The sequence below is a fragment of the Benincasa hispida genome, chromosome 6 (assembly GCF_027475165.1).
Source record: "Benincasa hispida cultivar pf3 chromosome 6, pf3_genome.v1.1, whole genome shotgun sequence".
In the NCBI taxonomy this organism is placed as follows: Eukaryota; Viridiplantae; Streptophyta; class Magnoliopsida; order Cucurbitales; family Cucurbitaceae; genus Benincasa; species Benincasa hispida.
Window position 1 is genome coordinate 47,635,825 of NC_143483.1, and position 72,089 is coordinate 47,707,913.

Below are 72,089 nucleotides of genomic sequence, written 5' to 3' on the forward strand. Positions count from 1 at the left end.
AAAAAGATCTAGATGACAAGGGGACTATTTTAAGTCACATGGCTTAACTTAGATGTTAGATTTCAAATCAACTTAAGATTACTAAAATCTGATTAATAAAAGACCACTATAATGATTAAAATATTTGTTTCATTATTCGAATAATAGGAAAGATTAAACTATTTACTGAATTTTGAATAGAATTTCTATTTACTTCCATAAATGATAAAAGTTATAAGTGAGTCGTGAGATTTTCAAGTTTAATAAGATAGATTGAATTTAGATTAACAAATGATATATATAAAAATAAAAAGTCACACCCACATAAGAGACTACGACTCTATTTGATATTACTTTGACTTTTAAAATAATTATTGACATGACAACTGTGTTTTTAGAAAAATCAATCGTAAAAATAAGCAAAATAATGTTTGATAACTTTCAGCTTAAACTTGTTTGGTGAAACATACAAAAACATATTAATTTAGATATAATAACTGAAATAGACTTATAATCGAAAATTTAAAGTTTTTTATAGTTTGAAATTTTAAATAATTATTTAATATGATAAATTTTGTTTGTTATATATTAATTTTTAAATATTAAAGAAAATAGCTTTATTTTTTTAATATATATATATATATATATATATATATATATATATATATATTATATATATTTAAAATGATGCATTTAACTCATGAAAAATAGAAAATAAATTTGATTAGGTAAAAATAGATAAATATATAAAATAAAATTTCCTTTTAAAATATAAAATTGAAAACTAAATATTAATAAATAAAAAACTACTTAATTTTAGGAGAATCTAAAAACCGATAGAACATTGTTTTTAAAGTAAACATCGAATTAATGTGTTTTTAAAAGTGATTTAATAGATTTAATTTAAATCTATTTTACCAAACTCAAAAAAGAAAAGTTCAAATGGTTTTTTGACACGGCCAAGGTAATAATGCTAAACATCCTATGACATTATTGGTTGAATTTAAGGTTGGTGGCTCAAACGATAATTCTTTTTTTGTATACTCTCATTTTATACGGTTAGTTTATTTTTTCAAAACGTGTCAAAATGATCATTATATTACGTAGTATTACAATTAGCTAATCATGGGTTAAACTATGCTTTTACTGTGATATTTGAGAATTTTTAATTTGGTCCTCATAATCTAAACAACTTAAAAAAAAATTTAGCACAAACAACTTAAATATAGCCAATTATATCATCTATGTTGGTAAGTGTAAAAACTAGACTATGTTTTACATGCCATGATAATTAATAGGTTGAAATAGTGATTTAAGGGTGTATTTGGTATGTGATAAAAATAGAGAGTTGAGTTGAGTTGAGTTGGTAATTATTATCTGGAGAGTTAAATTATCTGTGTTTGTTTGTAGAGTTGAGTTGAGTTGGTAATTATTATCTGTGTTTGTTGTATAGAGTTTAGTTGAGTTAAGTTGGAGGATTTGATGCAATTTTTTTGTGAATAAGATTAGTTCTATTTTTTTTTCTGTTTGTTTTTTATTTCATTCTTTTATTTTTTAGTTTTATGCTTTGCTATTGTTGATTAATTTTCAAATATACATGTATTTTCTCAAATCATTTATGACATAAACTGGACAATCTCAATTTTTTTGTCCTCAATTTATAGAACATAATAGATTATTTTTCATATATTCTTTTCAAAAACTGTAATAATTCTAATTCTCTTCAATCGGTAAAACATACCAACAAAATATATTTCATATTGCTGCTCAATTAATTGGTATATTGTATATTGAATGTTTGTATATATATTGAATGTAATTATCTCAATTACTAATTGATATATTGTATGTATATATATTGAATCTTGCTAACTTAACTTTATTATTTCACATATCATACAGTTTATTTTTATACAATATTGATAGTATATTTGGAATTGAAATTGTACATAGGATAATTACCTTTCATTTGATTATGATGGTGAGAATGTGATGTATTACAGTAACATTTTTCATAAGATCACAAAAATAATATGAACCGACCGAACATGTGGCCGTTTCCAAAAAAAAAGTCACAAAATATATGTTCTTTTCGATACTTATAATATTAATTATATTTACAAACACAAAAATTACATGTCATGACGTATGCAAAAATTATCATTCTTTTCGACATGACAGTTAATTGTCCATTTGCTGTTATCCAAAAGAACTATAAACAAAATATAGGAGTGTGATCAGTCTACATGGTTCTTCCTAGTAGACGGAGGCAGTACCTCTTCCATGTGTGTTATGGTTCTGCAAAGAAGCAATCTGTCTTCTGAATGTCTGTGACAACGAGGTCAATAAGGGTGTCCTGATCATCTTCATCTAGGCCATCAATGTTGTATATGGAATTTACTACTTCCTTCCGGCGCCCGAACTCCAGCTCATACTTCTCATTTTGCCACGATGCAAGTCTACTCATGTGTGTGCTCTGCATTTCAACAGTCGATCTCATGTCGGTCATTTTGGCTTGGAATGATGGCCTCTTCCTCTTACTGCCTCGAGATGACTCGACAGGTACACTCGCTCTACCTGTATATTGCTCTGCTGGCTTTTCATCTATTTCATCTTGATTTAATGGTGATTCTGTCTGGCGAACCTCAGGGGTGTGATAGTCCTGTGATCCAAGTCGAATCTCATCTTCAGACTCTCTGAATGCATTCGTCGTATCACGTATGGGTCCTCACTTGATTGCCATACTGCTCTGTCTTTCCCAAATACGATGGAGAGGTCATCGTAATGTGGGAATGGCTTGTTCCACATCCCCTTCGCATTGGGATGACTCTGCATTGATACACATACACATTATTAATATTTATATTATAACACGTACCCATACATTTTTTTTCTAGAATCTTACCCGAACCCAAAGAACGAAAATCTCCCTATCGAACTGGACACATTTGAACTCCTCGTTCCAGCCGAACCCCGACTGACTTAACATCTCTGATATTGCGTTGTATTGTTTCTTCAGACTCCTCACCTTGCACTCAATGGTGTACTGATTCAATGCGCACCTGGGCACTTTCTCATGCAGAATTCGCTCCAAATGTTGTAGGTATCCTGGTCAAAACGTCCCATTGTCGGACCTCCAACCGGTCTCCACTAAATACAATAAAGCTTCCACCAACTTAGCGTCCTCCACCTTCGACCATACGTGTTTAGACCTCTTACCATTACCTGCCATTATGTTGCATGCATACATTTGTTGAATGAAGAGATGCTATAAATTAACCACATGCACAAACAAAGGATAAACTGCTGAAATTATATGTTCTAATTTAACTTGTTCACACAAAGTCTTGGCACAAAACATTTTCACGACATACTTGGAATGTTCCATAATTAAATTTTATTCAGTAGTAAAAGAAAAGTAAGCAATGAACATTGAATAATCAGGCTCTTTGCCATTGAGTAAACATTTCGACCGCTAAGTCATCCCTAAACTTGGTCCATTCCTTCGATGATTCAACAAATTCAATATGATCCCCATCAAGACCAACTGATGCAGAATTCTCCTCATCGGGCATATCAAATATTGCATCGATTCCCATCTCCCTTATGATCAAGTTGTGAATAAGGCAACATGCAGATATTGTTCGACATTGGACTTGTATTGGGTAGAATGATTTTCCCCTAAGAATAGCCCACCGCCCCTTTAGCAACCCAAACGCTCGCTCGATAACGTTCCTTGCTGAAGAATGTTTCATGTTTGAAAAATTCTCTTGCAGTTGTCGGTGCGTTTTCTGCTCCACACCAATCGGATAGATGGTATCGTTCCCCTCTGTACGACACCAAGAATCCTTCAGCGTTGAGATATCCAGCATCACATAGATAATAGTATCTTGTACACGTTTTGAAATGTCATGCACATGTGTTGTGGCATGTACGCATGTTTAAATAATGTATACGGTTATTATAATACCTTTTGGAACCCTCAATTTGTACGGTCGCGAAACCGCAACCCTAAGAACCCTTGAATCGGCTGCAGACCCTTCCCATCCTGGCAAAACAAAGATGAACTCCCCATTTTGATCACACTCCGCAAGAACGTTTGTGGCAATCTCTCCCTTTCTCGTCCCATATCGAGGTCGATTGACGACACTAACATTCACTTTAATGTATGTGCCGTCTAGCATACCTAGACAATTCTGTTTCTCTTAAGTGATCAGAATGAATTAAAAAATATATATATCGTTGCATGCATATTTATGACGTATTCATATAAAAAACTGAGTACTTTTTGTACCTGAAACCACTTCCATCTTCCATTGGTGCATGTATTTGTGATCGGTTCTGGTTTTTTTAACAAAACAGTGTGAAGTTGTAAGACTGCCATAAGAACTATGTTGAAATATCTCGAAAAGTTTATGCGTACCACTCGATTCTTGACATAGTGTGCAAGAATGTGTAGGAATATCACAACCATCTCTTCGACGTCCATACATCTTGTTGATTCCAAACAACCAGTCGACCATAGCATATTACATAGAAATGTAAAGGTACGTCTATCCATTCGGGTGCTTTCACGACATGCCAAGTCACTCTCGTAAATTAGGCAAAAGAAGGTCAACTACCTAATGCAGTGCCTAGCATATGTCAGTTGTCTTTCTATCCTTCGGTAATTGTTCAATAATGTGGTTAGTGTTATGAACAACTATATTTGAGAGTGCTAAATAATTCTCATGATCGAAAAGAGGTATTCAACAATATCCATCTTTATAGAGAAAGGGATACACAAGTTGTTCCTAAAAGGGTAAGGTATTTGGCGGATTATGTTACATGATTAAGAAAGAATAGTAAACAATGTCAAGCGTCGGTATTGGGCATATTGGGTTATAGTTTAGATTTATGGTGTTATTTTTCCCAATGTACCTATAATAATCTAAAAATGCATGTTTTCAAGGGCTTAGTGGGTTTTTTTCCTAAGGATAGGGTTGAAGGTATTTTAGTTAAGTCTTTTTAAGGGCCTAGTGGGTTCTTTTTTTCTCTCTCTCTTTCTTACTCTTCTTATTTTTTTCCCTAGATTGGTTTATGAACAATTTGTATCAGCTTCTAAAACTTGTCATACTCTTAGTTCCTAGGACAACAAATTTTCACCGAAAGATGTGTTAAAACGATGTATATAGAAAAAAATATGCATTTTTCCATACTTTCAAAACTTGGTGAACCGATTGTATGAATATTGGTGTGCAATATTATTTTTAATTCTTATGTCACCGATTAGAAACTATAGTTTTCAAAAATTAAACATTGGTTATAATATTAATACCATATTTTCATTACAATTACATAATTTTAAAAAAAAAAAAAATCAATTTTGATTGTGAAACGATAGTAAGACATACTAAAAATTAATCCTGAAATTAGATTGATAATAACACACCAAAATGTATAGAATATGTTCTTATTGAAGCTGGAAAAAAAAATTTAATTTTGAATGTTAATTTGAATGTCATTAATTAAAGAGTGAAATTAATTTGAATGTTAGTTGAAAGTAAGTAGCAGCCACGTTTGTAGTAAAGTCAAGTAAACACAAATAGTAAAATCAAGTAAATAGAAATAACATATTTTCATAAAAAAAAAAAACAATGAGGATCTCGCTCACGAGGATCTTCATGAGTGAGATCTATTTCCTTCTAGAGCTAGATCCTCATCACAAAATTAGCGAGATTCAGCCACATTTCTAGCGAGATTTCCTTCTAGAGCGAGATCCTCATCACAAAATTAGCGAGATTCAACCCACATTTCTAGCGAGATTTCCTTCTAGTGCGAGATACTCATCACAAAATTAACAAGATTTACTTCTAGAACGAGATCCTCATCACAAAATTAGCGAGATTTATTTCTAGAGCGAGATCCTCATCACAAAATTAGCGAGATTTCACTTGTCGAGGGTTGAAGTTTCGACTTATGTATATTGAAACTTCAACCTTCGACAACCCTTTATATATATTGTTTCCAAGTTTTTCTTTGTTTGTCGAGTTATGTATGTTGAAACTTCAACCTTCGACAACCCTAATATACATATTGTGTCCAAGTTTTTCTTTGTTTGTCGATTTCTCAACGTTTGATCTCTACATTAATCGAATCCTCATCCCTCGACTTCTAGCAAAACAACAATATTTCTCTAATATAAAAGGTATAATATTTCTCTAATATAATAAGTTTTGAAAATAACCATATTAATATAAAATGTCCTAGTTTTAAGAGGATAAAAAAGGAGAGTTTTAAGTGGGTAAAAAGTAATAAATATCCACCCAATCCAATAACTCATATCCATTTATCAAATACCTCCTAAATGAAAAAAATGGCCAACTAGACTTTGCTGATGTTCATATACTTTTTATTATGAATCTATATTATCAGAATCAATAGTTTATTTATTTTTATTATTAATCTATTTTCGCTGAGTGATTCTTGCTATATGTAATCTCTGATATCATGCTGCACTATGAATTTTATTGTATTGTGATTGTAGTTTTAATTTCAAAATATGGTCACCATTTTGATCCGTAAATTAAACCTTATCCATGATGCTCTATAGTAAGAAAGTGGAGCAATAGCCTGTAAACTTAATCGATAAATAAGTAATAATATTGGAAGATCGAGTACATAGTAAAAAAACACTTAGAGTCAATATCAACATAATTCGAGTCAATATAAGCATAATTTAATAGATATAGTAATTGTACTATCGAAGTTAGAAGTTCGATTCTCCTATTTCACACTTTAATTATAATACATTTGTAAAAAAAACACTAAAAAAAGGGATTTAAATCCTATTTTGATTATCCAACTCTAAACTTTATTTTCTTTTGGTCCCTAAACTTTTAAAATCGTCCGTTTTAGTCCTTGGATTTTTAAAAAGTGTTTATTTTGATCACTACGGTAAAGATTAGGTTAACAATTTAAAGATGAAATTTGTTTAAGGATGAAATTGAATCTAGCATGAGTGATGAAGGTGAAGTAAAATGTCAACAATTAAAGTGCCAAAATAGTGAATGACCAAAATCTTGAATGCAAGATGACTTTGGAGATCTCTTATAGAAAATTGCTTTACCACCTAACTCAAAATTAAAACTTTAGATTTTTAGTATGACTAACTTATTTGATGTCTAGTCATCAAAAAATATAAATCATCTCACTATTATGTTTAAAGGTTAATAGAAACAAAGAAATTGTTTATATACCTAATTTTTAAAGAATATAGAGGTGGTGGTGAACTAGGCTATCAAGAATTTGGAAGCCCTTGCGTTGATTATGAGCCTGTCAGATTTTTTGATTCAAGTTGGTGATTGTTCTTCTCAACCTATGATCGTTAATTGTTTGGTGGAGGAGATTGTCTCCTTTTCCGACTCCGGGTGTGTCTTTCAACTTTGGTTAGCTTCATTACCATACTTGATTTCTTTAAAAAAAACCTAAATTTTTAAAATAAAAACAAAAAATTAAACAGTTATTCAAGTAGGACCAGATTGGTAATTTTCTTGAAGATTTCTATCTTTTTCTAAAAAGAAAAAAAACTGAAGATTTCTATAGGTTTTGAGAACAGAAGAACTACAACAGAACGAGAGAGTAAAATGGGAAAGTTGGAAGAGAAGAAAACAAATTCAAAATCATTTTGACTGTAGAGCTGTTCCTGTTTCCTCCAAAGTCTCAACCAATCCATCATCCATTCATCAATCCATCCACCAAATTGCCAACCAGAGACTGCCCATTTCGCTCACAGCAAAGCAAAAGCCCGACCAACAGCTCAATCCCAATCCCAAACCCAAACCCACCAACTCCAGCCTCTCGAATCGCCCCCACACGCTCTGTCTTCCAACTTTCAGCCACCCCATTTCTCCTCCAGCACTTGCTTCCTCATTTAACAACAACCCACTTCACCGCCGGCAATGTCTCTCCGACCCACCACCCGAACCGATGTCCGCAAGAAGTCTTACAAGACCGGCGTCGATGCCGATGAGGCTAGGAGGAGAAGAGAGGATAATCTGGTCGAGATCAGGAAGAACAAGCGTGAGGATAACCTGCTTAAGAAGAGGAGGGAAGGACTTCTCTTGCATTCCCAGCAATTGCTTGATGCTGCTCAGAATGCTGCCGCCGCCGAGAAGCGCGTATGGGTTTTACTTGGTTCTTTTGTTTGGTGATTTCGATTGATTGGACTTGTTTTCGTCATTTTTTTTCATGTGGGGTTCTTTGATTTGCTTTATTCCTATTTGGGTTTCTGCGGAAATGGAGGATTTTTCTAGCAATTTGGATTCTGATTCGTAGGTTTTACCAAATCTGATTCTGGGTTTTGCTGACTAACTTCGTTGACCAATAGTTTTGAACCAGGGGGAAGTATTACTGGAAGTGATTTCCATGTTTAATTTTCAAAGAGAGCAATTTCTGTTTTATTTCCACGAGTCACTGTAGAATTGGGTTTCTATTATTTTGCACATTTGTGCCACTCTTTGGAAGAGAAGAGATACCCGAAACAAGGAAGAGGTAGAAAACCCAGAATGGGAACTTCCTTTTTTGAATCCTGCTGCATGTTCTCTCTCACTTTGCTCTAAATAATTTCGGCAGTATGTTTGAGTGTTGTATTGGTATACGTGTATTTGGATCTTGCCTGGTTTTGGATGTAATCTATTGGAAATTTGATTGTTATTCCATGATATGGAATCGTGTGTTGTGTATGCTTGCTAATCCAATAAAAGTTTCAGCTGTCCAGACAATGAAGATGAGCATAATTCTTTTGATCTGATTTATGTTTGATTGGTTACTTTGTTATTTCTTTGCAATTTCAGTTGGAGAGTATTCCTGTATTGGTACAAGGGGTGTGGTCTGCTGATACAGCAGGACAGCTTGAAGCTACTACTCAATTTAGAAAGCTATTATCTATTGGTAAGGGTGCTGTTGAAATAACTGAAAAATTTCCGTTCTGTTCTACATTCATTGTGGTTCAGTCTTGATTTGAACTCATGTGCAGAGCGTAGCCCTCCAATTGATGAAGTAATCAAAGCTGGTGTAGTTCCCAAGTTTGTGGAGTTTCTTGGAAGGCATGATCTACCCCAGTTGCAAGTTGGATTCCTTGAAACATTTTGTTCTCTTTTTTTTTTGTACCGTTTGGTTTTAATTGAATGGTTTGAAGACACCAATATGACTGATGATTTCAATGGATGCAGTTTGAAGCTGCATGGGCCTTGACCAATATTGCATCTGGAACATCAGAGCATACACGAGTTGTCATTGACCATGGTGCTGTCCCTATTTTTGTACAGCTTTTGAGCTCAGGCAGTGATGATGTCAGGGAGCAGGTTGACACAGATTCTTTCTTTTCAATCTTCTTTTTATTGATGGCAGTAACTTTTCATTAGGCATTGAGAACTGATAGTGTTTACACTAAAGGACGGCAAAGCTTTTCTGACTGATGGAGGTTATACATAAGCACGTAGTTCAGTTGGTGAAAACCTGTGAAGGGTAATAACTACGAAATAAGCTTGGTGGGAATGCGAATGTTCCATTTCTAGGCCAAAAGAATGAATGTAAATAATCTGTTTCTTTTTTTTTTTTTTTTTCTCGGTGACAGCCAATGATTTCACTATAATTGTGTTTTTCCGGTAGAATAGTCGTACTCATTTCCAGATTATGATATGCAAGGGTTTGCTCTAACATGTTTACTGAGGAGGGGCAGATCCATTTGAATTTGATTCCTATTACAATTGTTGCTCCAAGCCTCCAAGAAAGCCTAAAAAATCAACGTGAAGGACATGGTGATTCAGGTCTTCCTCTTGTTTTTAAGACATGCACCATTTTTGGGACAAACTCGTAGGTAGGAATTCTATCAGTAGTATTCAGTTTTTTCAAGCATTAGTGTCCACAAAAAGACACTTAACCTTGAGAAATTTTCTCCCCTATGCGCACTGTAGAAAGAGTGGGTACAAGGTGCAAGGTGATAAATATATATTTAATTCACAAGAGAAAATGATACTTGTTATCCACTGGGGCAATTTCCAGATTCTTTTATCATCCCTTGAAGAAGGATAGAAGGCATTAATATTTTCCGTAGCATTTAGTAAAACAAGGATCTCATTTATCTTTTGGTCAAATTCCAGCTCATGCTTATTAGTTCATTGCCCTCGCTATAGTTGAACATGCTCTTCTATTACTAGCAATGGCATGCGGATCAGGGAAGGAGCCAGAAACAAAGCTATTTTCCACCCAACAATCTCTGCACAGTCTAATCTTCTTCCCATTTTAGCCTTGGAGACTATAAAATGACTTCAGAAGATGCTGATTTTTTGTTATGAAATGCCCGAGGCATATAGTACTGGTCTTCATATCAGGAGAATACCAGCCTGATGGAGAGATCTGTATTTGCAATTTTTTAGTGATACCATGACCAGAGGGTGTGTCTTGTTCGTTTGGGTATCTCCATAGCCACTTCGAAGAGAGAGTTTGATTGTGATAAATTAAGTTACCAATTATCATTACCCAACTGCACCAATCATCAATAGGGAGCTTTACTGTATTTCAACTGACAAGGTGGTACCTTTAGCATTAGAATCATCATATCATACTGTAAAAAGTCTTTGAAGAGCTTCTTCCAAGGAAATAGGGATTTTGAAGACGGAAATATAATAAGTTGGAATACTGGAAATTACATGCTGAATTATGTGAATGTAAGGCCCCTAGTTAGGATAATATTGGGATTATTAGTATTAGTATTAATAAGGGCTTAATAGTAAATAGCTAGTAAATATGTAAGGGCTTTTAGTATAAACAGAGGGAGTGGGAGGGGAGAAGCGAGGAAACATTTTGTGGAATTTCCTAATTTGGAAATTTGGGAGAATCTAGCCCTCTCGAAAGGCTAGTGGTTATCTTCTTACTTTTCAATGATATTATAGCATATTCCAATATATTTCTATATTTGATTGTTCTTGAGTTTATTCCGTGTTCTTGAGTATTTTCTTGTTAAGAGGTACTCTAACCGTGAATTTACTCCTTTTTATAAAATTTTCAAAAAAAAAAAAAAAAACTCCCCCCTCTTAGTCTATTGTTTTTCCATTTGCTAAGTTTGTTCTTAGTCTTGCTTTCCCATTGGACTCCAAAACGCTTCAACAGTACATTTAGTGATGTAATAGGATAGGGATATTTTGGTAAAATCAAGTTAATCTTGGTTAATCCTTGATTAATTACATTTTAATTACCAATTTAGTTTTAATCTCTTTTAGTTATCCTTTTGGGACTCTACTAATTCTCTATAAATAGAAAAAGTCTTCTTGTATTAGGACACATTGGAGATTTCTCTCCTTTTAGCATTTAGGCTATATCAATTTAGTATCAGAGTTTCCAATCTGGGCCAAGCTGACTGTCGCTGGTGGAAGTCCGAGAAACTCTTGGCGATGCCGATCGCAAGAGGGAGCTTCGTGAGTTGTGCTCTTTACCAAACACACCTAACTAGGGGAACCTTTTAAATTCAAGAAAATTGAAAAGAATCTTGAAGAATCATCCAAGAATGGAATTTTATAGAAGATCTAGTGCATTTTGGGACAAAAATTACTATTTGTGCTATGAAGAACGACCAAGAAGGTTCAAAACATGTTAGAGAAAATTTAAGAATCAGTCCTACAACAATTTTGATGAAGAAACTTGTTCAAGAACACTCATTTTGCACATCAATCTCGAAGTATTGGAGGAAATGAATAAGGAAGCTAAGAAAATCCAACGGTTGTTGGGAGAGATGACTCAAAACGTGGAGCAACTTTCTGAACATTTGCTTCTTAAAAAAGAATTAATGCAAGAAAATAAAAAATCCATCCAATGGGATTGTGAAATCGGGCAAAAAACGAATGGAAAAAAAATCTACTGCAAAGATGATGACCAACCACACAAAAAGAAAATTGAAGAAATTGTTGACAGCAAGGTTAAAAAAATCAATGAGATTAACTCTGAGATTGCACAACATGAATCGGACGAGGAGGAACAATTGATTAATGCAAATGATGGTGGGACGTTGAAAGCAAAGACACGACAGAAGCATAAGAAAACAATACCCATGGGCGTCCTACTTCGAAAAGGTTCAATATCCTAATTGCAGTCAACCACAAAACAACGTGGAAGATGATATGTTCGAAATTGAAAAAAATTGGGTTTCTGAGTGGAATAGACGCCAACATACAAGAGGTTGAATTAAAAGTTGACGAAGGCAACTCATGTGAGGAAGAAGATGAAATTGACCTATTCATTGCACGACATAATTCAAATGATTTGACCCATTACCCAATTGACTTGACCTGCATTTGTTGCCAAAACATACCAAAAAAATAACATAAAGAATTTGCATCTTTCATTTTCTGCCCACGCCTAAAGATGACCAATTTTCAAATTTTCGATAAGGGTTTCACATTGTCAAAGGATTTATTTTCACCAATTGAGGATCATATAGCCAGAAGATTATTGTTTGAGATCTTAAAAAGGATATATAGGGAAAAGATAAATATACCATCTATTAATTGGATTGTTGGAGATCTTACAAAGGATATACACAGGGAAAAGATAAATATACCATCTATTAATTGGATTTGCAGGGAAAAGATAAATATTTCACCGATTAATTGGGCTCAAGAAATTTGGATGTTATTGATATTGGTTGTTCAAAGGTGTTTCCTTTTGAGTGGCTTACTTTTTTATTTTTACTTTCATTTCCGTTTTAAAACTTGAGGACGAGTTTCTTTAGGAGGGATAGAATACGATGTAATAGGATAGAGATATTTTGGTAAAATCAAGTTAATCTTGGTTAAACCTTGATTAATTACATTTTAATTATCAATTTAGTTTTAATCTCTTTTAGTTATCCTTTTGGGACTCTTGTAATGCTCTATAAATAGAGCGAGCCTCCTTGAATTAGGACACATTCTCATTAATAAAAAAACTCTTAATTTGGTTCTTGGAGATTTCTCTCCTTTTAGCATTTAGGCTACATCATTTAGATAAAGCATTAGCCTATTAGTTTTAGTGCTCTGAAAGGTATTGCCTTTGCCTCAACCTCACTACAGCTACAATTAAGCCCATTACTGATGATATAGTGAGATTCCCCTTCATTTCTAAAGTTATTTCAAAGAGGGCATGTATATTCATTAGATTTTTGAGTTTTTCTTTGCCATAGCCTGTAGTTTCTGAAAATGTGAGTGTTGTCAGTGAACTTGAGTGGGTTATGTGAAAGCCATTGTTACCAGTAGAGGAGAACCTTTGACCAAGGTCATTTTTGAAGCTTCAAATTTCCAATAAAAACCATCTTATTGATTTAAATTCTAATGTTTGTGTTGATTTTTATGATATAATAATATGAATGGAAGAATTACTGGAATAGCTATGATTGTGCTTCGTTTATCCTCAAAATATTGATTTCCATCCTTTCGGGAGCAGCGGATATACTCAGCCATAAACCTTTCATAAAGTTATTTCTGTCCAATTATGCTATGCCTTGAACTTGTTTCAAATTTCTATTAAACATTCTGCGTTACTGTAATGATGGCATGTTTGCCTTGATGGCACATTTTTTCACTTGTTATTGTTATTGTCTTTTTCTGGACTACACTACTATTGCTTGATTTGTTTTAATAATATCGTTTCCTTTTTCTTGCTCAGGCTGTGTGGGCCTTAGGTAATGTTGCTGGTGACTCTCCAAGTTGTAGAGATCTTGTTCTTAGCCACGGTGCCCTAGTGCCGTTACTTGGCCAACTAAATGAGCACTCAAAATTATCCATGTTGAGGAATGCAACATGGACTTTATCTAATTTCTGTCGTGGGAAGCCTCCAACTCCATTTGATCAGGTTTATATTTTGGTTGACCTTGTGGATTCAAGATCCAACTTTGAGTTTCTTCTAACATTACTTCTATTATTGTGGATGTTGTGTTGATTAACTTGCACTTACTCAGGTGAAACCTGCTTTACCAGTTCTAAGGCAACTGATTCACTTGAATGATGAAGAAGTTCTAACAGATGCCTGCTGGGCTCTCTCCTACCTTTCAGATGGCCCAAATGAAAAAATTCAGGCTGTAATAGAAGCAGGAGTTTGCCCAAGACTTGTGGAGCTTCTGCTGTAAGCTCCTATATCTTAAAGGATCTCAATTAAGCACACCTTAATCTTTGCATTTTTTTGATAACTGAGGTGTCAGCCTCTCCTTACCTGTTTATGGCGTACCTCAACAATCCTGAGGATGTTATGCTCACAATATATCGTAAAAGCACGGACTGCTAGCACATCTCAATGCCTTTTCTTATAATGATTACACATAATTTTTTCCCTTTCTTTCTTTCTTTTCTTTTCTTTTTTGTTTTTCCTTTTCCCCCTCCCCCCTTTTTTTCCTTTTTTTTCCCCATTTGTTACTAACCAGGATTTGTTTCTGTTAGACACCAATCACCATCAGTTCTGGTGCCAGCTCTTCGAACAGTCGGAAACATTGTTACTGGTGATGATGCTCAGACGCAGGTACCTGTTTATTTTTTTCTATTCGATGGTCTTTCCATTAGTTTAATTTCTCGATGTATTGATTTTACTAGAAAAAGACAGAAAAGTGGTGTTTGCCTCTTTTTTTTTGGGATTAATTTTGTTCTGTGAATCTGCTTTTTCTCTTCATCTTCTCTTTACTTCCCTTGTCAATTTCAATGATTTTTCTGTATGCTTCTTTTAACCTCCCTCCTTTTCCAGTTTGTGATTGACAACCAAGTTCTACCTAATCTCTATCAACTTCTCACTCAAAATCACAAGAAAAGCATCAAGAAAGAAGCTTGTTGGACAATCTCAAATATCACGGCTGGAAATAGAGCTCAGATACAGGTAGCAAATTGCCTTTTGTTATAGATTCTGCTTTTTGAAAGAAAGTGGGCCGAGTTCAGATAAAAAGGCAAGAAGGGCTTGTTAGTTTGCATTTTAAATTCTTCTGCAACCTTCGAAATTGACGGTTATTATCTGTTCTGTAACTTGGAAAAAATGTCAAGGAAACGTGGTTCTCCCCTTGTTTCTGGATACACCTATTATAAAAGTTTGAGGTGTCTGTTCAACATGATTATAACGTTGAATTGGTATGTACAGGCAGTTATTGAGGCAAATATTATCCTTCCTCTTGTTCATCTCCTCCAACATGCAGAATTTGACATCAAGAAGGAGGCCGGGTGGGCTATTTCCAATGCTACCTCAGGAGGATCTCATCAGCAAATTCAGTAAGAAATAGTTTACTAGTTCTTGGCGCTTTATGATTTGCAGTCCTATATAAACTATATGTGCCTTCTCTGAAAAACATAGCTTCCATTTAGAAAATTGAAAGAATACAATCAAACTTAAAAGAACAAGACCCCATCCAAAAAAAAAAAAAAAAACTAAACTATAACACTCAAAGAAATAATTGGCCTAAAGCATTAGTAACTTCTCTTAAAAGTTGAAGCTCAAATCTCCACAATTTGTTTACTTATAAAAAAATCTCCAATAGATAAGATATTGTTTAAATCACTTTTGTTAGGGTTCAAAATCACTAGAAAACATGTCCTTAATCGATTCGATTTTACACTTTTAGGCATGATTTTTTTATACCATCCAAATTGATTTTGAAGGATTAAAAATATATTTTAGAATGATTTTGGACACGATAAATATTTAAATCAATCATGTCCTAAGAGATAAATGATGATTATATAACTTCTTACCGCAAGGAAGGTGTTAAATCTTGCAAAAATCCAGATCTTTAAGTCGAATACTTTTGAAGTTCTTTCATTCATTTCAAGTCAAATGCTCAACAAAACGTCAAGAAATTCTACATACTGCCACAAAGTTCCTTGTACCAAGATAGTGGACGAAGCAAGATCTTCTTCATCATCTGGTGATAACCTTTTTTATAAGCCAAACATGCCTAACATCTCAAAAGAAAAATCATCAGAAATCAAATACGTAATGGAAAGTCCTCATAAGGTATGGTCCATACCCTCAAACGCATTTCCCTAGAGCGTGCAACAGCAGTGTATAATCTCTTGTCGTGGGGATTCTTTTTGTTCAGTTGCCTCCTTCCTCGCTGGAGAGAGCATTTTGTTCGGTCTGGTTCTACCCACCTTGGGTTGTATTGAGGGTATAGTGTTAGTTGTCGGTCCTAACTTTGTTGTTTTTACTAAGAGTGTTCCAATATAGCCCGGATTCCGCTGAATATAGTCAACAGTGTCAATCATTCCATATAAGAAGTGCCAAGGAAAAATTTTGATTTTCTTGTAAGTTGAAAGTCTAACCTTCCACGGAAAGGAGAATAAAGTGTTCGTGGAATGAGGACTAAATATGCCTGTTACTAATGTTAAATTGTTGATGAGCGCACCATATATTGTATCTTCTTTGGATCAAAAAATCATTTGAACCACCAGACTGACTAAATTTTATTTCTGGCTTGGTTTCTTTTAAATATTTAGAAAGATCGATTGAATTTCAGTTGCTCCTGGCCTAGTATGTTGTTAGGTTTCGCATTTCACAAATAACATCCTAGGCTTATCAGATTGCATGACATTGGTCATCGACTCATTATTTTAGCTATGTTTTTGCTGGAAAAAACTGTGGATTTAGCATAATCATTTATTTGATTCAGATTTCTGGTGACTCAAGGCTGCATCAAACCGCTCTGTGACCTTTTAACCTGTCCGGATCCGAGGATCGTGACAGTGTGCCTAGAGGGGCTTGATAACATACTCAAGGTTGGGGAGGCTGACAAGGACATGGGAATGAATGGAGGAATCAACATCTATGCACAAGCCATTGATGAGTGTGAAGGACTTGATAAGATCGAAAACTTGCAGAGTCACGACAACAATGAAATCTACGAGAAGGCGGTGAAGATGTTGGAGAGATACTGGGCAGAAGAAGATGAGGAGCAGGAGCAGAACCTACAGCAGAATGGAGATGTGAACCAACATGGCTTTGCATTTGGTGCAAACCAGCCAAATGTTCCTCCTGGTGGGTTCAAGTTTGGGTGAAAATGGGTAGCTTGTGAAACTGTTATATCAAAAGATTTGTAGGTCCCTTTGGTCTTGTTTCATTCTTGATTGGTTGATGTAGTGAAGGGTTCAACTTTTATGCCGTTTAGCTTGTTTGGTTCACAAGGGGTCAGGGTTTTTTATCTGGTCCATGATTGTTACTTCTATGGAGTTTTGCCCTTATTTTTTTTGGTCAGCCAAGCCTTATCTATGTCAAGCCTTTTTCCTTTCTTTTTAGTACTATATATATATTGCTTTTTTCAGAATCCAAAACTTAACTTTGTATTTACACAAAACATATATACATATTGGTCTTTTCTGCCTGTGGTTTCTACTTTATGCCAAATCAATATCCTACATTGGCTATAAAACAACACTACATATGTTCCTAGCTTCACTCATACCTGAGAAAATTAACAGTGATTTTGTTATTTTTGAAGAGATATTATAATGATTTGGGCGATTGTTCTCATGGTCAGAGAAAGTAGGTCAAGAACATTTATGGTCCCTTTGCCCAAAAAAGAGGAAAAAAAAATCATTTACGATCGGTAGACTTTCATAAAGCAATAATTTAGTACTGTCAAATGTGTAATAATTTAGTTCCAATACTTTGAAATTTGTAAGACTTAACTTTTATACTTTATAGAAAAAATTGTTTTCGATCAACTAATTAATCTACATAAATTTTACTAAATCTTAATAATATTATTCACAATAAGGACTAAAACGTTATAAATTGCAAAGTACATGGATCAAATTGATACTTATTCAAGTTTAAAAATTTAAATTATTAAAATTTTGAAAACATATGAACTAAATCGTTACCAACTCAAGTTTAGGGACTAAGTGTTTTTTAGCCAAGAATATACTGATAATTTCATTTATAAGGTCGAAGATTCAATTCTCTACCTATCCGATTATGTTATTATTTCATTTTTTTTGGGTATATATATAAAACTACATAAACATGTTTTTAGTGGAACTTTTTCCATCTCTAAAATTTAAAACAAACGAGAAAAAGAAGATGAGTTGTTGCACTAATTTGATTTATTTATTATTATTATTTACAATTGGTGAGAGTAGGCGTGTGCAGAGGTGGATCGGAATCAGTTTTCCAATCAAATTGTCATCGAACCAACTATGGTCGATTTAGTAAATGTTCAAACCGATCTCGATCGTTAAAAGTGGAAATCGGCTATCAGTTGATCGGTCGGTTTTATTCTTTGAAATTTTTTTTAAAAAAATTTTGGTTTGAATTTTTCCCAAACCAACATGGATCAAGTCCCTCCTCTTCTCCAACTGACTGCCTTCGGTTTGATTGATTTTGGTCAATCGACTCGATTTGTCGGTCTATCATCTCACCAGGTGGATGTAGGGGCATGCTTGGATTGACCTCTCTACAAAAAAATATTTGCTGACTAATAAATTGATTGTCAAATGTGCAATTAGAAGACTATAAAAAAATTATCTGTATTATATTAAAAGAGGCAACAAGGAGAGAATTTTTCTCTTCCCTTTTTACCCTTGAGAATTTCTATTTTGCCCTCACAATCCTTCATAATGTTTGTAATATATAGTTTTTGTTTTGCTTTCACCACATTTAATTGTACATATCTTCTAGAAGAAAGATATCACACCTTTTTGACTCGATACATCACTTCACATAATAACTAAAATTCATATAGACACATCCTTTCACGTTATAACTACAAAGTTTTTAGTCACATTCCTTTATATCATAACTATAAATTTTATATTCATTCCTTCACGTTGTAACTACAAATGTTTTAGAGTTTAAATTAAATATAAACCTTTTATGTTTTTCTTTCGCCCTACGTCTATTTTCAAAATGTCCCATGATCAAAAGAATTTTAAAATGATAGTATTGAAGTTTTTATTCTCTCTCTCTTTTTTTTAAAGGTATTATAATTAAAGTGTGGGGTGGAGGAATCGAACCTCTGACCTCAAGGTTGATAGTACAAGCACTTGAATTACGCTTATGTTGGCAAAGTTTTCATTCTCCATTTCAAGATAGTTGCATTCGTCCTCTGTATCTTCCTTTTGTTGGTTCTTTCTTTCGTAGATTTATGTTGCCATTGCCACCCTAAGCTCTTATTGGATAGTGAAGCCTCTAAGGAATTCCTTAGTACTCTTTCATTCCTAATGGAAACCAAGTGAGTCTCGCCCTCTTTAATTTTTTTTTTTTTTTTTTTTTCTTTTTAAAGAAAGAGAACATATAATGTTAAGTAAAAAAAGATTGAAAAGATGGAGAGATTTGAAGCAAAAGTTTCAATATATTATTCCACTAAAATTGAATACAGCTGGTATAATGAGGCATACATACAAAGATCTATACAAAAAAGGAAAATACACATGTCAACACGAGACTGAATAATGATCAACAACCAAACAAGATAAATCAAATACTACATAATTAACCACTAAATAGAGTAAAAAACAACTTTAATTCTATCGTTTAACATTAAGTTTGGATTTATAAGATATGCAGAGTGGGGGATTAAAAGAAATTTCTGCAGTTCTTTTTATTTATTTATTTTAATATACTAATATAAAAGGGGTTATGAGAGAGGAGAAACTTTATCATCCTATTTTTGTCATTCATCTTTAAATAAATATCTAATATATCATCAATTTTAATTATTTGTACATTTTCTTTTCATTTTTATGGGTTTTTTTTTTTCAAAAAAAAAAAAAGTCTTCTCTAAAGAAGAAAATATTATAAAAGGGACATCATTTCATTGGGTAGCAAAGAGAGGAGAGGGAAAAAAAACCACGTACAATCACACCGTGTATAATTAAAAACAACTGTATGTGATCCTTTTTGTTTTTCAAAATAATAAGTACCTTTTCGTTTTATTATTTTTTTAGGTTTTTTGTTTGTTTGTTTCTTTCCTTGTTTTTTATTTCAATTTTACACCTTTTTGGTTAACATAGTAAATTGTTGTATTTTTTTCCTCAAGATTAGGGTTTAATTCTGAACTTATGTGCACTTTTTTTTTTTTTAAATTAATTTTATTAAAATATATAATTTTTTCCGTCTCTAGAAATCACTCTATTTCGAGAAGTGCGCTAAATAATTATCGGTGACATAATAACATCAAATAATAAGTCATCTTATTTTGTCTATTTTTCTTATTAATTTTATTTTACAAATTTCATTTTAATTATATCTAAAGATGTCTAATTTCTCCACGGGGACGGGCCCCGTCCTAGGGCGGGGATTCCCCGATTAGGCAAGGAATGGGGGGAAAAAAATTTCTGTGAATTAAACGGGGACCAGGATGGAGAATGCATTCCCTGTCCCCACCCCCGCCCCATTCCCCGTCCCCGCCCCGATTAACTTCTACATATTTATTTAGTATAGTTATTTAATATTATATTATTATTATTATTATATAAATATTACATTTAAATTTCAAATTTGATTATTTATTGGTAAAGATAATGAATATGTTTAAACAGAATAATTAAATTTAGATTATATATGTGAATAATTTGATTTATATCTATTTCTTTCTATTAAAAAAATTAATTAGTTTTTTTGGCCAAAAATTGAGTAATTTTATCTTTAAATTCAAATTGTCATGTAAAAATTAACCATAATAAATAATTTAGTGATAAAGTTAATTATTTAATTACAATTTACTTATATTAGTGATTTAAATTAATTAGATTTTTACACAAAAAAAAAACTAATGGAAAAAATTACTTGCGGAGAACCCAATCCTCACGAATTCTCCGCGGGGAATCCCCACCCCGATCCCCAATGAAATGGGGAGCAAGGATGGGGATGGGGAATGACATCCCCGACCCTGCTCCGCCCCGTGGACATCTCTAATTATATTACATGTATTTTAATTTTATTCATATCACATCTACTTTGTACTTTTTTTTTTCTTTTTCTCTACTTTTATTCATCTCAGATATTTAAAATTTAAACTCAATTACAAGTATGTTCATTCAAAAATTTTATTTTTGCATTAGAAATTATGTCTCAAAATTTTCTATCACAATTTTGTTATTTATATTTTAATTTAAATGGAGAAGAAACAAATATATTTAACTTCACAATTTCAATCTTTATTTTAAAAAGTAGAATCATTATCCAATCAGGTTATATAAATTAGATTATCTTGGTTGTTTTCACATTTTAGTTTTATTGAACCAATGATTTAAAATTCTTTCATTTCTAAGTTAATAGATTCTTGAAAAAAACCATAATTACATGGTATAATTTTTAATAAATATATTGTACAATAAACAATAAACATAAAATTTTACATTTACAATAAATATGTATTTTTAGGTGCTTTCTTTTTTACTTTAGTTGATGACAATTATATACTAATTGAACTTAAAAGAAAAATAAACTCTCAATCCAAATTTAAATTTTATCATACATATTACAAATATGTTATGTCATGAACATTATAAACATTTTAAGCTACTTGTGTCGCACGTGTCTATAACTAGTATCGATTAGTTGAAGGATTATATGAACCTTCTGGCCTCTTTGTCTTTCCCTTACGGATAGAAAATACTCTAATTCTGTCTTTCTTTTTTGGAGGGCTCGTGAGATTTTGAATCCTCGTGATCTTTGCATTTTCACGTCCATTGCTTTTGTTCTTTGGCATAAACACAACATGCTGATTTTTGATAGTCACATCTCTCCTCAGTTTGATACGATATGATGGGATGTTTCGTTGGTTAAAGATTTTAATTGACATCTTGGTCAAGGTACCATACAGGTGGCTCAGGTTCCTTTGGTTAGGTGTAGAGGACTCCCATTGGTTAGCCCCTTTGCTTAATTATTTCATGATGAATTCCGATGCATTCTGGCTTGATAGGGACGTGGGTATTGGCACCATTGTTCATGATAAGAATGTTGATGTTCAATGGTATTTCTAAAACTCTTGAAACTAGCATCTCCTCTCTTTGGGTGGAGATTAAATCCAAAATCCTTTGGTAACTCATGGTGGGAAATGCTAGACATGCGAATGAGGTTCAGACTTTCGTTGATGCTATTCATGATATTCATATGAGTGAGTCTATTCTTGGTTTTCTTTGGGCAAGCCGTTGATACAACTCTGTTGCTCATCATTTAGCTTTCCACGCTCGCAAATTTAGACTTTCTACTTAGTGGCTTGAAGACCACCATCTGTGGGCGGATTCTGTTATTCGTCCCGATTTTCTTTTTTTTTTATGTCTTTGTGTTTGTCTGTTTACTAAAAAAATAATAAAAAAAAATTGAAGGATTATATGATGAAATGATTTAATGTAAATTAGAACATTTAGTGACATACAAATGTTGAAGTAATAAAAAAATTACTAGACACAATTAAATGTTTAAAGACAAATTAAAATCTTTTAAAATAGGTTGTATTACCAAAAAAAAAAGGTTGTCGAACTTCTCTTTTTGTTACAATATTGCCATTGATACTTCAAAAACATTTCAAAACTATCATTAAATTACAAATTCATTTCAACATGGAATGAAAATCAAGAATAAAAAAGAGTATGATAATGATTTGAAACGATTTGACAATATTTGAATCTCAATTGATGTTTTAAGTCAACATTATATCAATTCAATTCTTAACTTTTATCGGACATTCAAATTGACTTTTTAAAACTATATAACATCAAGCGTCAACTCACAATCATGCAATTCTTGGTTTCTGCTTTTTAATTAACATTTTTAGTAGAGAAAGTTGAATCATAGACCTTGTAGTCGCAATCAGATTCATTAAGACATTATAACTCAAAACTGTATCATCTACCCATTTTTTAAAAACTAAGGGGTGTTTGGCATGTAGAGTTGAGTTGGTAATTATTGTAGGAGGAGAATAATTTGAAGAGTTGATGCAAATAACGAGGTATGTGAGTTAACGCGAATAACAAGATGAAAAAATGTGAGTTAACACAAATAACGAGATAATAAATCGGTGAACCAAATAATAAGTGAGTTTTTTTAACCCACCCAACCCAATCCAACTTGGGGCCAAACACCTTCCTTTGGTAACAAAAAAACAAAAAAAGAAAAACAAAAAAACCTAAAGGAGTAATTTAATCCTTTATAAGAGACTTTCATTACGGGTTGGCTGGCCGGAGCCGCGACTTGTGCTCTGAGGAAACGCTTACTCAAAACGCGCTGTGTTCTTGGTGTTTGTGTTGTAAGCGAACAATTGTTGAAGTGGTTCTGACCTAGAAATTAGCTCCCAAGGATCAATAACTCAAAAGGATAGCTTCAATCTTCATTTTTCAAATTGCAGGTAGCAGAAAGATACAATCTTGTTCATAATCTGGAGCTAAGTTGTTAGAATAAGACACCCAACAATGCAGACTCTAGTTCAGAAACTACTGCCCAGAACAACGTTCAAGCAAGTGCGTTTTTGTGAATCTTTTTTTTTACCCCATTTGCAATAAGTTATCTATTGTTGTTTTGTAATAATCTGGTTTGTTATGTTGCTTGTTTTCAAAATCATTCACTTTTTTCTTGAGTTGAAGTGCTTGTGATTCTTGAAGTTGTCTTCTTCTTTCCAGCAATGAGCTTCTTTCCAATATGATCGTAAAAGTTCTTTCATGTTGGTTGGTTGGAATTGAAATCTTTAGTTGCAAAGATTTAGGCTGAACTCTCTCCCCGATCAAAAATTGTGGAATTTGGAGAGTTTCAATGATTATTCATGTGGGTCTTTTCAAGAACCTGTCAAGAACATCTCAACAGCTTCTTCCAGGCTCAACAATCAGTTGTTCAAGTGGAAGCAAAGCTTCAAAGAGGATCAAATTCTTCCTTCTGTTGGACTTTAACTTTCTTAGGATTTAATACTTTGCACCTTTCTCCCACCTGCTGCATATTTTGAAGTAATGCTCTGGAGTATTAGTGGGATCTCTTCTTTTGTTGATCCAAGGTTTATAACTAGTTCATGTTGTTTGATAGCTTCAATACGATTGTAAGCTGCCCTCTTTTTCAGATTAGTAGAGACTAGAGGCTCCATTCAAATCCCTTTCTGGTTAGAATCTTAGAGACAAGCCTGAAATTGTTGTTTGATGTGGTCAAGGCTTTTCTTTGGGAGATTTGGTGGAATGAAGTCTTAGAATTTTGAAAGATAAGTTAAAAGAAAATGGCGGCCAATTGATTTATTTAATCTAAATTAGTTTAATGATTCTAGTGAATTGGAATCCTTTTCCCGATCTCCTACCTTGGTTCCTGGGAAATCTCCTCCCTTTATTATATTATTATTATTATTTATTTTGTATGTATTGTATTTCTCCAGCTTTTGTAATGAAAATTCCTTCCCATTTGAACACAATCCCTTTTCAAGTCGTGAAAGACAAGCACTTATAGTTTACTTCAGATCTTGTTGACATTGTTGTATTCCGGTTGTAGGTTGTTGCTTTCCGGGCATATTGTACTGATAAGATACTTGACATTGGACAGCCTACTGCTTCTTCTCATCCAGAGGTCTGATTCGACCTGAAGTACTGAGGCGATGCACTAGGCGTTCCTCTATTCTGGTTTTGTTTAATACTTAAATGGTATTACTTGCTAAAGTTCTTGAAATATATTCATTTACCTGCTGAACCTTGTAGTTGATGAAAGAAGGGGAAATTACCCCTGGAATAACTGCTGAGGAATACATTACAAGAAGAAAAAGGTTGCTAGAGCTTCTACCAGAGAATGGTTTGGCCATTATTGCAGCTGCCCCTGTGAAAATGATGACCGATGAGGTGCCTTATGCATTTCGACAAGATTCTGATTACTCATATGTCACTGGATGCCTACAACCCGGTGGTTTGGCAGTTCTGAGTCATGACTTTGGATTGTGCATGTTCATGCCTGAAACAAAGCCTTATGTATGTCTAGTCTTTTTCATTTTATAAAATTTACTCTTTGCCCTAACAATGGAGGTTCTTAGGTTTAATCATATTTTATCAGGATGTTCTTTGGAAAGGGAAAACTGCAGGAGTTGATGCAGCATTAGAATTTTTCAAGGCCGACGAAGCATATCCAATGAGAAAGTTGCATGAGGTGAGCTGATTTCTTGGAAATATGATGGAGCCAATACAGATATCTGTTTGTTGTGTCACGGGTTACTAGCATCATTCATGAATTTACTTTTAAGATTCTGTCGAACCAAATGAAGAATTTTCACTGTTCATGAAGTTCTCTGTACCAGTGTTTTGCTTTTCACCCTCTGTATTTGACCACAGATCCTTCCAGATATTATTAGGAGGTCCTCCAAGTTGTTTCATAATTTGAATACTGCCAGTCCGGCTTATGTGGGTTTAGAGGCCTTTCAAAAAGCGGCAGTGAATGACCGTGTGAAAGATATTTCACTTTTTACTCATGAATTGCGGTTAATAAAATCAACAGCAGAGATAAAGTTAATGAGGGAATCCGCTTCAATTGCTAGCCAGGTACCTCCAAACTTTTTGTTAATTAATCCTGCTGGCTTCATGTTCATGTCATGAATGTATTCTCCTTTTGAACTCAGTTATTTGTTAAGAAATAATGAAACAGGTGGGAGTAATTTTAGCCTAGCCTCTTCAAGGTTGGAAGGCTGTTACTCAATAGTTTTATTGGGAGATGGGTCTTCTCATCCCTCTGCACTAAGCTTGTCCTTTTTTCTCTTATACAATTCTTGTCTTTTATATATAAAAAAGGATATTGTAGGATCATGGTTATAGAAGCATATCATGGGGTTCTAGTCTCATCTTTATGTTAATTTAGAACCTTCTTTTATACAAGAATTTAGAACCTTCTCTCCCCTCCCCCCTTCTACTTTTTGTGCTCTCCATAAAGATATTTTGGCTGCTAATTACTCCAAAAAAAGACTATTTATTCTGCAACAAACTGCTCATACCTTGCATTGCAAAAGTCATGAATATTTAAAAGTACTTAAAAGTCATTGCAAAAGTCGTGAAACCATCAATAAAATACTTAAAAGTCATGAATATTTTTGGAATCGGGATAGCCATTCTGCCCTTTTTATCGAGATAAACAAGATGCATTTGTTAGATATTTAAGCACCTTGGAGAACCACACCTCAAAAGCTAGCTATTGGGGTGGGAGAGCCAAACTACTCAAGTACCACATTGGTCATCCCATTCTAACCAATGTGGGACAAAGGCATCCCATACTACCTTGGTTCCTAACGATACCCCATCCTCAGAAAGCTGACGTCTTGGCGACTACTTTGACGGTACTTCACTCAGCCACACCCGGTTAGAACCCTCCGCCGGCTCTACTCCGGAACGTCAACAACCGACTTGATACTGTTGTTAGGTACTTAAGCGCACCTTGGAGAACCACACCCAAAAAGCTAGCTATTAGGGTGGGAGAGCCAAGCCACTTATGTACCACATTGATCAATCCCATTCTAACTAATGTGGGATAAAGGCATCCCATACTACCTTGGTTCCTAACAATACCCCATACTCAGAAAGCCGACGTCTTGGCGGCTATTTCGATGGTACTTCACTCATCTACACCTGGTCAGAACCCTCCGCCGGTTCCTCTCCGGAACGTCAACAGCTGACTCGATACCATTGTTAGGTACTTAAGCACCTTGGAGGACCACACCCCAAAAGCTAGCTATTTGGGTCGGAGAGTTAAGCCACTTAAGTACCACATTGGTCATCCCATTCTAACCAATGTGGGACAAAGACATCCCATACTACCTTGGTTCCTAATAGTATTCTATCACAACTTGTTCTTGGCAAGAAGAAAAAACACAACACGAAGGAAACTTTGAGCTCATATTGGTCCTGGGTTTGAGAACAAAAATTGAATTCTTTGAAGCCTAATTTACCATTGTTCCTCGGTAGCTCAGTGATAGAGCGTACTCCTTACAAGAGAGTAAGGTGTGTTATCGACGTACTCCTTACAAGAGAATAAGGTGTGTTATCGACTTATAGGCTGATATATTTATTTTACAACTTAGCAAGAGCACAATGGTAAGAATGGAGAATTCTTTATTTCAGAATAAACCTATATCGACTTCATCTTAAATCTCCTCTTTTGTACTATGTACTTTAGTCTTCAGTCAGTTAGTCTGAGGAAAAGTGCCTTTTTCCCAGACTCCAAAGTGTTATATATATATATCTATATATATATGAAACGTTAATCTTTGACTAAGTTATTGAAAAAAAGAAAACTCCTTCAAATTTAGGGAGGATCAATCAAATATCATGATAATGCAATATTTTTTCTTCAAAGCATATCTATTTCTGCACCATGTTGTCAGTTTTTTCTAAGTTTACTTTTGCAAAAGTGATGCTTCCTGTGTTTTTTTTTGGTTGGGTTTAGGCTCTTTTGCAGACAATGATGCATTCAAAGGCATATCCTCACGAGAGTATGTTATCAGCAAAGGTAGAATATGAGTGCAGAATGAGAGGTGCTCAAAGGATGGCGTAAGTGTTCTTTGTATTTGGATTTAAAGAAGTACCCCTATCTAGATGTTTTCATTTTATTCTTAATTGTATGCTGAATCGTGCAAATTATGAACAGGGTTTAGTTTTAATAAGACTTTAAACTATGCAAGATTTTACAACGGATTCTCAATTTACCTTCTCTGTAACAGATATAATCCTGTGGTGGGTGGTGGGTGTAATGGCAGTGTTATACATTATTCTCGAAATGATCAGAGAGTAAGTGAATTTATCCATTGGTGCTTAGGCTTCACTATTATGAAAGATTAAAAGAATATGACCATTCATAGGTGGTATGTACATAATAAATGATTACAGGTTAAAGATGGGGATCTTGTTCTTATGGATATTGGATGTGAATTGCATGGTTATGCTAGTGATCTTACTCGTACATGGCCCCCTTGTGGAAAGTTTTCTGCTGCTCAGGTATTTTACCTTTATCTCGAAATCTTATTTACTCATTTCAAACAATTTTGAGGATTTCAGCCTACTTGTTTCATCGAGTTCTAATGTCAATCTTTTCCATGCTTGTCTTTGTGAACACGAAAATCTTTTGTTTGGATTGGCTGTCATTGTCACTACTCTTTAAGGAATGATCATGTGACCTCAGTTCTTTTGAATATCTGATCTTGTTGTTTTCTGGATTATATCTTACCCTCTTTATTGGGTGCTTTTTTTGTGCCTCAACTTGCTTAGTTGAATGTATTTCAGGAAGAGCTTTATGAGCTTATACTGCTAACAAACAAGGAATGTATAAAGCTTTGCAAACCTGGCGCTAGTATACAGGACATTCACGATTACTCGGTAAGTCTTGTGTATTTATTCATTCAAATGATATATGGATCGTAGCAACAAATCTGGTGCAGAAAGACCTCGTGAGGAAGTTAAAATAGTTTCTCTATGGTTTAGTCTTTCTAAAGGTTTCTTTGCACTATATTTGATTTCTTCCATTTTGGCCAGTTCCTCACTTGGTTAAGCATCTCACTTTTTCGTATATTAACAATGCCACACGATCACTGAAAAATATCATGACCCTTCTCATATTCTACACGTTTGCAGACGAAAATGCTCCGAGAAGGCTTCAAAGAGCTTGGAATTTTGAAAAATTTGAAAAGTGATCTCTACCACCATCTAAATCCAACTTCTATAGGTTCTCTTTTACCTCCTGAAAAAATTAGTCCCTTTTCTTTTTAATTGAAAGAAGCATGGTACATTTTTTTTGATGTTGTGTTACCTTTTTTTCTCTTCACTGACATGATATCCATTCCAAATTGGTTACCTTATTAACTGTTTTTTTCCCTTTTCGGATTCCTTTGCTTAGGTCATTATCTTGGAATGGATGTCCATGATTGCACTAGGGTTGGTTATGGTCGAACGTTGAAGCCAGGTGTTGTAAGTTTTGTTCCTATTCATTTATTTGGATACCAACCCTTCTTTCCCCATTTTCCTGTCCCTCTACGTGTGTGCTCATCCCACTTAGAGATGTTTTTATTGAAAAATCCTTTAAATCAACCAATTTGTTTGGATATTTTAGTTTTAGCAGTCTTGTTTTTATTTTGGAATTCAATTTCTAAAAGCTTCTTTGTTGTTTGCAGATGATAACGATTGAACCGGGAGTTTACATCCCATCTGTTTTTGAAGTTTCAGAAAGGTAAACACAAAAAATAAAATCATTCAAGCTAAAAGCTTATCAAGTAACAAAAAATTCGCCAGTCCTTCAACATAGTTTATTGTTGTCTCCAGTGGATTCGAGTTGCCGCAATTAGATTTAGAAAAGTAAATTTAATCACTAAGTTCTGTCTTGGTAGTGGTTGCAACTTATCCTTGTATTAACATTAGGATTCTGTTTTCAATTTTATAACTCCATTTTCTCATTAGTGAATGAACTCTGCAGGTTTGCTGGTATTGGAATAAGGATCGAGGATGAAGTCCTTATAACCGAGTCAGGTCATGAGGTACGTAGTTCAAGTCCAAGTTTTTTATGGATGGTTCTGAAAGGTTTTATTTATTTATTCTGGAATGTGGATGGTTCTGGTCTGATAGTTGATTAAAGAAAAACATTGGAAAGTTTACCGTCGTGTACTCCAAGGCTAAAACTTCTATCAGTTGTTCACCAACCGGCTGTTGGCTTGAATGCCAAATATATTGTATGTTCTAATGATGGCAGAGACCAAAAATGGCCTCTCGACATTCGATAAATCTGTAACCTGTAGACCAAAAAAGTGAATACTTATGTTGCATCATATGCTATAGAACTGGTGTCCCTGGGTTGTGAAGGAGTCTTCTATCTTCATTATGCATTAGTGTGTAACTTGGATTTTGGATTACTCGTTCGATGTTCAGTTATATCTTACAAGTTACAATGTCTGGATCTGATAATTAATTTGTTCAATTACACTTTCTTGCATCAGGTCCTCACAGGTTCAATCCCAAAAGAAATTAATCAGATAGAGTCATTGCTGAACAACTTCTGCTTTGGATCTACAATGCATGGCTCACATTTTATGAAAGCCTCAATCTGTTGATCAAATGTGGGGACTCTTAGGTGTATGAAATATCTGAGAATGAAGACCAAAAAAGAGGCTAGGGAGCAGCAACTGGTTAGTGTTTATTCAATTCTTGAGTGTTCTGGGTGTTTAAACATAGTGGAATGGAGGACAATGATGTGATATCCGAAGTAATACTTGAGTCAGGATCAAATGGGACGATAGCTTGGTGTTTCTGATGAGCAAATGTGGTGTGCAAGAGGACGATGGTGAGACAATGAGGGTATGCATCTTCTGTCACTTTTTGGGAACACGCTCACTGCTATTGAATAAATGTCTTGGCTCGAGTATCGACGTTGTGATGCAACGATTGTTATGAGTTGAACTGGTGAAGGATTTCAGCTAACGACATCAAAATTGAGTGTATCATCTGTATTTTCTGTCACAAAACTTATTTTGGGTTCTCTTAGTATTAGTTGTGGAGTCCTTGTCCATGGGCAACTCATAGTATCGCATCGAAACGTTCAAGTAAATAAGTTCGCTTGGTAAAGTGGCTGAAGAGGGCACTGCCATCATCCTCGTGAGCCTGCTATTTGCACATCACTCTCATCTTGCTGTCATTTCGTTTTCACCTTGGTATATGCATCCGACTCAATTCAAGTATTGCTTGGAATCCCTTCGACTCGTCTCCCATGAGTACTATATTTTCAATCACTACCATAACTAGCCTATTTTTTTGTACCATCTATATACTTCAATTCCATTCATGGTCATGGACAGGTAGGTAGTAGGAGGTAGCAGTTGGTTGGTTTTTAGGTATATTCATTTCATTGAATTTTCCTCAGATCCAATGGTCTCAATTTAATTCTTTGTAAGAAATAAGCAGTCAAATTTTGAAATAATGGCCATACTAATATAGCTTCTTGCTATTGCTGCATCCATTTATTGTATTTGGTTATGACTTCAAGACCATGTTCTTAATTTGTTATCCAAAGCATGGCCACTCTGTTACCATATTCATTCAAATGTTTATTTTAGATTTTCTCTGATCTTATGATTTGCAGATCGCTTTAAAAAATATTATCTTTTTATTAGTGAAACAATCAATTTAGACCATAAAGCTCCAGTCTCATTAAATAAGACATTAAATAGGACTCTAAATTTAAATAAGTGTGACAATCTTTATTCTTGCATCGGTTTAGATTTGTTCACCAATTTCAACAGAAAATAGAGTAAAAAATCTCCATAAATGCATTGTTCTTTTTATAGAATAAAGTTGGATAATTGTTTTAAATGACAAACCGTAGGAAACATTTATAAATATAGTAAAATATTATTATCTATAATTGAAAATATTTATAAATATAACAAAATGTCACTGTTTATCACTATATAATCAGTATCACAATGTCTAAATTGACTCATTTTTTTGTATTTGAAAAAGTTCAATAAAGTTTTGCAGAAAAAGTCAGGTCCCTTGCACAAATTAATCATTGAATAAGAATAATTTTGCTTAGATTTATAAATTTAAAAAAAAAAAAACGCAAATTACCTCTTACATCATTTGCTCTAAAATTCTAATGAGTTTATATCATACATGTGTTTTTTAATTCATTAAATGCATAAGAGAAATTTTTTAAAATGATATTTGGGATGAGAATGGTAAAATTTTATTAAGTTAAAGTCCCATTAACTATGAAATGTAATGGAAAATTTAGAGTTAAAATTGATATCTTTTTTAAGCTAATAAAAATATGATGTGACATCATTTATTTATATGCCTTTTTTCTTAATTAGACTGATTGTGAGATATAATAACATTTAACTAATTCCCCCTTTTTCTTTTCACATCATTGGCAATATGAATGAGGCAGCTAGTTGGTGGATATTATTAGACTAACAATGAGTGAAAAGAAAAATATCTAAATTAGGACGAATTTCTTTCACATTTTGTAGGCGAATAAAGCATATTTATTTTCAATAAGAATATTTTAATTTGTAATAGCCATTTTTTTTCAAAAGCAAGAACTAAATTACACGTTTTGAAAGTACAAGGATAGACCGAATGTGGGTTTGACTATATGATATTCATTAACTTAAAAATTAAGTTCATTTTGATTGAGTTAAATTTCCACTATGTATGTAAACAACCAAAACTTGTTTTTGCCATCTTCAAAATAAAAAATATGTCTTTAACATTTAAAAAAACAATTTAATGTTTGGATTAATACTTTTAAATATGATTTTCATATCATCCAAATCTTTGAATAGTAGAAAAGGATATATATATATATATATATATATATATATATATATATATATATATATATATATATATATATATTCCAAAGTGATTTTAACTATTACAGACTTCAAAACATACCATCTACATATATTTTCCATCTCCTTTCTATAAGTATACATGACAGCAACATTTTGACAAAAGCCTCAAAACAACTTACCCAATGTAATTTATCGGCCTCACCTTTCACATTAAACCTTATGCTTGTATACATTAAAGTTTCCACCATACAACCACTTATTATGGTTGGGAATCCAAATGGCTTTGGATTAAACACCTATATAAACTCCAACATCCCCATTTTTCTTTCTCAACCAAACAAGTGAGAATCAAACAAGGAAAGAAGCTATAAATTCATAAAGGATGTCTCTAATCACAGAAGAGATCAAAGCCAAAGCTGATGAGCTTTACTATGGAGATGAGATGTGCCGAATCAAATCAAGGGAGCTGCTCAAAGAAATGGATCTTCCAAATGGGCTTTTGCCAATGAAAGACATGGAGGAATGTGGGATGGTGAAAGAGACAGGGTTTGTTTGGCTGAAGCAGAAAAAGAGCTACACTCATAAGTTTGAAGATATTGATAGGTTGGTTACTTATGGCACAGAAGTTACAGCCTATGTGGAGAAAAACAAGGTTAAGAAGCTTACTGGAGTCAAAGCCAAGGAGCTCTTGCTGTGGCTCCCACTCTGTGATATCTATGTTAATGAACCACCGAACGGAAAAATCACATTCAAGTCTACGACTGGGCTGTCAAGAACTTTCCCTGTGTCAGCTTTTCAGGTTGAAGAAAAAGTCAAGGATGAGGAAGAGAAGGACAACAAAGAGAAGGAAGTAGTGAAAGCAGCAGCTGCAGCTATAGAGGTGAAGGAGGTCTGATTTTAGTTCTTTGAAGCTTCAAGGGACTCTCTCTTCCTCCTTACTACTGGTTTGTTGTTGGCTCAATATGTTCGCTATATGTTTTTTATGTTGAAAGTTTATTTTATTGAATAAACATTGGTATGAAGTTTACGTATTGTAATCGTGTAAAACAAGGGGGGGGGGGTTGGGTTGTGTGTGGTGTTTAATGAATGGGAATGTATTACTGTCAAATAATTTACATATAAGATGTTCAAGGAGAGCCCACAGATCAATATTCAGGATCTCTCAGTTCTAAAAAAAATCTATTGCCAATCAACTATAATAAATTGGCTGACAGAATTAGCATAGTGTGCAGTATGCTTGCAAAACAAACAGGCTTTCTGCTATCCTTTAGAACTATGAACTAACTTTTTAATTTAATTGCTCTAACCTATTGACTTATAGCTGTACAGTAAAGTATAAAGGCATCCTCATTCTTGAAAGAATGGAGTTACCTTAAACAAGGATCTGTGACCGAGCAGCACCACGGGAGCACTTCTTCCTGCCTGACTTGCTAAGTGCACAAACGCATATCTCAAGTAGCTCGTAATCCTCTTCCCAGAACAAAGACAATGCAAGCTCTGGATTTTCAACCAGCATTTTTGATGTTAGGAACCCAGCAATTGTCCATGTTTGATAGAGCCGGGATTGCTTTCCAATGAATTTCCCTGTTCGAGTGTCGTAATATTCAGGCCAGCGATCGGCTGAAATCCTCTTCTCAGCCACAGCAACTGCTTTCTTGGCCATTTCAAGTTTGCCCATCTTGATGCATGCCAATGTGAACTGCAATATATTTGAATTAAAATGGGTATAAATGAACCTATTGGTCCTGTTCCCACTAGCGAACTACAAGACAATTACTTAATTCGATAAATAACAGTGGAGCCACAGTGAAATGTCTATTCACTAAACGTAATGAAATGAAGGACCAATCTCAATGCTATAATCAGTTTTATGTTACCTGCCAAAGAAGTGTCGGCCAGGATCCGCCATTATGATATGACCATGGACTGAAAAAGGCCAACAAGATAAATGGATATGAGCATCAACCAACCACAAAACGAACTTTCTATTGGAATAAAGTAGATCTTAGATACTCTATGGAGAATGATAATGCAAGGCAAAGAAGTAGCACAGAACACATATTACAAATTATGCATAAAACTCACGTATTTTTGGGGTCGCTGCCAGTAATTATGCGCCATTCCTCATACTCCAAAGCAGGGTAACATATTTTAAGAGGCATATGACCCACAAGATCACTCCATTTAGCTTCAATCAGATTTAGAATAGCTTCATTTTGCTTTGGTGTACCCAAAGATGAAACAATCGCCCAAAGGTTTCCAAGTGTAAAAAATCTAAAATCCATATGAGCTGGTTGGAGATTGCCTATCAAATAACCTCCTTCCTCTGGTACCCAGTCCATTAGCCACTGAGGAATTTGGTCGGGATAGATGTTGAATTTGTTTGTAGCATCCATGGAATATTCTTCTGTCTTATAGCGATAGATCTCGTTGATCTTCTTCATATCAACCCAATAATATTCTCTGATATGGAATGATAATGCACTGAGTCGGTTGTTAATGGCCCTCACCAAGTTCTTGGACCCATCATTCACAGTGAGAATTTCACGGGAGCACCTTAAAGCTGAATAAAATAAGGCCTGCATAATCAAACTTGTTACGATGGATGCACATGACAACCTTAACTGAGAAGGAAAAACATTCACAAATGGTTAATATGAAATTGTAGGATAGGATAAAAGAAGGGTTGCATCTGATGGATGGGATGCTATAAAGCATGCAATGTAATGCAACAGAAGAAGCAGCATCAACAGCTGAAGGTGAATCCAGGATTAAATTCTTTTAGGTGATAAACTTAACTGCAGAGTGCAATTTGTTTAAGTTACATTCAAACTCACTTGGATCTCAAGGGGATGGCCATGAATGCCCATTCGACGATCAATCATGCAGGAACCATCGGTAACCAACAGCGAAGGAAACATATCAAACCCATCTGTTAGACAAAGGTTAAGTATCATTTTCAACCCTGTTTGGACGTCCACCCTTTCTTGTAGAGCATAGTCCCCGGTAATTTTTCCATACGCCCTTAAAAGAATGATCCACCACAATCCTATCAAAGAAAAGGAGAGAAAAAAGAAATTAATATCAAATGTTTCGATACAGGGTAGTCTTCTGAAAAGGAGAAATATTTGGTTTCATGAATCAGAAAAATAGTTAACCTAATAGAGACTTGGATCAAATAGGTTATACCTCGAAACATTTTCAGGAGTTACAAACTTAAAATGAATTGAAGGGTAACCATCTATGACTCCTGATGACAAACAGAAAAGAACAAAGTAATCGTGGTAACCTGAATCTACTGGTGCGACACGACCTATAGCTGATTCACCAAAGTCTGGATCTAAAACTTCCTCAAAATTATTGCCATCAAGGGGAACAGTTCTGACTTTGAAGCTTGCTGGCATCAAGCCCTGTCCTGGGCTATAACAATCAACTGTTTTCTCCCAGCTCTGGAAAAATAAATGTCTTCTCTGAGTTTCATGTCATAAATTGTAGAAATATATCGAAATCTTTTGACTCAGTCTAATTTCACAAACATAACTTGTTACAGAACAGTTACACTTCGTGCCAAGTGAACAATCATAAGGAATAAACAAAAGATCGTCAATTAACAAGCAAATCTTCTCAAGCTAAAATTAGATACTCGAGCCAGAACAATCCCTCTGCAATAGAAATGATCTCTCACATGCAACTCGCATCCTAAAATTTAAAATTTAAGTTGTATCCTTTGTGATGGGACTAGATACACATTGAATAATTCATCTATGCAGCCGCCAGAGCACTTTGCTAAAACCATGAATAATTGTAACTATTATTTTAGTTGAAAGGTTAAATGGTCAATGAAATCCCATATCATATATACACACATAGAGCGAGTGAGATTGAATAACCTATTCAAAATGATAAAAATTTAACATATTCACGTAAGAACTAGCAGTTGTAGGGTATGCATGAGAAAGTTCCCAAAACATTAAGATAAATAAGTAAAAGAGATAAATAACACATAAAGAACAAGGAAAGGGGTACCTGTAACTGTAAGGTATGAAGGAGAAAGTTCCTCACAATCTCCCCTTCACCGTTCAGCAGGAATGCAAGGGCAGAAGGAACGAAATCTCGAATGAAGACCTGATCATAATTCAACGGTTGCTTATCAGCCGGGTCATTTGCAGCCATAGTCCCAACCGGACTTCCACAATATGTCACAACAGCCTCACGTAACAATCTCCAGGCCTCTTTCTCAATATCAGACTCCTCTCTCTTTGAACTAATAACCTTAGCTTTATTCAAATCCTCTAAGTTTTCCTCATTTACATGTTCACTACCAACTTCTATTCTAGAATCTTCTTCTCCTACAATATTCTCATCCTTGTCAATCTTTTCAACAACCAAAGGCTTCGCATTCAAACCACCTTGAACATATATCCTTTCAAAGTTATTGTCATTCACACGGGTTTCAATCGATGTCGAAAGATCACGAACTTTTGATGCAATTCTAGCAATTATAGACACATCCCTTTTGGTTTTAGGAAAAATACTATAACTACAAGACCTTGTTATTACCCTAGATTGGCCATAACTCAATCTAGCCACAGAAAAATTCTGGGTCCCTTCCAAAAACCGTTGAGACCCCGAGAAATGAAAAGGGTGAGAAGTATACTGGCTATTAGAATGAAACTTGAAGCTAAAGTTCAAACAAGAATTGTGGGGCAAAGTATAAGGGGATTTTACACGCGAGAACCCAAAGAACCCTGAATTCCTACAACTAATTAGAAGTCTAGAAGAAGCCTTCATCGTCGAATTATCAAGCAGAGCAATCATGTTCAAAACAATGAATCAGAACAATAACAAACCAGAGAAATCAAATCAGTGGAAAGTGGATAAGATTCAAGAATTTTACGCATCAGTCGGGCTTATCTTCGATTTCTGCGGCGAATTACAGAATAAATTTCAAGGGAAACTTGAGATTGATTGATTGAAGAAGAATGGTATCTGAAATTCAAGAAGCAAATGAATGGTCTAGGGAAAAGGTAAATGGGGCGCCATTTTATAGATGCAATTAACGAGAAAAAATAGGTAAAGTTGTCTAAATCCGTGGATTAAGTGGTGGGTTTTTTTCTCAAATTAGCAAAGTTTTATTTTTTATTTTAAGATCTTTAACAAATCTATGAGCCTTTGTTTTCGGGCAAGAATTCATTTTAAGGGAATTGTTAGATTCGTCTTGAGTGGAAATGAATGAACTCAAAAGTTTTTGCCTTCAGATTTTTTTTCCTTTCCTTACCTCTTATTCAGGGCAATATTTACCAAAATTTTTACACTTATATTTAACTCATCAATTTTTAACTTTTAATATATTTTAGAGTTCAAAATGTGTTTAAAGTTGAATTAAAATATTATTTATGAATATAGAAGTATCTAATTTTAGTTAAAAAAAATATTTCAATCTAACTACAAAATCGAGTTCGAGTTCTTAAAAAAACATTATCAAACTTAATAAGTCTAACTCACTGAAAACATTCAATATCATTAGAAGAATTGTGACTTGTAAAAATTCTTTTACAACTATAAGGATAATGTTCACAAGAAAAAAGAGTTAAATTACACGTTTTTAACTTTTAGCATATATTATTTCTAATATACATTTGAACATTAAAAAGTATCTCATAAACAAATCATTTATTATATTAAAAATTGAAAGTTTAAAAACTAATAAAAATTCAAATTTAGAGATACTTTGAAACTTTTTATAACTTTAATCACCAATAAAAAGTCAAGTTTGTTAGTAATTTTAAAATTGTCCAATAAAAAGTTACTATATATAGCTTGTACTTAATAAGTTATCATTGTAATTATTTAAAAGTTCTTTAATTGAGTTAAACGAGAGCATGTAAAGATAAAGATTTAAATTTTTGATCTTATAGTCATCGCGTATAATGTCTTAATTAATTGAATTTGAACATTGATGTTTATTAAAAAAAAACCATTCTAAAATTAGTTAAATATAATATACTAAATGGATAAAAAAACAGACTCCCTCCTAAAATTCGAGATAAAATTTTATCGAAGAACACAAACAATGAATAATTATGATAAGTGAAGCAGTTAATTTCACGGTAAAAAATAAGGTCTTTATTTTTTCCCCCTATTTTTTAAAAAAGAAATAAAGTACAAACAGAACAAATGAATTAGGTAATAGAATTACATAATGAAATAATAACAAAATAAACCATTACGGGTAGAATTTTTATTATTTAGTTAACTCGAGATAATGTGGTTGATTAAGGGAATATAAATGTTAAATTTGTTTCATAACATGTTAAACAACATCATTATTATTATTTCTGAGATAGAAAAGTCAACCATCTATTAGTAGGGAAAGTCAACAACATTAAATTTGTTTCATAGAACATTGTTAACTAGTTTTCTAGGTATGTATTTAGATAAGATAGATTTTTCATATTACGATCGATTGATTATGTTTATTGAGAAGTAAATGTGGCCTTATTTCCAATCAATTTGACGTTTTAAAGTTATTTTTGAAATTTTAGCTAAGTTAAATAAAAAAATAGATATAGTTTAAAAAATAATTATAAAAATTTAATTAAAATTTCAATACCATTTTTAATTTAAATGATTTATTATTAATTTTTTGATAATAGAAATTTATTTAATAAGCCACCGGGGCTAACATGAAAGTATGTCCTTTAGGACCTCATTTACAATCCACTTAGGGAAGTTATATGAGCAATGAAAATTAAGGCCATTTTTATAAGCAAATTTGGGTAAACTATCAGCAAAACTATTTCCTTCCCGATGGCAAAAAGAAAAGGAGGTTGATTCAAAACTCTCAGCCAAATTTCTTATGTCATCCACCTAGCAATCAGCAGCTCTTCTACAAAAAAATTTCCTCTCAAATTGAATTTAATGCATTTATGCAATCTGATTCCACGATGAATTGTAAATTGAATACAACAAATCGTGAATCATTCTATTTGAGAGTAAACTTAGAAAATTTATACTCCACTTTAATTGTAAATCATTCTCTTTGCTTTACATTTTTTTCATTGCAGGCTTTCCTTCTTCTTTTCCTTTCAGCAAGATTCAAAATAAATTGTCAACCTCTGCCGTCATGATGAATTGCCAAAAATGTCGTATGATTCTCGTATCTCCATCTTCGACTTGATCAATGTCTCATGGTGGTTGGGTCGTTGGTTGCTGTTTTCCCGCTGGAGAGAATGGTTGAGAGATGGAGTGAGAGAAGGGACAGAACAAATGGTGAGGAATCGAGCACCTTTTTTTCCCTTTTTTCGTTGCCACCGCCGTCACCAACGTGCTCGCCGTCGTTTGTCGAGAAAGGTAACGGCGCTCGTCCCTCTCCGGCATCGAGACTGAACGAGGGGTGGCTGCAAACAGAAAAGAAAGAGAGAAAATGGCGGGGCCGCGACAGCATTAGGTTTAGCCCCTCCCCCGTTAATGTTCTTTTATTATTTTATTATTTATTTTATTTATCATTTTTTTGGTTTTATCCTTTTTTTTTTTTATTTGGCTTTAAAACATGATCAGATTTTTTTTTCAAACTTTGTAATTTTGTTTTTTGTTTTCTTTTTTTAAACTTGCCTCCCTCCCTCCCTTCTTTTTTTTTTTGTCTCGTTATTGTATTAACTTTTTTAAAAAACTTTTATTAAGCCTCCCTTTTTATATTTTTTTTCATCTATTTTTTCAGCCATGTTTTTTTAATCGAATCACTGTTTTACTTTCTTCCCTTGGGTATTTTTACAACATTTTAAAATTTTTTTAATACTAATTTTGGTTTTTTTCCATACTTTTCTTTATTAATAATTTTCTTCGCAACAACTTTTTTTTGCAAAATAATTAGGTTTTCCATACTTTCTATTATTATCTTTTATTAACTTGCTCAAGCTCGGGCTAGTTTGGTAGCTTTTATCCCAAATAACTTTTCCTCCTACGAAGCTCTCCTTATTTTATCTTTTTTTTTTTTTTTTTTTTTTTTTTTTTTGTTGTAGAAATGCCTTACCAGATCAGATCGTCTTGGCCTTTGAGCTGACCGGATCAAATTGTCTTCGCCTTAGAGCTGACCGGATCAGATCATCTTGGCCTTAGAGCTGGCCGGATCGGATCGTCTTGGCCTTAGAGCTGATCGGACGGATCGTCTTGGCCTTAGAGCTGATCTGATCGGATCGTTTTGGCCTTAGAGCTGACCGGATCGGATCATCTTAGCCTTAGAGCTGACCAGATCAGATCATCTTTGCCTTAGAGCTAACCAGATCGGATCGTTTTTGCCTTAGAGACGACCGGGCCGGATCATCTTAGCCTTAGAGTGAACCGGATCATTTTGGCCTTAGAGAGGACCGGATCGTCTTGGCCCTAGAGAGGACCCGGACCAGATCGTCTTGCCCTTAGAGAGGACTCGATCCGGATCATAATCTTGTATTAGTTTCTGATCATCTTGGCCTTAGAGATGTCTGGATCATCTGTGCGCTTGTGTCGTCTAAGGATGGTTACATTAGAAGGCTCCTTTAGTATTCTCCATCCATTCGAGCTCAGAAAATGTCCAAGCCCTATGAAGTTCACCATCCTTCACCTCCTGCTTCTTTTAGATTATGCAATTGAAACTTATTTCTCTTTGATGACACTTTTTTTTTTGTAGAGCAATGGTTTACTTCATAGAACACATTTCGTCTGGGAAGAAACATCTTGTAATTCTTGCATATAGGAATCAATCTGTAACAAATGGCCTTAGCTTTCTTGTGGAGGAGCCATTGGCTGGTCCATTTACAAATGTATGGCCTGATTTGGACAACAATATGACTACACTCGAATTATCAATAGAGATGCCTTTAACTTAGGGAGAAAAAGTGTGGATATTTGCAATCTTCTATTTATAACAAAGACCCTACTCCTGATCAGGTGTTAACTTTTAGGCGTCACATGATCGATGGTGAGACTCGTTAGAATGCCACCATAAAAAGTCCATGGAGAATTTACCTTCATCGATTGCTGTTGGGAATGGCTAGAGTTCATAGTTGGTCGAAAAGAATGCTCTCTTCATGCCATCTATTTATTTGGTGCAGTGACAAAGTTTTTGTATATGTATGACCAAAATATTGATGTGGTTCGAGCCTTTTGCGAAGCTTGGTGTCTTTCAACTAATACTCTTCACACTATGAATGGTGAACTATCAATTTTACTATGGGACCTGTGGTCATCTGGTAGCCTCTCGATTTGAGGGGCTTCTATAAGGAGGTCATTCCCTGCCTTAGAAAGCTGATCAGCTTATGGGACAAGAAGAGATATCTTTCGAAGACTTATGAACATATTTTTCGGGCGTACTAAATAATTTGCTTGCAGAAAAAGGATTGTGCGTCATCCTCGAAGAATGATTCCCTAGTGACCATTAGTTCTTGGATTTCATTTTGGTTCCTAGGGGCTCAAAAATATGATAAACCTACTATACGAAAGCAAAAGAAAGCCTCTCGCTCCCGATCTACTCAAAACCCAGATGGTGCAAGCATCAAGCCTCAAGACTAGTCTAGTAGAGAAAATATATTATTCAAAGAGCTTAGGATAAAAGATGATTTGAAGGACAAAATGTACTTGACTGCATTTTTATCCTGTTAGCTATGTCTTTTTGTATTTCTGTAAAAAGGGGCTTACCTTTGTCCTGTGGTCTTTAAGACTGCTAGTTTGATGGCTGACTAGAAGACGTTTAGCATTGCCATTCTAGTTCTAGCCAATATTTATCATGATCTAAGGCCAATAATTGAATCTTCAAATCTGATTGGACGCATGGATTTCTATTTTCCCATGCATTATGTCCATGGGTGGTTGGCCCACTATTTTAATACCCATTACCCCTTCTAGTGGATATTCGAGGTATGAACCAATTTTTTTGGTAAAGGTGGTTCAATTTATTTTGGAGGATATGAAGCACGATAATTGATCCATAAATATGCAAACATTCAGTGGCATGTGAATTCTTAGAATTGGAATAGGCATAGGCGTCTGATTGATAATAGAGATTTATCATTTCAACAATCTTGCCAACTTTCTAGTATGTGATCAAGCTATGTATTGTCTTGGTGTGGGAATATTTTGATTATAGAATCATACAACCCTTATCGATTTGGCTGGTAGTTCAGATTTTATCAAGACATTCCTAATGATATAGGGGGAATTTCGCCTGCTGTAGCTCTCTACAACGTGACATACCACTTTAAAGTCTGCAATAAACGTAGATCATTGTCTCAAGTGTTCTTACCGGCCTGCATATTGGAGCCATGCAACCACGTTAACCACGATACATGAATTGATGGTTGACAAAACATGGGAGTTATTTTGAGGATAACATACATCACTTAATAAGTAGCATTAATTTTTCTCCCCTGCAACCCAAGTTACATAAGAATAAATGGAGTAACCAAGAGGGTAAGCAAATTCGTTTTCTTGAAGAAGCAGCTCTCATTCTTCAAAAATATGTTTCTGGTCATGAAGAAAAGAGTCATAGTAGTAACGATGGTAATCATTGGAAAAGACCCTCAAAGAAGACGAAGATGCCCAATGATGATTTTTTTGAAGGAGTTCCAAGTGCTTCGGTAATTCCCAGTGGTATAATAATATTGGTATGTACATCTTCACTTTATGTTCTCTTCGTTTTCCTCTTTAGCAAATAATTTATTCATTTTTCTTTTTTCTTTGTAGTCACCCTTGAGCAATCATTTTCAAGAACTTGCGGAGTACTGTAGCGAAGAATCTTTAACGGGAGGTTATTCTTTTGATTCATTTATCGAGAAGGTCGTTACTTATAAATTGCCATCGGTTAAAACAACTAGACAACCCTTACGATCCTTTAACATTTCTGAAGAAATTCGATGTGACAAAATGAAAGTAGGCATCGTGAGCATTGAAGCTTTAGACCATTCATTTGAAGAGGTTGGCTGCTCTAAAGTACCTTAAATAGAGAAGAACGGGCTTTCCCCTCCTGGTCCTCTTAAGATTTCTGAGCCAATATGATGTGCTGATGATGAACCAATTACTGGGCAACCTTAGCCTTCTCTGTATTTTGGTGAGGCAGTGGTTTCAAACTTCTATCAGAAGGCAACCTTATCTATGTGGGAGGATATTCAAGATAAGATTTTGTGCGCTCCTTTCGAGTATATACCAGGCCTTAAATGAGAAATAGCAACGATATTTTCCGACATTTCCAAGATTCATGAGAACAACTTGGCTTCTCTTTAAGAACTTGTGAATAGTTATCTTAAGAAGGTAGATGATTTCAACACAGTACAATCTTCATACACCACACAACTGCTTTCAGGTAACAAGGACCATCGATAGGGTGAGAAGGCTGTTGGAGTTGATGCCCTAAATCTCGTAAGATCCTATGGTTTGTAATTGTATTGTACAAATATTTTATTTATTTAATAAAATTTGAGATGTTTTATTTGACATTAGTAGCATTAAACCCACAAACCAATAAATTAACATCTAAGGTTATCTTCTGTAGCTTAAACATGAATGTAGAGACATACAGATGAATCATGTATAAGTGATAACCTAAATGGTTTAAGTAGATGGACAAGGTTGGATACTTTATCCTTGTGATACTACGAATACGACCCACTTTTTAGATGTTACAATTATTGTAAAGTGCTACAAGTGATTTGATTCTGATAATTCATGTAGAGACATCTGAGCGGGGTATTCTATATAAAGGAGTTTGTATAAGACCGAACCACGAAATGACTAGTCTTATTATATAACGCCATTTGTAATTGAGACTTACATTTCACTAGGATGACCATAGGTGATATAACTTGAATCCTGAATGAGTTGTAAACTCCTGCCTATGAGGGCGGTCTTTTGATTTGTATGGGTGAGATTGGCCAGATCGCCGACTTAATAGGCCTACCATTTTGGGGATTCGTTTGATTGGGGAACTGTCAACACAACTACACAAGGCAGAATTCACTCATTCTCCAGCGTCGGGGTAAGTAGATAAATTGCTCACTTAAGGGCTGATTCTGTGGCTTGAACAATGTGGTGCCACACTCTCTTCTTGTCCGAGAGGGGTTTGGTCATAGTTGGACTATGATTTATTGTTTATTAGAGGGATCGGTGATAATTAAGGAGTTAGATGTAACTAAAGGGGAAAAATGGTAATTTTGGCCCAGCTGTACTTACGAGCAATTTGTGAAAGGTCATCATACTGTTGACTGATTATATCCAATGGACACAGAAATATATCTATAGTGTGAAGAGTGCAGCTGTCGGTTTTTCAGTGAAGTGTCTGATAGTTAATGGATGTTGGATAATATAATTAAATGAGTTTAATTACTTATTCAAGTACCATTAGAGCTTCAAGTTACAGGTCCATGAGGTCCCTTCTGTAGCTTAACACAGATTAAATGAGAATCAATTTTGGATTAATTTGAATTGATCAAATTAATTAAGGGAGTTAATTATATGTGAAATAATTTAATTTAATTTAATTATATATGATATAATTGCTATAATATATTTGATACATTATAATATAAATTTTATTTGAGAGTAAATAAATATTTGAATATGATTCAGATATTAATTATATGAATTAGATTCATATTGTTGAATTTAATATAAATGAGATTTATATTAAATACTATTAATGAGAGAATTAAAACTATAGGTTATATTGTATGTGATGCAATATTAAACTATAGGTTGTGTTTACTGACATATAACCTATAGTTATATATATTAAGGTAGTGATTTTATATATATATAAAGTAGTTTTACTTAAATTAAAGTTAATTTATTTTATTTTTTTAATTTTAATTTGAATTAATGGGAGGAAATAACTTTATCTCCCCTATTTTCTCTCAACTCACTCCCTGAGTGGTGGGTGTGGTTGAGGATTATTCTCTTCTTCTCAATATTTAGAGGAGGAAAACCACTCTTTGCAATTTTTTTTTCCAGAAAAGATCTCACCCTCTCCTTCCCTTAAACGAAATTTCCCTTTCTTCCAAAAATACCAAGAGCTTACAACTCCTTGGATTCTCATCCTAGAGAATACAAAGGAAGCCTTCGTGGTGGTGGCCAATTAGGATTTTGAGTTCTTTGCAATTTTGGAGGAGGAATTATATGTGAAGATTAGATCTTCAAAGGTGAGTTCCTCTTTATTTCTCTATTCTTTTTTTTCCATATTAGCATGCTATAAAATTTAAATTAAATGCATAATGTTTCTGTTTTGTTATTGTAAATTTCATGTTCTGTAAAATTGAGATTCAGGTCCAATCTCTGCTTCCGCTTTGAACCTTAATCGGTTCCTTTAATTGGTATCAGAGCGGGGTTTTTGGTCCAAAATTTTCCAATTTTTCATAATATATATATATATATATTACAGTTTCTTGGTGGAATTTTATCATTTTGTACGTTTACAAATGTATGGATTGATTATTTACATTATTGGATAACATTGGGATTGGATCTCGTCTTTATAGCCTCTATTTTCTTTAATTAATTAATTTATTTTTTACAAATTTGATTTATAAGGGCCCGTGTTTTGGGCATAATTTTTGTTATAGAGTCTTTATTTGGTTTGTATTGTGTCATTCGTGGCTGTTCCGATCGAATTCTAGAGAAGACGAAGCCAAAATTGGAGGAGTTTTAAAGAAGATCGCAACTATACAGTGTATTCTGTACTGTATCTAGCATTGCAATGCTGCGATTAGGCAAACAAACGTTCTATCTGTATAGAAGTCATAGCATTGCAACACTGCAAGACGAAAAGAACAATCCGGTTTGTACCTGATTCAGTTTGTGGCTCGGCTGGTTCGTGTTCGGTTTGGTTGTTTTGGGCGATTTGTGGCCAGTTCGGGCGCTAGGCAGTTCGGTTCGCTTGTTTTAAACTGGTTGATCAATATTTTTGTAATAGATAGTTTTTTATTAATTAAATTAATATAAATGTTATATTAATTTAATTAATTGTTTAGAAGTCCAACGATCCAGTAATTGTTTTTAAATTATGCATTTGATGCATGATTTATTTTAATATTATATATACCATAATGTATGTCATATAGTGAAAATACCACCATAGGTTATGCATAATTCATGCATCATTATTTATATTATAAATGCTATAATGTATATAGTTGCATGATTTTATTTTTATAGCATGCTCATGCATCATATAATATAAGTGTTATAGTATATGTTTGCATGCATTAATAACATAGCCATGCATTATTTATATTATAATTGTTGTAATATATAGTTTTATGTATGTATGGATGGATGTTATTAATTATTTCATTACCTTATTATATAAGTATTATATATGGTTAGTAATGAAATGGAATTACATGAAACATGACACTACCTTAGGTAGTTTATAATTGTTATAATTTACTAAGTACGTCAATGAATGCAATTATATGATTTTAATTTATTTTATAAATTAGAATTGCATGCAAACCTTAGGTTAAAATAATTTTTCAAAATAGTTTTAAAATATGATTCACATAAACCTAAGATTACTTTTCTAATAAGATTAGAAATTAAGTTTAATCTTTTAATCAATTTAATAGGATTAAATTGATTCTTAATTAAAAGATTAAATTTGTAACAAATGTATCTATTAGGACCTTTTGTCTAAGGTTAGTTATGTCTAGGCTAGGGTATTTAAGTTGAAGAAAATGTAACCCCCTTACTTGGGAACTTACTTGGAAAGGTGAATTAGATACATTTATTACAAGCATGTAATGGTTGATTGAAATTTATTAAAGTGTTTAATAAAAATTAATCAAAGTTGTTTAACCATCTAAAGTAAGTGTTACTTTTGGGCAAATTAAACAAAACACTTAGTAAAAAATTAGTAGCCGGATTTTTCTAAGTTAAATAACCCTAGGTTTAAAACTCAGTGGGAGGTAAATGGGATATATGATACTTCATTTTACCTTTTCACGTTTCTCCCTAAAAGTTCACATCGTGAGATTTATATTGGGCCTTGAGACACCTTTGCTTGTGTCCCCTTACGGATGGTGTTTGTATAGGTCAATATCAAGGTGAATGGAGAGAGTGTTTATGATAAGTGGAAGCGGGATGTGTGACATGATTTCTCTAATTAGTTTGTAGTAAAGTTTCATGCTTGGCCTCGAGACACCTTTGCTTATGTCCCCCTACCGATGACATTTGCATGATTCTTTATCTCAAACTCCAGAAATGGATAAGATTACTTTAGTTTTTGTCTCAATCGGTTTTTTTCGACAATTGGCTCATTGGGGTGGAACGGGTTACAGTTAAAAGAAAATTTTAAGCGAGTTTAACAATTTTCGGACCGAACAATGGTGACTGATAGTTACAGTAACAAGGAGTTGTTCTATCTATTGGTTGAGATAGTCTCATCTTAGTGAAGGGGCACCTGATCACTCTACAGTGGCTTTTGTCCTGTCTCACTAAAACATCATTGCGAAATAGATGTCACTTAGGGTGCATTAGATTAACTAAATTTGATTGGTTTTTGCAAATGGGTTAATACATAGATTACTAATATAAATAAATTGTATGGTTTCAACAAACTAAAATTATGACTTCCGTGACACTTAACTTACTTGCTGCCGACAAATTTACTGGTGAAAATTATACAACGTGGAGAAACACAATCAACATAATACCGATCATTGATGACCAATGTTTTGTCCTTATGGAGGATTATCCTCCTATCCTGCTCAAAATGTCACTTGAAATGTTTAAGAAGCATACGAGCACTGGATAAGGGAAAATGAAAAGACCCGAGCGTATATCTTAGCTAGTCTTTCTGAAGTCCTAAATAAGAAGCATGAACCCATGATCACTACCGTGAGATCATGGAGTCCCTGCAAGGGATATTCGGATAATCATCCACACAACTAAGGCATGACGCTCTAAAACACATCTTCATATGCAAGAAGGGGCATCTATTAGAGAGCACGTTCTCAAAATGATGGTCCACTTCAACATGGCAGAGATGAATAGGTCTATCATTAATGAAGCTAGTCAGGTTAGCTTTGTTTTGGAATCTTTACTTGAAAGTTTCCTACAGTTTCGTAGCAATGCTGTTATGAACATGATTGATTACAACTTGACCACCTTACTCAATGAACTTTAGACTTTTCAGTCCTTGACGAAATGCAAGGAACAAAAGGGAGAGACAAATGTTTCTTCTATTAGGGTTTGTGCCCTAAAGTCTCGTGTCTTGTAGTTTGTAAAAAAATTTGTACAGACACTTGTGATGTATAATATATATGATATTTACTTTCTACAAACTAATAAACTTAATATCCCTGGTTGTCTTTATGTAACTTAAGCATGTATGTAGTGACATACAAGTGGATTATATCTTAAGTGAAAACCAAAATAGTCTGTAGTATATGAATATAGGAGGGAAACCTTATCCTGGTAACACTACGAATGCGACCCGCTTTGTGAAATTGTTACAAATATTGTGACTTGTCACAGATGGTTTGATCCTGATCATTTATGTAGTGGACATGCGAGTGGGGGCATCATGTACAAAGTGTTTGTATAAGACCTGACCTTGAAGTGTTAATGTCTTGTCATATAACTCCAGTCATGACTAAGACTTCATTTCACTAGGATGACTATAAGTAACATGACCTCAATCCTGAGTGAGTTGGGAACTCCTGCCATTGAGGGCGGTCCTTTGATTTGCACGGGTGCGAGTGGCCAGAGTGCCAACTCAAACCTACCATTTTGGGGATTCGTCTAATTTGGGAGCTGGGAACTCAACTTCACAAGATGGAGTTCACTCCTTCCCTAAAGTAGGGGTAAGTAGATAGATTGCTCTTTTAAGGACTGATCCCGGGGCTTGAATGATATGGCACCACACACCTTCTCATGGAACGAGAGGTGTTCACACATAGTAGAACTATGTTGTATTGTTAATTAGAGGGATCAATGGTACTTAAGAAGGAAGATGTAATTATAGGAGCAAAATGGTAAATTGGGCTGCTGTAATTACGCGCGTTTGTGAAGGGTCATTGTACTGATGATTGGTTATATCCAATGGACATAGAAATATATCTATGACAAGAAGAGTTCAACTATCAGTCTTTAGTGGAATGCCTGACAGTTAACGGATGGTGGATATCATGACTAAAGAGTTTAGTCAGCTATTCACGTACCGTTGGAGCTTCGAGCCAAAGGTCCATAAGGTCTCCTTGGTAGCTTGGATACAAGTGAGAGTCAGTTTTTGGGTTAGTTTGAAATGTTCAAATTGACAAGAGGGAGTTCGATTATATATGATATAATTGAACGAGTTAATTAAATATGATATAATTAACTTTATTTATGAGATACATTAATTTGGAGGAAATTGGATATAAATATGATTTATATCTAGTAGAGAAAAATATTATAATTAATATATGATATTAATTGATATGTTATGAATATGATGAGATCATATTCATTGGACGGTTATAAATGAAATGGGGCGGTGTCTCTTCTATTCTAATAACGGATGAGTGTATTGAAAGATCACTTTGAGATGCATAAATAGTTGACGGTGTGTTAAGCATGAGAGGCATAAACATTGTGTTAAATAGAATGTCATCACTTAGAAAATTAGTGCCTATACGATAGTACTTGCATGACCGCATACATGTACGATATTGCTAAGCGATCACTTACCAATTACACCTTCGCGCGCTATTAACTAAATGATCATTTACCTTTTCCTAAGCGATCATTTAGCTCTCGATATTTACTACGATCGTTTAGTTTTTCCTACACTATCGTTTAGACGATTGCTCACCCTTTTCCTACACAATCGTTTAGACGATCGCATACTCTTTTCTACACGATCGTTTAGACGATCGCTTACTTTTTCCTACATGATTATATACTTCACCTAAACGATCAAGCATCTTGTCTATGCGATAGACGACCTCATCTCCCACTTGCTTGATTGTTGTGTACGATATTTCTTCCTCCTTCCCTCTACTAAATCCGAATAAAGGCTACACTTTGGATTCTCACTCCAAGAATACTGAGGGATCTGAGTGGTGGTGTCATATCCGTTTCCTTCTGTTTGAGTGGTGATTGTTTGAGGTAGACGGTTGAGTTTTAGGCTTGCTGTGAAGAAAAAATCTTCATATGGTATGATCTCTTAATCTCTTTAGCATTGTGCCCAACACCCCTTTAGAGCTACTCGAGAGAGAGTCTAAAGAAAGAACCTAATGACTCGAGAGAGCTAGGTTAGAATCTAGACTCGAGAGAGCAAGATTAGATTGGCATAAGTAAGAGATAGGGACTTAGAGATAAGCTCTATTTGTCAACCTGCATCGCATGCATCCTAGAGATGGGAATGATATTATGTGATCGCCTTATTTGTATGTGTGTCATTTTGTCATCGCATAAATAAGAATAGAGGCTTATGTGTAAGTCCTATAGATTTATCGCATATATTGCATGCGTTTTAGCATTAGAAGCCATAGCATTTGCACCAAGTGGTGGTTTACTATTGTATGTGTGTTGCACGATCGCATGGCTTGCATTGACTAAGACTGCCTTTGCGGTCACTCTTAAGGGTTGCAATGAAACATCTTCGCATTTTATCTATTTTCCCATTCATCTGTTCCATGTCAAGTGTTGTTGTATCTCTACCTCTCATGCATATTCTCATTGCGTTGCTGTTAGTTAGGAGTAGGAGTAGTGTTAATATAGAAACCCCTCCATCATTCTTTTATTTAAACCGCTGCATGCACATTATCGCATTCATTTTGCTACAAGTCTCTGAGTTCGACCTCGGATGAATTGAGAAACTTGTGTTCGTGTTATACTTGGCGTGAGCGCAAGAAAACTTGTGACAGGATGCATGGTCATCGCATACTTTCGTTAACGCATTATCATTCCAATGTATGACCATCGATGCATGACTATCAATGCATATTTTAAGAACATGCATCGCCTATTGCGTCCAATGGATTTTAGTTGTTGAATAATTTGACTTCTAATTTCCTGTCATTAAGTTTTTGGCGCCGTTGCCGGGGACTTTGGCAAAATAGTGTGGTAACGATTATTTTTCTGATTTCTTTACAGACTCTCAATCTCTACGAATTACGACCCAAAGATTGAGAGGAAATTCAGAATAAGATTAAGAGACCGCCAACAACAATAGTTAGATAAAAAAGATATGGCAGAGCAGCCTGGAAACGGAGCACCAAACGAAAACAACATCATGGCGAACCCAATCCTTCTGGCTAACGATCACAATAGACCCATTAGGGACTATGCATCACCAAACCTCTATGATTTCTCTCCAGGAATCATGAGGCCTGCCCTCGATGGAAGCAGATTCAAAATGAAACCGATGATGCTATAGATGATCCAGCCTGCAAGACAATTCGGAGGTCGGCGTGGCGAGGACCCGCATGCCCACCTCCGAAGCTTTATTGAAATACGCAATACTTTTGTGTTCTCGAACATCTCTGTTGAAGAAGTTCGACTAACTTTGTTCCCATTTTCTCTTTGTAATCAGGCAAAGAAATGGGCGTATTCTCTCGAGCCGGGAGAGATCACTTCATGGGAACAGGTCGTAGAGAAATTTATGAAGAAATATTTTCCGCCTACTGAGAACGCTAGACGAAGGAAACTCATAAGAGGTTGATCTAGGACTGTCCACACAATGGTTTGCCAGACTGTTTTCAGATGAAAATCTTTTATCATGATTTGAATCCCGCTTCGCAGATCGCTGCCAATGCGGCAGCCGCTAGTGATCTGCTTGATAAAATGTATGACGAGGCTAAGAATATCTTGGATCGCATCTTTAAGAACCATGAAGATTGGAGAGAGAGTGATTAGAGACTGAGAATCAAGGATAATGCGCAAGTAATGGTGCTATTACTTTACTACAGAATTAGATGACCGCAATGATGAACTTAATTCAGGGAATTGTGATCAGTAGCCCAACACCGCAAAATGGGCAAATCAACGCAATTTGTCAAAACACCACAAGGTGTGCGACTTGTGGTGATGGGAATGCAATGGAAGAATGCCCATAGAATCCACAGTGTATTTACTTTGTGAAAAATAATCCTTTTTCGAATATCTACAAACCCGGGTGGAGAAACCACCCCAATTTTACATGGAAGAATCAGCAGCAAAATTTCCAACCTGTGGTGCAGAAAGAAAGGCCACTTGGATTCTTCTTGTGCAATAATGGTCAGCCAAGCAATCAAGCCAGTAGCTCACAACTGCCGCAATCTTCTTCCCTGGAAAGCCTATTGAAGCAATATATAGAGAAAAACGAAACGGTGCTTCAAAGTCAGGCTACGTCCATTCGCAATCTAGAATTACAGATGGGCCAGATTGCAAGTGAGCTAAAGAACAGATTGCAAGGGGCCTTGCCGAGTTCAACAGAACTCCAACGCAACCCGAGGGGATTAGGTAAAGAGCAATGTCAGGTTGTGACATTGCGAAGTGGAAAAACTGTGGAAAAAGAAAGAAAGGAGCCTAGTCAGATTGCTCCCATTACAGCGGAACCTGAAACTGCAGTGATACAAGAAGAAGAAGGAGAAAAAGTAGTAATAGATCCAGAAGTTGCATCGACCTCAAGACCAACAGAGAAGGGGACCGTGAAAGTGTAGTTACCACCTTTCTCATAGAGACTTAGAAAGAAAAAGAATGAAGAGGTACAGTACCAACGCTTTCTGTCTATGTTAAAACAATTACATATTAATATTCCATTCAGTGAAGTTATTAAGGAAATGCCTGCCTATACAAAGTTTCTAAAGGATATGGTAACCAAGAAGAGGGGAGCTGGTAAGTTTGCCACGGTGGCTTTAACACAGAGTTCAAAATCAATCATTCAACTGAAGATGAGCGATCCTGGGAGCTTTACTATACCTTGCTCCATAGGAGGACTGTACATCGGGCAAGCCTTGTGTGACCTTGGAGCCAGCATCAATTTGATGCCTATGTTGATCTTTAAGTAGTTGAATGTGGGGCAACTTGTGCCCACAACCGTGACTCTCCAATTGGCCAATAGATCTCTGGTGCATCCAGAGGGAAAGGTGAAGGACGTGCTGATCACCATTGACAAATATATCCTACCAGCCGACATCATCATCTTGGATTACGAGGTCGACGAAGATTTGCCCATCATCTTGGGGCGACCATTTTTATCAATAGGTCGCGCCCAGATTGATGTGCATAAATGGGAGATCACTTTGAGCATCAATGGACAGAAGCTCAAGTTCAACATAATCCGTGCCATGAAGTTTTCTGACAAAGTTTGAGGAAGAGAATGAAGAAAAGGATGCAAGTGCATCCATTTCTTCCTGTAATACGATCATAACAAAAAAAAGCAAGGAAGAAGAGATGATCGCAAACCAAGAAGAAGAGCCAACATAAAAAAAAGAAAGAAAAACAAAGTAAACGTCCCTCATAGAACCACCAACATTGGAATTAAAGACCCTACCGACCCATTTAAAGTACGCATTTTTGGGGCAGAATGAGAAGCTGCCAGTGATCATTTCATTGGAACTTAATTAAGACCAGGAGAATGCGTTGATGAGCATTCTGAGGAAACATGTGGGAGCAATTGGTTGGATGCTTGCCGACATTCGAGGAATCAACCCAACATATTGTATGCACCGTATTCGTCTCAAAGAAGACCATAAGGCAACGATCGAACATCAGCGCAGGCTCAACCCTGCGATGAAAAAGGTCGTTAAAAAGAAGATCATTAAATGGTTAGATGCGGGCATTATTTATCCGATAGCAGATAGCACGTGGGTCAGCCTCGTGCAGTGTGTGCCGAAAAAGGGTGGCATGACGATAGTCCCGAACAAAAATAATGAACTAATACTGCAAAAGACCGTCACTAGGTGGCGCATTTGCATGGCGCAAACTGAATGCTCCACAAAGAAAGTTCATTTCCCCCTACCATTCATCGATCAAATGCTAGACTGTCTAGCCGGAAATGACTTTTACTGCTTTCTGGATGGTTATGCCAGGTACAACCAAATTATGATAGCTCGAGAAGACCAAGACAAGACCACATTCACCTGCCCATATGGGACCTTTGCTTTTCACCGCATGCCGTTCGACCTCTGCAATGCGCCAAGCATGTTCCAAAAGTGCATGATGGCCATCTTTTCAGACTATCTTGAGGACTCTGTTGAAATCTTTATGGATGACTTCTCTGTTTATGGGAACACCTATGAAGTCTGTCTAGCCAACCTGGAGAAGATATCCAAAAGATGCAAAGAGACGAATCTGGTTTTGAACTGGAAAAAATGCCATTTTATGGTTAAGGAGGGCATAATGTTGGGGCACAAAGTATCTCAGGATGGGTTGGAGGTAGATAAATCGAAGCAATTGAAAAACTTCCACCTCCAACAAGCGTGAAGGCTGTACGAAGTTTCTTGGGGCACGCTGGATTCTACAGACGCTTTGTCAAAGACTTCTCGAAAATAGCACGACCACTGAGTGCGTTGTTGGAGGCTAACAGAAAATTTGATTTTGACAACAATTGCCTCAACGCATTCAGAATTTTGAAAAATGCACTGATAACCGCACCCGTGTTGATTGCATCTGACTGGACACTTCCTTTTGAAATAATGTGTGATGCAAGCAGGTATGCGATGGAAGCAGCTTTGGCACATAAGAGAAAAACAATCTTACATCCTATCGCATATGCGAGTAAGACGTTAAATCCTGCGCAGACCAATTATACCACCACAAAGAAAGAGCTTCTTGCAGTAATTTTTGCGTTGGAAAAATTTCGAGCATATCTGCTGGGGATGAAGGTACTCATCCATACTGATCATTCGGCAATAAAGTACTTAATGACAAAGAAGGACGCAAAGCCGAGGTTGATCAGATGAGTTCTCCTCCTTCAAGAATTTGACATATAAATAATTGATCGAAAGGGGATAGAGAACCAAGTTGTGGATCATTGTCTATATTGAAAAACCCTGAAGTTGACCCCAATGAACCAGAGGTGAGTGCGGTGTTCCCAGATGAGCAGCTGTTCCATATTGAAGAATTGTCTTGGTACGCTGACATAGTCAACTACCGGGTTTGTGGATAATTTCGTGAAGATTATACCTACCACCAACAGAGGAAGCTCAAATATGAATGCAGATATTATTATTGGGATGAGCCAAATCTATATAAAAAGGGGGCAGACCAGATTTTGTGACTATGCGTACCAAATGCTGCTCAACAATGCATATCATCGCAGTGTCATGATTCACCATATGGTGGGCACTTTAGAGGACAACGCACTACAACCAAGGTTTTACAGAGTGGATTCTTATGGCCAACATTGTTTAAGGATGCAACTGACTAGATAATGAAGTGTGATTGGTGCTAACGCACAGGTAACATTTCATGGAAACATGCAATGCCGATGAACACCATCTTGGAGCTTGAATTGTTTGATGTGTGGGGTATTGATTTCATGGGACCATTCCCTCCCTCGAATGGATGGTAAACATTATATTTTATTAGCCGTCGACTATGTATCTAAGTGGGTAGAGGTAGTGGCGTATGCCGCAAGCAATGCGGCGGTAGTCTCTCAATTCTTGAAGAAGAACATTTTAACTCGTTTTGGCACCCCACGTGCCATAGTAAGTGATGAGGGGTCTCACTTTGTCAATCATACTGTTAAGGAGCTGTTGTGCAAATACAACATTCTCCACAAAGTGGCCACCGCATACCATCTGCAGACGAATGGTCAGGCCGAGGTGTCCAATCAGGAGATTAAGCTGATACTCGAGAAGGTAGTAAGGCCTTTGTGAACAGATTAGGCAACAAAGCTCGACGATGCGTTGTGGGCATACCAGACTGCATTTAAAACACCCATAGGTGTGTCCTCATATGCGTTAGTATTTGGTAAGGCATGTCATTTGTCTCTGGAGCTGGAATTCAAGGCAATGTGGGCGATGAAGAAACTGAATTTTGATTTGAAGAAAGCAGGAGGAGCGCGAAAAATGCAACTGGTCGAACTAGAAGAATGGAGGATTAACGCATATGAGAACGCAAAGATTTACAAGGAGCGCACCAAGCGCTGGCACGACAAACGCATATGTGGTAAAAACCTCCAAGTCGAGCAGAGTGTCTTACTATTCAACTCATGTCTATGGCTCTTCCCGGGAAAACTAAAGTCATGTTGGTCCGGACCATTCATAGTTTGACAAGTATTTCCGCATGGCGAGGTTGAATTATCAAATGATGATGGAACCAACATATTCAAAGCTAATGGGCAGCGAGTAAAAGCGTATCATGGAGAAGGCTGGCATTGTCGAGTCGACTTCGTGAAACTAAGGAACTTTGAATAAAGAAGGAAGTAGGTGGTCCCTACGTTATCAAACGATTGAAATCCATGAGGGATACAAGTTTTGGGAATCATGGACTCTTCAATTCTTCTCTACTACTCAGAACTTTCAATTCATTATATCTTTTCAGTCTTTATCTATTCTTACTCTTCTTATTCTAAAAATAAAAAAATAAAAAAAGGTGTTTGTTTTGTTTAAAAATTATTTGACCCTCTCTCTGTTTTTCTTGCAACGATCGAGGTGCAAGATTATGGAGATGTTACACGAAGAAGCAACTTATCAAATTCTGTCATCGCAATCCAAAGAAGATAAATCGGCAAAGAAGGATGCATTAATACATAATGCGGGTGACAACGTAAATTTGGGGATGTATTCTTTCTTAACTTTTTTTTTTCAAATTTGGCACTATTGCATCGCATTTTAATTTTAAAAGTTTTATCACCGCATCCTCTTTGATTACCACAATCATTTGACATGGATAAATTTAGTAAGCTATCGCATACTGTCTCTTTGCCAATTATGATTTCAATAATGAAAAATATGCTTCTATTTCTTTCATATATACTAGAGTCAACTTAATCTTAAGATAGTCGCCTCATGGAATATTTCTAGAAGTTAGGGGTCCGCTAACTTTCTTTCAAACTCTTTTTACGAAGCTTTCTAAGAACATCACATGACTTCTTTCAATCTTTTGGCAATGAGGACATTGCCGCATTTTAATTTGGGTTCGACCTTGCTATGTTGGAACTAAAAAAAAAAAAAAAAAAAAAGAAAAAGAAAGAAAAAGGAAGGAAAATTTTGAGAATAACAACTCCACTGTCAACGTAATGGGGAAACCCATGCTGATAAGAGTCAAGTTGTGAAGGGAACTTACCCGTAGTTGGATGTCCATATGACACACGTGGGGGCAGACCAAAACAAAAGTAAGTCACCAAGATCAACGCAGAAATAAATGACTGTAACTTCGCTGCCAAGAAGGTATGAGTTTAGTCTGAGGAAGAGCGCATTGCTCGTAGTTGGATGTCTGCATGACACACGTGGGGGGCAGGCCAAAATGAAGGCAAGGCATTTGGATCAGCGCAAGGTCAGAAGAAAAAAAAAATATAATAGTGTCAAGAAATATGTAAGGATAAAAATCAATTGACACCCAGTGGAAAAATTTTCTTTTAGAAATAAATCATGCGATGTTCTGGAATTTAGTAAAGTCCTTTTGAAGGTTAAGCTTGCGATCCCTAAATCTTAGAAATATTTTTAGAAGAGGCTTGAATAAGACTCAAGGAAACTTTGGTATATAGGATTTGAACGAAGTATCCTTGAGAAATCTAGGAAAAGAACATTGTGGTCGATTTGCTAAAGGAAATCTTTAGCTTATGCTTGAGGACAACCATTGTTTAAATTTGGGGGTGTGATAACGGGCAAAAATACACATTATCATAGTGCTAAGTTCTTAAACAATGTTGGCTTGTGTTGATAAAATGTGTTAGATTGCGTCCAAAAAGCATTAAGTTTATTATATTGCGGCCGCATGCGTTCATTGCATAGGAATAGTTGATTTTTGTATTTTTATGCAGAATATGCATTGACGCAAGGCAGAAATTGCGATCATAGGAAATCATTGGTCGAGTGCAGCATTACCGCAAGGCTTTGTGGTGATTGTGTTCGCAAATATTCGCTCAAGAAGGATTGCTACAACTTGGTCGGCACAACTTGGTGGACGCATCTAGGTGAAAGGCATAATTAATTGCGATGGGATAGAAAACTGATGATGGTCGAATCCGAATTAAGCTGATAGCTGCTAACGATAAAAAGTACATTCAACTTTTCGATGACAAATATTCAGCACATCAGTCAGGGAATTAAAGTCATTCCATCTGAGAAATCATAAGAGAGAAGCTGCCTTCACCTTGAAGCTCTATAAATACCAAAGGCATCCTTCAGAAAAGGGATTCACCAGTTCGAAAATTCATAAGCTCGAATCGCATGTCTTTGTCCATGATTTTTCCTTTTTATTTTAAGGCGGAGCAAGAGAAGAGTAAAGACGCCAAAGATCGCTCAGGGAAACTCGAGAGAGAATCTTGAGGCGTAGAAGCAGAGAGTGGGCCGACTCTCGCGAGAGCGAGATTATCTTTTGAACACGAGTAGAAAAACAGTGTAAAAGCCTGCGCAACAAAAGATTGTTACCAGGCTATTTATTCTATCCTTGCATTTTTATTTTGTACTTCATCTTTATATTTATACAATTGAAGTTCTTATTCTACATCTGTTCACTCTCTTAGCACGCATGAGTAGCTAAACTAGTCGAATGGGTTGAGAAGAACTAAGCTTACATGACCTAGAAAGTTCATTGCTTGCGATTGTCTTGTTTTATGTTGTGCCCAACACCCCTTTAGAGCTACTCGAAAGAGAGTCTAAAGAAAGAACCTAATGACTCGAGAGAGCTAGGTTAGAATCTAGACTCGAGAGAGCAAGATTAGAACCACATAAAGAAGAGATAGAAACTTAGAAATAAGCTCTATTTGTCAACCTGCATCGCATGCATCCTAGAGATGGGAATGATATTATGTTGTCGCCTTATTTGTGTGTGTCATTTTGTCATTGCATAAATAAGAATAGAGGCTTTTGTGAAGGTCTTATAGACTTATCACATATATCACATGCGTTCTAGCCTTAGAAGCCGTGGCATTCGCACCGAGAGGTGGTTTACTGTTGTATGCATGTTGCATGATCGCATAACATGAACGCATCCCTGGAAGTGTTAGCCGAAACTTTTCTCAACCCGTTCACCGCATACTCATCGCATCTTCCATTTATTCAGCTCTTTTCAAACTCCGCCGCATTTGTTCATTTTTCATTACCGCAATCAACAACAAACCAACAATTAATTGAGTTACCGATTACTGCAAAGTTTTCTAAAAAATTACCATTGCAATCTATTTTCACAAGTCCCTGAGTTCGACCTTGGACTTACCAGGAACTCAGTGGGGTTTATACTTGGATTCCACTAAGAAAACTTGTGTGCTCAACACATTTTTTGCCATCGCATTTCATTCACATTTCCACATCATAAAATAACATATCAACGACCTCATCTCCCATTTACTTGATCATTGTATACGGTCTCTCTTCCTTCTTCCCTCTACCAAATCCGAACAAAGTCCACACTTTGGATTCTCACTCCAAGAATACTGAGGGATTTGAGTGGTGGTGTCATATCTGTTTCCTTCTGTTCGAGTGATGATTGTTCGAGGTAGACGGTTGGGTTTTAGGCTTATTGTGAAGGAGAAATCTTCATATGGTATGACCTCTTGATCTCTTTAGCATTATGAATGCATATTAGTATATTTTAATGTATATATGGTCATTCTGTCACAATGAATTGGAAAAGATCCTCTTCCACTCGTAGGTACTCTTGAATAAGAGTTCCTTTAGCTTCATCCTCCAAGAAGTTCTACAAAGGTACAACCTTTGGAACTAAGTCTGTATCTTCTTCTTTCGATACCAAAAAGTGGAAGAAGAAGAAAGGTAAAAAGGGGAAAGCTAACCCATTAGTTGCTGTCCAGAAGGGCAAGAAGGCTAAGGCTACAAAGGAAATCTGTTTCCATTGTAACCACGAGGGACATTGGAAAAGGAACTGTCCTAAATACTTGGCAGAAAAGAAGAAGGTCAAACAAGGTAAATATGATTTATTTGTATTGGAGACTTGTTTAGTGGAGAATGATGATTCTCCTTGGATAATAGGTTTAGGTGCCACTAACCATGTTTGTTCTTCATTCCACGGAATTAGTTCCCGGCGACAACTGAAAGCTGGGGAGATGACAATACGTGTTGGAACTAGGCACGTCGTCTCAACTATGGTAGTAGGAGGGCTTAGACTTTACTTACAGAAATCTTATATTTTATTAGATAATGTGCATGTGGTTTAAGGCCGGAAAAGGGACCTGATTTCTGTAAAATGTATTTTTGAACAACATTACTCTCTTAATTTTCAAGTAAATAAAGTGTTTGTTTACAAGAATGGAGTATTAATTTATTGTACTAACTTGAAGATAATTTGTATGTGCTAAGATCGTTAGCATCTAAAACCCTTCTTAGAACATTGAAATATTTAAAACTGCGGTAACTCAAATTAAAAGTCTTAAAATTTCTCCTAAAGAAAATGCCCGTCTTTGGCACCTAAGATTATAATACATCAATCTCAATAAGATTGAGAGATTGATTAAGAATGGACTTCTAAACGAGTTAGAAGAAAATTCTTTATCTATCTATGATTCATGCCTTAAAGGCAAAATGACTAAAAGTTCTTTTACTGGAAAAGGTCATAGGGACAAAAAACCCTTAGAGCTTGTACATTTAGATATCTGTGGTCTGATGAATGTTAAAGCAAGATGATGGTTTGATTATTTCATCACTTCTACTGATGATTATTTATGATATGGGTATGTTTATTTAATGCAATAAAAGTCTGAAGCCTTTGAAAGTTCAAAGAGTTTAAAATTGAAGTTGAAAATGCATTAAATAAAAAAAATTAAAACATTTAAATCTGATCGAGGTGGAGAGTTTTTGGATCTTACATTCTAGAACTATTTGATAGAGCATGGAATTGTATCCCAACTCCTAGTACCTGTTACACCTCAGCTGAATAGTGTATCAAAAAGGAGAAATTGAACCCTGTTGGACATGGTTCGGTTTATGCTAAGTTATGCTTTCTTACTTGACTCGTTTTAGAGTTATGCAATATAGATTGCAACATATATTTTTAACTATGTTCCATCAAAGAGTGTTACGAGAATACCTTTGGAATTATGGAATGGTCGTAAAGGTAGTCTATGCCATTTCAGGATCTGCGGTTGCCCAACACATGTGCTTGAGGCAAATCCTAAGAAATTGAAACCTTGTTCAAAATTGTGCATATTTGTAGGCTACTGATGGCATGTAGAAATTCATGTCATCTTAGGCCTTTTATTTAGAATTATGAGGGTTGTTAAGCAGAATATGCGGCAATTATATTAGGAATTCATGAGAAAATGAGCTTGCGACATTCAACATTGAGAATCTCGACTAACCCATTATTATTTTTTATTATGCGTTCAATGGCCTATTTTTTGTAGCTAACGCAGAAGGTGGATGCAAACGCGAAAGTCGGGCTATCGCATAGATGATCGCATGCAGAGATACTCTCCATCACAAAGGCGAATGCATACGATCAACGCATGGGTGTTGCGGTGATCAGCCGCATACGTCCATCGCATAGGAGTAGCGATCGTCAAGTGATTGCGGTCATCGTATAGAAGTTGCGATATTAAGCGAATGCGGTCACTGCACGATGCGGCTACACGATAACGCATACTGGTGGGATCAACGCAAGGTTGGTGGAATGAATGCATCAACGCATATCTCGGGAAAACCAAAAGATGATGTTGACATTTCACCTACCATGCTGTTAGTAGCAAAGATTCAAAAAAGGACTAACGCGCCGTGAATATCAAAATCAAAGCAGTCTATAAATGCTGAAGATAATCCAAGCTCTATATATAGAAGCCGATGAGCAGAATTTTAAATCATTCAAGATTTTTGCCCAAGGTTTGAATCCAAGGTTTGAATCCAAGGTTTTCGCCTGAGGTTCGCCTTAGGACGGATCCTTGTGATCTAGATTAATGCTTGAGAAAAAAGCTTGAAAGTTCTTCATCTCCTTCCTCTATTCTGAGTGATAACCGAAGCCTTCGACTGGAGCTAGATCTCGAGAGAGTCAGCTCCACCGCCTATCCATGGCACCACCGGCAGCCTTGACACACATCTGTTGGAAGTAAGACATTGCTTCCAGCTAGTCATTCCATTTTCTCTTCTTTTCTTATATTGTATTGTATTACATTTTGGGATTAAGGAATTAATACATTATGTGTTCAATGCATTTCTGTGTTTCTTCGATTCCATCTCCATCTTTCTTTACTTAGCATCCTTAAATTTCATTGTATCACTTAGTGAGATTACTAGAGTATCGCATACTTAGTCATGTGGATTAGAGATATGAAGCATGTAGCAAACCATCGAGAGGTGTACGTTGCGTGAGTGTGTGAGAAAACCTTATTTGCTTAGTGTGAAGTTGTAGCAATGCCTGTCTATAGGCGAATGCAACACTTGTCTATGATTAAAGTCAGCAACAACTAACTGTCCAGGAGGGTAAGTGGTTGGTCGCATTAAGCAATGTAAGCTATTGTTCACTAGAGATAAGAATAATCTTGCGTCAGCCAAGTTCACGTGGTTACCTTGTCTTATGAGCACATCATTCATCATTTAGGCATACTTGGAAGAGTAGTCTAAAATCCAAATCTAAGACTCGAGAGAGCGGATTGGAACGCATAAGCAAGAATGGGGAACTTAGGAATAAGCTTCGTTTCCTATTACACAGTGTATGCACCCTACGGATAGGATATTGCATGCGTTCAGAAGTAGGATACGGTGGTATGCGGCTATCACGCTTATGCGACGATAGCATGTGAGCGGGTTATGGAGATTTAGGCATAGGCTTCTCGGCACTATCGCATATACATCACATGCATCCTAGAATTAGACTCAAGTGTGTGTAGCATGATTGCATAGCTTGCGTTGGCTGAGGTTGCCCTTGCAGTCAAGCTCAGTGTTGCAGTGAAGATATCCTTACATTTTATCTATTTTTCCATGCATTTACTACGCATCAACAGTTGTTGTATCTCTACTTCTCATTCATACTTCTCATTGTGTTATCTGTTACATAGGAGTAGGAGTAGTGTTAGCATAGAAACCTCTCCATCATTCTTTTATTCACGTCTAGCTACAAGTCCTTGAGTTTGACCTCGGATCACCCGAAAAACTTGCGTTCGCATTATACTTGGCGTGAGCGCAAGAAAACTTGTGACAGGAACGCATGGTCATCACATACATTCGTTAACGCATAGTTCATTCCAACGCATGACCACCGACGAATGATAACCAACGTATACATTAAGCACATGCATCGCATATTGCGTTCACTTAATTTTAGTTATCGTCCTTGATGATTTGGTAATCTAAATTTTTGTCATCAGCTACTCTAAAGGAACGAGAGGTGGTTACTTTTATGATCCTAAAGAAAATAAAGTATTTGTGTAAGAAAATGTTACATTTCTAGAGGAGAACCACATAAGGGAGCGTAAGCCCCACAATAAGATTGTGTTGAATGAACTTTCCAAGGAAACTACTGAACCTTCCACGAGAGTTGTTGAAGAACCCAACACCTCAACAAGAGTTTTTGAAGTTGGTTCATCTAGTAGGTCATGTCCACCTCAAGTGTTAAGGGAACCTCGACGTAGTGAGAGGGTTGCGGACCTGCCTGCCCGTTACATGAGTTTAATAGAAATCCTAGCTTTGGTAACTGACGGAGATGTTGAGGATCCATTGTCTTACAAAATGGCAATAAAGGATGTTGACAAAGATGAGTGGATCAAAGCTATGGATCTCGAAATGACGTCTATGTACTTCAATTCTATTTGGGATCTTGTAGATCAAACTGATAGGGTAAAACCTATAGGTTGCAAATGGATCTACAAGAGGAAACGAGGTTCTGACAGGAACGTGCAAACTTTTAAGGCTAGACTTGTGGCAAAGGGTTATACCCAAGTTGAGGGAGTCGACTACGAGAAGACTTTTTCACCTGTTGCCAAGTTAAAGTCCGGATCCTCCTGTCCATTGCCTCATATTATGACTATGAGATATGAAAAATGGACATCAAGACTGTCTTTCTGAATAGCAATCTTGAAGTGACCATTTATATGGAGCAGCCTGAGGGATTCATAACCTAAGGTCAAGAGCAAAAGATCTGCAAGCTTAATGGGTCCATCTATGAATTGAAGCAAACTTCTCGATCTTAGAATATAAGATTTATACTGCGATCAAGAATTATGGCTTTGGTCAAAATGTTGATGAGCCTTGTGTTTATAAGAGAACCATCAATAGTTCAGTAGCTTTTCTAGTACTATGTGTAGATGATATCCCATTAATTGGGAATGATATAAGTCTACTGACTGAAATCAAGAATTAGCTAGCGACCCAATTCCAAATGAAAGATTTGGGAGATGTGCAGTTTGTTTTGGGCATTCAGATCTTTAGAAATAGAAAGAACAAAACCTTAGCTCTGCCTCAGGCATTATATATTGACAAGATGCTTGTCAAATTTTCGATGTAAAACTCCAAGAGAGTTTTACTCCTTTTTAGGCATGGAGTTATATTGTCTAAGGAATAGTGTCCTAAGACACCCTAAGAGGTTGATGAAATGAGATGGATCCTCTATGCATCGGCTGTTGGCAGCTTGATATATGCGATGTTATGTATTAGACCTGACACCTGCTATGCGGTGGGGATAGTTAGTAACTATCAGTCTAATCAAGGATATGATCACTGGACCATCGTTAAGAACATCCACGAGTATACGGAGAATGACATACTACATGCTCGTGTATGGTTCTAAGGATTTGGTCTTTACAGGATACACGAACTCTGATTTCTAGAATGATAAAAATGCTAAGAAATCCACATGAGGATCAGTGTTTACTATTAATGGAGGAGCAGTAGTCTGGAGGAGCATGTAGAGGCTGAAGAATCTCTTATCGAAGAGTTCCATGAGCACGTTCGGATCGCTTCGATCTCACCGTGACCGAAATATACATTATACATTCAAAACATACATTTATGCAAACAAATCTAAATTAATGGCATGCTATGAACACAAAATAACAACGGAAAGAGTGCCATACTAGTTGAAGACGTTCTTCAAACTTCAGCATTCAAAGCAGCAGAAAACCTCCACGCGATCTATTAATGCCCAGTGGAAGCGTCGACTGCAGCAGCATGAACAACCAAGAACACGAACGCCGTGGGGACGACACCATAAAAAAAGAGCCCCGGGTATTCTCAGAGTAAGAACCCAAAGCATGGTCTTTGGTGAATTTGGTAGAGGAAGGAGGAAACACAAATCGTGTAGGCGATAAGCAAGTGGGAGGGAAAAAGACGCTATCGAATGTAGAATGCTTATCGTTTAGGAGTAGCTACACGATCGTATAGGTTTTACTGAACAATCGTTTAGGAAATGGTATATGATCGTTTGACAAAATTGGCACACTATATGATCGTTTAGAGAAGCTATGCGATCGTGTAGGAAATAGTGTGCAATCATTTAGGCGCGAGGAGGACAATCGTTTAGGCATAGAGGACTATCGTATAGGCTCTTGAAATTCTTAAGCGATCGTTTTCTTTTTCCACAACGCGCTCTTGCGAATTCGTTTAGGAAATTGATCAAAATGAAAATTATTTTCATTTTAATTCATCAGTTACAACAACTGACGCTACCCCACTAATCAACGTCTGAATGTGAATTTTTGATATCACATGTCTACTATAGTATTTTCTCCTCTACTTGATATAAATCATATTTTCCTCCAAAATAGTGTATCTCATACATTTAGCCAATTATATCATATATAATCAAATTTTCTCTTGTCAATTTGAACATTTCAAATTAACCCAAACACTGGTTCTCGACTTTATCCAAACTACCCAGGGGACCTAATGAACCTGTAGCTCGAAGCTCCAATGGTCCATGAATAGCTGACTAAACTCTTTAGCCACGAGATCCACCATCTATTAACTATCAGGCATTCTACTAAAGACCAACAACTGAACTCTTCTTTCCATAGATATATTTCTGTGTCCATCGGATATTGATGCGTTATTTTATGAGGTGAAATTATGAAATGAATTACGGTGATGAAAATGCGTTGAGCAACAAGTTTTCTCAACAGAATCCAAGTATAAACCCCACTGAGTTTCCTGGTAAGTCCAAGGTCGAACTCAGGGACTTAGAAAAATGGTATACGGTGATATTTTTAAGAAGACTTTACGGTAACCAATAAATCAAGAGTTTTTTTGGGTTGTTGTTTGCTGTATAAAAAGTATGCGACGGATTTGAGAAAAGATTGATTATGCGGTAGATACACTGAGTATGTGGAGGAACGGGTTAAAAAGGTCTTTAACTAGCGTTTCCCGAGAATGCGTTCAAACTATGCGATCATGCTACACTCATGCGACATCAAATCATTTTCCAATGCAAATACGGTGCTCCTGGTTCTAGAACGCATGTGATGAATGCGATAATGTCCATAGAGCTTATTCCTAAGTCTCTACTTTTTCCCTATGTGATGATGCAAAATGCACACAATGAAAAGGTGATCGCACACAATCTTAACCTATCTCTAGGTTGCATGCGATGCATTAATAGCAAACATTGCTTATTCCTAAGCTTCTATCTCTTAATTAATCGTTCTAATCTGACTCTTTTGAGCCTAAATTCTAACCTGACTTTTCCAAGCCTAGATTCTGTCCTTAGACTACCCTCCCGAGTATCTCTAATGGACGAATGATGCATACATAATACAAGATAATCGCATAGAATGAAGATCCTCAGTTATGCTAGCTAAGTGCTTCTTAACCCATTTGACAGATTTAGCTACTCATGCATAATAAACAGAGAGTGAACAGATATAAAGAAGTGAATTCCATTTCTAAAGATAAGTTTAAGTATAAAATGATAATGGAAGATAAGGATAGAGAGCCTGGTAGCAATCCCTTGCTTCCCAAGGCTTTTACACTATTAACTCTATTCTGTTCAAAAGATATTCCTGCTTCTGCAAGAGTTGGCCCTCTCTCTGATCTCGACGCTTCCAGCACTCTTCCAAGTTCATCGAAATGATATCTCGGCACAATCTCACTCCTCTCGCTTCCACCTTAAGTAAAAGAAAAACTAAGAACAAGGCTACTTCTAACTATGGAGAAAATTATCTAACTGTCAAACTAGACGAACCGAACCCCTTCTCTGAAGGTTGCCTTTGGTATTTATAGAGCTTCGGGGTGAAAGGCTTTTTCTCTCTTATGATTGCATTGATGGGATGACATTAATTCTCTGTCTGATGTGCCAGATATTTGTCACTGAAAAGTTGAGTGTACTTGCTATAGTAGTTCGTTAGCGGCTTGTCAACTTAATTCGGACTCGACCATCATCAGCTTTTTGTCCCATCGTGATTTATTATGCTTTTCACCTAGATGTGCCCACCAAGTTGTGCTGGCTCTATGCGGAAATCCTTCTTGAGCAAATATTTGCGAGCGCAAATAACCGCAAAGCCTTGCGGCAACACTGCACTCGACCGTTGATTTCTTGTGATCGCATTTTCTGTCTTGCGTCAACGTATATTCTGCATAAAAATACAAAAGTTAACTGTTTCCATGCGATGTCATGAACTTAATGTTTTTTGGACGCAATCTTATATATTTTATCAACGTAAACCTGCATTGTTTAATTATTTAGTACTGTAGTAACGTGCATTTTTGCTTGTTATCAGATATAACCAATCATGAATAAGATAACCCTTTACAGACGCTCGTAAGTACAGTTGGGCCAAATTACCATTTTGCCCCTATAGTTACATCTCACTCCTTAAGTACCACTAATTCCTCTAATGAACAATACAACATAATCAAACTATGTGTGAACACCTCACGGGCCAAGAGAAGATGTGTGGCGCCACATCATTCAAGCACTGGAATCAGCCCTTAAGGGAGCTATCTATTCTTTTACCCCTGCTTCGGGGAAGGAGTGAATTCCATCTTGTGTAGCTGAGTTCTCAGCTTTCAAATCAGACGAATCCCCAAAATTGTAGGTTTGAATTGATGACCTGGCCACTCGCACCTATACAAATCAAAGGATCGTCCTCAATAGTAGGAATTCCCAACTCACTCAGGATTGAGGTCATGTTACCTATGGTCATCCTAGTGAAGTGAAGTCTCTGTCATGAACGTTGTTATATAACGAGACGTTAACACTTCGTGGTCAGGTCTTATACAAACTCTTTGTATAGGACGCCCCCACTCGCATGTCCCTAACATGAATGTTCAGGATTAGATCATCTGTGACAAGTCACAACACTTGTGACCATTCCACAAAGCGGGCCGTATCGGTAGTGTTACTAGGATAAGGTTTCCCTCCTATATCCATATACTACAAACCATTTTGGTTATCACTCAAGACATGATCCACTTGTATGTCACCACATACATGCTTGAGTCACATACAGATAACCAGAGATTTTATGTTTATTAGTTCATGATAAAGCAAATAAAACAAGCAACTGAGAAAAATACAAGATTTGAAGTAAATATCATATATTAATAACACAAGTGTTCGTACAAATTGTTTACAAACTACAGGACACGAGACTTTAGGGCATCAACCCCAACAACGACTTGATAGCACTGGAATGTGCTATCTTCTTTCGCTTAACTCAAGGTTGTTTAACTACTTAATTTGGTTAAATTGATTATTTTGTAGGACTTGAGTGTACAAGTAGTCGGATTAAGCATTTGGGATAATAAGACGCTAAAGTGATGAAGTTAGGAGCTAAATCGATCAAATTACAAAGGAATGAAGGATGTTGCCCTGTCGAGCGTTGCAACGCTCTTCATATGCTTAAGTCCAACGCTAGCTCAATGCTAGAAGACAGAATGCTTGGATGTAGGATGCTGCCCTGAACGTTGCAACACTTTGAAGATGCCCCAATGCCACCATCGCACTGCTCGTCAATACTGCCCTCGAAAGCTCTAAGTTAGAATAGGCAGCATTGCAACGCTCCCTCAGAGCGTTGCAACGTCATGTGGTTTGACAGATGCATAGCCTCAACACCCGCACAACGCAATGTCAGGTCAGCACTGCAATGCTTGCCTGACGCTAGGCCATTATGCGTCGCAGCGTTGCAACGTTCTTCCTAGCATTGCGACGCTAGCGCAATTTTATAAAAGAATAATTTGGGTCAGCCGATGAGATCATTCCTGAGTACACCGATTTTTAAACGCTGTCGTTTTGCTCCAGCTTAGTTTTAGTTCTCTTTTACACCAAAATTCTATAAAGGTTCTTCCCCTTTGCCAATTGTATTGAATTCGAGCATGATTCGAGGCTAAAGAGTAAGAACTTAGCTTGGGTTTGTTAGTTTAGTTTGGTTACGATTCAATTCTTGAGACTCGTATTGTAATTCTGTGAGTTTTATTATGAATTTATGAGAATTTATCTTGAGCATATTCTTCAATTTTCATGTATGGGATAATATGAAAAATTAGCTATGCATGTTGAATTGATTGCTTTGATTGACCCTAATTTATAATCGTTAGGTAGTCATCACCTAGAAGCATGAGTTAAGTTAGTTTATTGTGTTAATTTAGGATTCCAATTAGCAAGCATTTACTATCTAACTTAGATAAATCTTGCTAAATTAATTGGTTAGACGATAGAAATCAATTAATTGGCTTAGTTTTGTCTTAAATATTATGCCTGTTGAAAGATTGATTGATTGGTTGAAGATTCTCACTTTTATGTTAATTAACTTAATTTTATGGACTACCGGGTAGGATTCTAACCGAGTAGGCTAAGTTTTAGTTTAAATTTTCTCACACATCTTTTGATTAGTCTATGATTGAATTGATGAGGAATAAATTAAACTATAATTACCCAAGCTAAGTATTTGTTCGATTTATTATTCACACATTTGTTTACATTGCACACTTTTTGTTCTCCTACAATTTAATTCACAACTTTTCATAAACCCCCATCTCCTCTTTTTGGTTAGTTCCAATCTTTAAGGAATCCATATTCAGCTCTCTATGATTGGACCCCAAACTTGCTACTTGTACTACTAGTTAGTATAAGAGGTTAGTTCGATGCATATAAATTTTATTTGTGTAGGGTAGTTCGGTGCCAATAGATGTAACTCCGTTGGCTAGTTAAGTTTCTATTTCAATAGGATGACCTAGGAAACTTAGTCTTAATTCTGAGTGTATTATGAACTCCTATTGACGATAAAGTGTCCTTTGATTTGTATGGGTGAGAGTGGCCAGTTCTCTGATTCAATAAGCCTACCATTTTGGGGACAAGACCGAGTGAGAAGCTGGAAATATAATAATATAAGATGTTTTTCACTTCTTCCCGATTTTAGGGTAAGTAGATGAGTGTTCCTTTAAGTAGTGTCTTCGAGACTTGAACAAAGGGCCCTACCCTCTCACTGGCCCTAGAGAGGTTTCTATTTAATGGTTGGACGATGAATAGGTTGTTCATTAGAGAAGCACTGGTACTTAAAAATACAAAAGATAACACAAGGGTAAAACGATAATTTGATCCAACTGGTGTTACGAACACTCGTGAAGAACTAACTTACTGTTATTGGTCTATAACTTTGGACACAGAAATATATCTGCAATCAGAAGAGTGCAGCTTTGGGTCTTTAGTGGAGTGTACCCACAGTTAACAAATATTGATTAATTTGGTTAATGAGTTTAGTCCATTAATCTCATATCTTTGAAGCTTCTGATCTGTAGGTCCATGAAGTCTTCTTTCTAGCTCATAAAGAGAATTGAGGTAACTATGTCTTGAATAGAGTTTGAAATGTTCAAATTCACTTAGGAAAATAATATAATGTATAATGATACATTATAATATAAAGTTTATATTTTAATTAAACTTTGTAATATAAATTTAATTTTGGATATGATTCAAAATAACTTATGGGAGAATTAAATATTTGAAGAAGCTCAAATATTAATTTAATATGAATTAGATTCATATTAAAACTATAGGTTAAAATTAATGTGTATTAGATGCACATTAAAACTATAGGTTATGAGAGAAATACAATTAATATGATTTAAATGTAGGCTAAATTAAATATTTGATATTTAATTTGGTAATTATTTAATTAGAGAATTGAATAATTATTATTTAATTTGAGAAATAAATAATTATTATTTAATTTGAGAAATAAATAATTAATATTTAATTTAATTAATTGAATTAAAACAATAGGTTATGTGAGAGATGTTTCATTTAATATTATTTAAATGAAATCGTTAATTAAATTAGATTTTCAGGCTTTTCTCAGTGTACTGGTATTTTAGATTTCTTAAATTAATAACAAGTAATGGGCCTGTTTCTTCCTCTACGTTAGGGGTTTGATTCCTGCAATTATGTGGTTAACAATATTTTTTTAAGTGTCACAGATGTTATTTGATATGATTCTGCATTGGTGGTTTTCCAGCAAAGGGATGTTCTCCAGAATTGTTGATTTTGCAAAATACTTTCATTTTTGAGTTTTTCTTTCTACAGTATAATTTGCCAATCTCTTTCCTTTTTTTGTGTGTGACTGTCTTGGTAGTTAGGGTTGCTCCTCCAGGTATCCATTGTGCATAATTAAAGAACTTTTAGTCCTTTGGCTTGGATTAGTTGTTTTGTTTTTCTAGGAGTAATATCTTACTATCTAGTAGCGTGTGTTCAGTCGCAATTGTATGGAGGAGAAAAAGATGTTTTGTTTTCCAAATCATTTAATTTAATTTAATTAATTGAATTAAAACTATAGGTTAAGTGAGAGATGTTTCATTTGATATATGATTTAAGTGAAATCATTATT

The 72,089-nt window shown here is 35.5% G+C and overlaps 4 protein-coding genes and 1 pseudogene across 10 annotated transcripts; 4 read left to right on the forward strand and 1 right to left on the reverse strand.

The window, feature by feature from the left end:
- The first annotated feature begins 7,490 nt into the window (after positions 1-7,490).
- On the forward strand, positions 7,491-17,338 carry LOC120080145 (importin subunit alpha-4). The gene is made up of 10 exons (XM_039034713.2): positions 7,491-8,138; positions 8,814-8,910; positions 8,996-9,087; positions 9,192-9,323; positions 13,657-13,842; positions 13,949-14,112; positions 14,424-14,502; positions 14,722-14,850; positions 15,106-15,233; positions 16,631-17,338. The coding sequence occupies exons 1-10, from the start codon at positions 7,920-7,922 to the stop codon at positions 17,013-17,015; spliced, it is 1,611 nt and encodes a 536-aa protein (XP_038890641.1). The 5' UTR covers positions 7,491-7,919; the 3' UTR covers positions 17,016-17,338.
- Positions 17,339-23,090: 5,752 nt separating this feature from the next.
- Positions 23,091-30,890, forward strand: LOC120079954 (Metallopeptidase M24 family protein). Of its 7 annotated transcripts, none has more exons than XR_016530262.1 (16): positions 23,091-23,209; positions 23,309-23,420; positions 24,424-24,498; positions 24,627-24,890; positions 24,973-25,065; positions 25,248-25,454; positions 27,346-27,449; positions 27,620-27,686; positions 27,786-27,893; positions 28,179-28,271; positions 28,527-28,617; positions 28,789-28,859; positions 29,063-29,118; positions 29,362-29,422; positions 29,879-30,067; positions 30,161-30,890. XR_016530262.1 is itself a non-coding variant. In XM_039034432.2 (15 exons), exons 2-15 carry the CDS (start codon positions 23,373-23,375, stop codon positions 29,990-29,992), a joined length of 1,452 nt encoding a protein of 483 aa, XP_038890360.1. In that variant the 5' UTR covers positions 23,091-23,209; positions 23,309-23,372; the 3' UTR covers positions 29,993-30,890. The 7 variants fall into 7 exon arrangements, 2 of the variants coding, with proteins under 2 accessions (XP_038890360.1, XP_038890359.1); XR_016530264.1 differs by having other exon boundaries at positions 28,789-28,854; XM_039034432.2 differs by having other exon boundaries at positions 29,879-30,890.
- Positions 30,891-32,498: 1,608 nt separating this feature from the next.
- LOC120079689 (uncharacterized) lies at positions 32,499-33,267 on the forward strand. Its single transcript, XM_039033994.2, has one exon. The coding sequence runs from the start codon at positions 32,619-32,621 to the stop codon at positions 33,129-33,131; it is 513 nt and encodes a 170-aa protein (XP_038889922.1). The 5' UTR covers positions 32,499-32,618; the 3' UTR covers positions 33,132-33,267.
- A 47-nt stretch (positions 33,268-33,314) lies between these two features.
- Positions 33,315-37,464, reverse strand: LOC120079688 (alkaline/neutral invertase A, mitochondrial-like). Its single transcript, XM_039033993.2, has 6 exons — positions 36,263-37,464; positions 35,526-35,685; positions 35,074-35,285; positions 34,322-34,815; positions 34,114-34,162; positions 33,315-33,935 (listed from the first exon to the last, which is right to left on the reverse strand). Exons 1-6 carry the CDS (start codon positions 37,052-37,054, stop codon positions 33,609-33,611), a joined length of 2,034 nt encoding a protein of 677 aa, XP_038889921.1. The 5' UTR covers positions 37,055-37,464; the 3' UTR covers positions 33,315-33,608.
- Positions 37,465-42,058: 4,594 nt separating this feature from the next.
- On the forward strand, positions 42,059-43,426 carry LOC150035721 (uncharacterized; annotated as a pseudogene).
- Positions 43,427-72,089: the final 28,663 nt, after the last annotated feature.

Bases quoted from the DNA above. Each gene is read 5' to 3' on its own strand.
- LOC120079689 (XM_039033994.2), top strand. From the start codon at position 32,619: ATGTCTCTAATCACAGAAGAGATCAAAGCCAAAGCTGATGAGCTTTAC.
- LOC120079688 (XM_039033993.2), bottom strand. From the start codon at position 37,054: ATGATTGCTCTGCTTGATAATTCGACGATGAAGGCTTCTTCTAGACTT. The intron at 35,286-35,525 runs GTTACCACGATT...TTTCTTTGATAG, and splicing joins TGTCGCACCAGTAGATTCAG to GATTGTGGTGGATCATTCTT. The intron at 34,163-34,321 runs GTGAGTTTTATG...GGCCTTTTTCAG, and splicing joins GGCAGCGACCCCAAAAATAC to TCCATGGTCATATCATAATG.
- LOC120080145 (XM_039034713.2), top strand. From the start codon at position 7,920: ATGTCTCTCCGACCCACCACCCGAACCGATGTCCGCAAGAAGTCTTAC. The intron at 8,139-8,813 runs GTATGGGTTTTA...TTGCAATTTCAG, and splicing joins CTGCCGCCGCCGAGAAGCGC to TTGGAGAGTATTCCTGTATT. The intron at 9,088-9,191 runs GTTGGATTCCTT...CAATGGATGCAG, and splicing joins ATGATCTACCCCAGTTGCAA to TTTGAAGCTGCATGGGCCTT.
- LOC120079954 (XM_039034432.2), top strand. From the start codon at position 23,373: ATGCAGACTCTAGTTCAGAAACTACTGCCCAGAACAACGTTCAAGCAA. The intron at 23,421-24,423 runs GTGCGTTTTTGT...TTCCGGTTGTAG, and splicing joins CCAGAACAACGTTCAAGCAA to GTTGTTGCTTTCCGGGCATA. The intron at 28,272-28,526 runs GTAAGTCTTGTG...ACACGTTTGCAG, and splicing joins AGGACATTCACGATTACTCG to ACGAAAATGCTCCGAGAAGG.